The following is a 67,506-nucleotide window of genomic DNA, read 5'->3' as shown; positions in this document are numbered from 1 at the left end:
CTGTAAGTAACCCCCTCACCCCCTTTTCTCAGGACGCGACTGAGTCTTTACAACAAAGGGGAGTGTTGGAGACAGTTGTAGGAAAGGCCGTGTTTTTATCTGGGGACCTTTCAAGAGTGTGGATGCACTTTAGCTTTCCTTCCTGATTAATGGGCCGTAGGTGACGTTTGGATTCGGGAGTTGTGTTCGGAGACTTTCAGAAAAAAAGCCCTCATTGCGCGAGAAGTTGGAGATCTGGCCTCCACGCGGCGGGCGGAAAAAATCCCCCATGGAGTGAATTTATTCCTTGACGTTAGCAAGAAGATTGAAAATTAAGGGGTTTGATGCTTAAAGGGAAGGGGTGATTTGGGGTCCTTTTCTCCCCCCACCCCTCATAAACTGTAACAAAGAGCCAAGGCGGGAAGAGCAGAAAGGGGAGGAGGCTTCAACGGAACGCGCTGCGAAAAGTACCTTGCCTCCCGGTTGCCGCGCAACCCCGAATATCCCGAGTTTGGGCTGGAAAGGAAAGGAGACCCCCCCGCCCCCCAGAGGGGGTTCTGTCCCAGTGCCCAGCCCCCGAGACCCTCCCCCACTTGTCCAAAGTCTTGGTTACCCGGCCTGGGGGAGAGGGGCGCCAAGGGCGGAAAGGGCCCCTCTTGGGGCAAGGCACCGGTTTCGGTTTCCACCTTCGGGGACTGGACAAGGTATGCGGAGTCCTTGGGCGCGCGTCCCGCTCACTCTGTGTGACGGGGTGCAGACCCGCATCCACCAAAGGCCCTGACCTCACTTCTCTCGAAATAAACTCCAGCCGTAAGGCTCCCGACTCCTGTGGAAAAGGCGCCGAAGATTTACAGTCTTCTGAATTCCCCACACTCTAATTACATCCTTGTTTTCAGTTGACTTATGGGTAGCGACCACTAAAGTCATTTTCCATTTTGGCATTTAAAAAAAAAAAACAAACGAGGAACGTAAGCTTTGCTCCTTTTTTACCCGCTTGGGCGGACCTTTTTCGAGCTCCAAGAAAAGAAACCCGGCCTCCCTCTGCCTGCACCTCCGTTGGGCGCATCGGCCTGTTAGCCCCACTGCGAGCCCCTTTGCTGCACTTTAGGGGGAAGTATTTTTTCGTTGTACTACCGCCCAAGGGTGTTAACAGAAGGCCGGCCGCGTGGTGTGCTGGGTGCGGTGTGGACTGTGCAGGGCTCTAGACCCACTCAGGGGTCGCCGCCCCCACCCTGGCCCGATGATCCGGTGCCGAGTTGGAGAGCGAACCCCACCCCCCGCACGATCCCAGTCGAATCACCCTTCACCTCTCATCCTCCGTGGGCCTTCGCTGGGCACAAGCCCGGATGTGGAGGGGGCCCCCCTGCACTCGGGGAACCCCCTATCGACCCCTCGCTGCTGCCTGGCGGCCCCATCCCCCCACCCTACTCCCTTTGTTCGCCTCTACGGACACGGAGTTGAAAGTGGCAGGAAAAAATAATTAGATGGAAATCAAAGATAAAACGCGGTGCGCTGGCCGCCTAGGCAAGGCCTGGCCGACACTCCAGCAGCGCCTCGTAAATCTTTGGGGCCTGACAAAGGCCGCGGCCTCTGGTTACCTGGGAATTTTGGAACTACTTGGCCACCTCCCCCTGTCTCCCCAACACCTCTCTTTGGAGCAAGGGCAGATAGTCCTTGGGGAACCCCCTCCCCCCATTTGGCCAAGGCAGAATGCCCCAGGTCCAAGCCTGGAATCAGTTAATTTCCAGAAGCGTATTTTGTTGTGGGGACGGGGGTCTGGACCCCCCGGAGGAAGGGCAGCAAATCCCCCCACCCCGCTGCCCGGGAAACACCAGGGTGCTGCCTTTCCCTTGCTCCAGGTTGCCTGTGGAGGGTGTGGCGGGGAGGACCAGAAGGGTGGGGGGCAGGTTAGCCCCTCCTCGGGGACTCCTTTGTCTGGTCCAGCCAGCGCTGAGGCATGTGGGCCCCGGGCCTGGGAGCCGCACCCCAGTGCTGGAGGAGCCACCGGGCTTCCCTGGTCCCTTCTCTGCTCGGGTGTGCAGGCTGCGGGCGGGGAACTCAGACGCAGACGGGATTGAGACACGAGGTCCCCGAGCTGTGGCCGTAGGTCCGTGTGCCCCAGATCTCAGGGGCCCACATGCGCTGCACCCGGGAGTTGCGACCCAGAGGCCTGCAGGGTGGAGACAACGTGCAGGAAGTCCTGGCCCATGTTAGGTTGTTTTAAAAACTGAAATTGAGAAAATAGTAACCTGCTTTTGAACGCAAAGAGGTGGGGGGAGTCTTGTTTAATTATACCCCCTTGTTGTGGTGGCTGTTTCTGACCTCCTCCTACTAGTAAAAGAAATGTTGCCACATTTAATTTTTGTTGCCATGAGCTATGGAGAGGGTAGGCCAGCATTTTGAAGTAATTTGATAACCCTCCAAGTAGCGAATCTGAAAGGGAGGCTGGCGGCCCAGGTATAGTTTCTTTATAACCTGAATTTACAATGAAAGCATTCTCCTTTATGGATATAATAGATTAGATTTCACAACTTAATTCACCGGAATGGCTCCGTTTAAGGGAGCTCCGGCTGATTTTATTACGCCAAGCCAAATTGGATGTTTGTGGTCTTAACGAAAAGCGATTGTGACATAAAATATATAATTTTTAAAGTAAAAAACCAGCGGGTTCAACCCCGTCCCCTCCTCTCTCCATCCCTCCTCCTCGCTCTTGGTTCCCCAGTTTGGGAAATACCGAGAAGTATTTGTTGATCTCTGCCGAGGAGACAGGAACTCACACCAGGGAGGGGGCTGGTCAGGGGAGCTCTGCTCCAGGCTGGGGCTGGGTGCCGGGAGCAGCGGGGCCTCGCGTCTCCCAAATCCTGTCCCACTGGGCCACCTCCCACCCTGTCCACGCAGGCAGGCCATGCTTGCGGTGCCACTTGCCCGAGAGGGCTTGGGGCCCGTTCCCCAGGATGCTTAAAACGTCGAAGCTCCTCCTGGCACAGGCTCCAGAATCTCAGGGTTCTCGAAGCAGCCGTAGGGGAGGAAGCCCCTGGTGGCCCTGCCGCACCCAGACAGCCTCCCCTGGCAGCATGCACGGCTGGAGAAGGACGCCCCTAGGAAGGGCCCTGCGCAGGGCCAGCCGCAGCCCTCAGCAGGAGACCCGGCATCAAGCAGGCTTGTCGGCGCCACCTTGTGCAAAACCACCGTGCCCCCGTAGGGCCTGCTCCACGGCGCCCCGACGCACCGACATTGAGGGCTCGTGCAGAGCACTGCAAGAGCTGCTTCCAGGACCACTGGAAGCACCAAGGAAACGCAGCCCGTGGGGAGCAGGCGTCAGTGCACGCGGAACCTTCCAGGCCCACCCAACCCCCAGTCTCTGAGCAGACCCCACAGACCGTCCCTCCCTGGCGGGAGAAAGGCGAGGGGGCCCAGCAGAGAACAGATGTGGGGGTGGAGGTCTCGGCGGCCCTACGCTAGCCTGGCTCACTAGCGCCCAGGGCCCATTCTAGTGTCTCATCTGATTAAGGTCGGGCTCCATGCTCCGGAGAACAGCGGTGTCCTCCCAACCCCCACCCTGGGGGCGGATTTAGCCCCCAACCCCTTCCGAAGGATGGGGGTGGGGCAGAAGGCAACCCTGAGCGCAGTCCACCGCTTCCCCGTCGGCTGGACAGGGTGGCCAGAGCCAGGGCAGGCAGGGCCTTGGCCGAAACTCGGGCTGCAATGTGGGAGCCAGGGGTGCGCCCGGGTCCTCCTGAGCCGAAGAGACCACGGGGCGCTCCACGTGGCGCCCGCCTGTCGCGCACCCCGAACTGGCGCTTGGATGACAGCGAGTGTGCCGGTGCATGGCTGGCGGGCTGCGGGTGCGCGCCTTAAATTAAATCTTCGCAGCGCCTGACCTTGTTTTTTCCTCCGCCAAAAGCGGCAGCAGCTGTTTTTTCCAGAATTCCTGCTGGAGGGGGAGGGGAGTTATTATTATTTTTTGGTTGTCACAATCTCCTGGAAAAATCCCCTGGTCGCGGAAAGTGTAACAATAGCATCGCTGATTTCTGGAGGAAGCGCCCCCTCCCCTGCTTCTCCAGGGACGCCTCTGCCTTGAGGCTGCTGTGGAGACCTCCGCGGGGCGCCGGGAAATCTACCTCCGCCTTGGGGTCCTGCCCCCGTCACTCTCGAGGGAGGTCGCAGCTTTCTGAACTGGAGAGGTCAGCCTTCCGCTCCAGCATCTCAGGGCGGGACCAGGGTGATAGGGCCTTCCTGCACCATCCCCCCCTCCCTAAGCCCACTCCAGGTGACCTGGCACCATGGTGTCCCTTCCCTAGGAATTCTATCCCTGTTTGCTTTCGGGGTCAGCGCTAGCCCAGAGACAGCTAAAGATTAACGGGTGGGGCCTAGGGTCCTCCGATGGGGAGGAGCGGCCAGGGAGGGAGCTGCATAAGCCGGGTCAGCCCGGCCCCTGCTGGCCTGTGCATGCTCTGTTGGGTCCATGGTGCCGCACGGCTGAATGGTAGGCTTGCCTGTGGGACAGCAAGGAGATTGGGGAGCTCTGGTCGCAAACAGCAGGCATGGCTGGGCTTCCCGCACATCCCCTGTGCGCACTGTGGAGAGAGTAGGGATGGGCTCTCCCTGCCCCTTCCCCGCGCGATTCCAGAATTCCAGGAAAGTGGCCCTGGCTGCACCCAGGAGGGGCTGGGGAAGCCAGCCTGTGGCCGAGCTGGGCCTCAGCCTCCCTGAACATGCCGGTCTTGGTCAGGATGGGGGAGGCGAGGGATGCGGACCTGACCCCTCCCTCCCTCAGGAGGCAGTGGCTCCACCATACAGCCTTCAGGACCTTCCCCAAAGCCCCTCGTCCTGCCCGTAATTTAGTTACACTTAAGTTACGCCAGGTGCGTGGATGTGACTTGGATGTGACACCCGGCGTCCAGGCCTGCACGGACGACGGGAATTGAACTTTGGTCTCCAGGCAATTAAGGCGGCTGGGACTGTACTTCATTAATGGTTGTTACGCAATAAAAACGATAAAATGGCCCCTATTTGCGATTTAAAGATGCAATTTATTTAAATTTACGTTTCTAAGTACTTCTGGGGCTCGATGGGGGCAGCTAGGGCGCCGTGGGAGGGGCTGGGCCTCAGCCCCTCCATTTGGAGAACGGGGAATGGCTGATGTGAAGGCGGACCTGGGTAGCAGGAAGCGCAGAGGACACCGAAGGAGCAGGCCGTGGCCTTGGGCTGGCAGGAGAGGAATATTCTGGGCTGCCTTTTCAAAAGTGGTGAAAAGTCACTCCAGGCTGCAGAGCGGGCCTGGGGAAGTGCTCCTGAGCCAGACTGCCTGCTGGGCAGGACTGTCCCCCAGGGCCCTGGGACCTTGGGCACAGTGGCTCCCTGACCCACCCCCCAACTCCCCAGCAGGGCAGCGGGGGTAGGTCCCCAGGCCCAGAGGCAGCCTGCCCTCTGCCTTAGGAGACTGACGATTTGGGCAGCCTTCCTTGGCCTGGATTGCCTCTCCTGGCCTTGTGTGGGTCTCATTCCTGCCTCTGCAGCCTGGGAGGGTCACCCTGTCCAGACGCTGCACACTTACCTGGGACAACACCAAGGCCTGAGGGCCCAGACAGCCTGTGCCCCGTCCCCAAGGCTCCCAGACAGCGGGCAGAGCTGACCTGGGGGTCAGGGCAGTGGCAGTCCATCCCCAGGGGCAGTTGGTCGGCCCAAGGACGGTCTGGAACATGGCCTTGAAGGGGAGGGGCCTGGCTTTGCACAAAAGGGGGAACGAAAATGGGTGAAGGACCAGGGCTGGGGACTGTCAGGCTGGACACCTGAAAACCCGACACATGCCACTGTGGTTGTCACCCTGCCCTTGGCCATGGGCTCCTGACATTTAGAACCTGTGCTGGACGGCCAGCCTCAAAGGCCATGTGTGGACGCTCTCAGCTGGGCTCCCAGCCTGGCACCCGCCACATTTGAGAAGACACCTCCTCGGCCAGGGAGGGCGAGGCTGAGGCAGCATTGCCCCCTCCTGCCCCTTGCCCGCCACCATGGTGGGTAGGGGCTGGGGCAGCCTCCTCGTCCCCCTGTCCTCCACTTCCAGGTTTCCGAACAACCTGGGGTCTGCCTTCCCGCCCCTCCCAGCAAAAATTGCCCCAGCCTCTGCCTGCCTCTCTTCTCATTCCAGGCGCCTCTGCTCGCTAAGGCGATTGGCAAACTTTCCTAGAAGTAAATTTGACGGATGGAAATGAATAATTTTCCCTGCCTTGCACTGTTCCTAGTTATGCCAGCTGGGAGGAGGGGCCGGGGGGGGGCCGGGGGACCCCCGCAAAGCTGTGGGCATGAACAAGTCCTTTCAGGAGGCTCCGCATCCCTGGCAGGGGACCCAGCCACGCCTGCACCCCCACCCTGGGTCCCTTGCTGTGTGACCTGAGCCTGATGGGGTCCTCTGGGGTGCTTCCAGCTGGGGTCTCTCCCTCCAGGAAAGCCCCTCACGAGAGAGGGAGAGAGGGAGAGGGAAAGGGGAGACCTGGCTGAACGCTAGGGCCTCCAGGCTGTGGGGGAAGGGGCCTCAGGAGCTGGAGAGGGCACCTGTGGGGGCTGAGGGGCGTCCAGGGCAGCCTGCTCCACTTGGGCTCTCTTTTAGGAGACAAGTGACAGAGGGTGCCTAGCACTCAGGGACCTTGTCCGTCCTCCATGCCCCTGTCCTGTAAGAGGCACAGCCCCACCCCCTCACTCTGGGATGTGGGATCCCAGGCCCTGTCCTTCTGGGCCGGTGGAGACTCAGCACTCAGGCAAAGCCGGGCTCTGCCCAGGGCTCTGTGCCTGGAACAAGCCAGTACGGCCCTGGGCAGGGGCCCAGCAGGTCTTCACCACTGCCCTCCGCCCTGTGGTTCCTGGCTCCTCGGCTTGGCTCTCGGCACCCCTGACAGACACTGCTGCGCGGGGTCCTCTGGGGGGCCCCGGTGAAAGCCAGGGGAGTGGCTGGGAGGTGAGCATGTGACCAGCAAGTCCTCCAGATGGCTCTGACCCAGGCCATGCAACAGCCACCCAGCGGACCCAGATGGGCTGGAAGGTCAGCCCAGGGGGGCAGAGGGCGCAGGGCTGGGGCTCTTCACACAGGACATGCTTGCTGAGTGAGTGGTGGATGGGTGGGTGGGTGGGTGGGTGAGGAGGATTTACTGGGAGCCAGGATGGTTTCCCTGGCCCTTCGATGGTCCACGCTGCCTGCCGGTGGCCAGGCTGCTCTCACCAGCCTCACCCAGAGCTCTTTCTGGAGAATCAGAGGCCAGGGCCAAACCCGGGGCAGACGGACAGAGGCTGTGGAGGGATGGGAGGGCTTCCCAGCCTATTCCCTGCAGCGACCGAGCTCACAAGGGACACAAGAAAGACCCCTCCCTCAACCAGCGCAAGGCCAGGGAGGGGGCCCTGGGAGGCAGCCCACTCCCCGACCCAGCTCACGCCTGCGTCTCCACACTGGTGAAATGTGACTGCAGATGGTCACGGGGGGTGGGGTGAAAACAGGCCCAACTGTCCTGTTGGAACAGGCTCCCAGATGATGGCCACCTCTGGACATGGCCTTTCCACCCACTTGTACCATGGTGTCCTCTGTCTACCTGGCACAGTGCCCACCCCTCCTGGGGCTTGTTGGGCTTGTGTTAGCCCGCACAGCCGGGCCCAGGCACCCAACGGGGACTGCTAAATGCTTTGTCCCAAGGCCATGGGGACAGGGGGGTGGAAAGGGGAGGAGAAGCAGAAAAAGTGCTGGCCTTGGTGGCACGTGTCCTTGTACAGTGGTAGCACTCTGGGTTCCCATGGTGAAGACAGAGGCACAGAGAGATTGAGTAACTTGCCCAAGGCCACACAGCGGTTCTGTCAGACTGGGAAGCCTGCCTTTGTCCAAGACACAACATATTGCAGATTAATTAAAGCCTTCCTCCCAGCAGGGCAGCTGATGGGTCCCTCCCTCATGGCCCTGAGCCAGACAGCTGACCCTGCCTCCCAGGCTGGCTGGGTGGGGCTCAGGCCTCGCTACACAGCTCTGGGTCCTAGGATGGGCCAGGGGCACGGGGGTGAGGGAGGCTTCCCCTGCCCAGAGCCTCACCAGGAAATGGGGCGCTCCCCCTCCAGGAGGGCCTCTTCCGCTTGCACTGACACGGTGCCGGGCTAGCCCCGGTGCAGGACGCACTGGGCCCCGGCATCCTCTATGCGGTGAACACGGGAACATGCCCCTTTGCAGCCTGGACGCCCAGACGGGCCTCGCCGCGTAGGTGCCGGCCACACGGGGCCTGCTGTTTGCTGTCCAAGTTTTGCAGTGACTCTGGGCAGGGAGTGATCTGAGGCGGCTCAGGCTTCAGTCCGTCCTCCCCCTAGTCCCCAGACTGGGGGCCTCAGTGCTCCCGGGCTGGGCCCCTGTCCTCGTCCTGCAGATAATGTGGCTGGGCCTCCGGAGAGCATGGGAGCTGTTCCATGGACTTCGGGGTATTTTGCAGATGCAGTGGTCTGACGTGGGCTCCGGGCCAGAGGACACCCCTGGGGGGCAACTGCTTGGAGGCAAAGGGGGGGTGGGCTCCCTCCACCCTGACCTCTGGTTGCACCCCATCCTGCCCATCCTGCCCCCTCTCCCAATGTCTCATCTCTAGCGCAAGATCACCCTCTCAGCCTGGTCCCTTCTGTGTCACTCACTAGGTCACTGCCCTCCTGCCCCTGCTCCCTGGCCTCCTGCCTTTCTCCCCACCAGTCCTCCCCAGTCCTGGAGCCACACGCAGCCAGAGAGCCTTGCAACCCACCCCTGGCCCGGCGGCCCTCTGTCCTCCCCGGCCTTACCTGATCCAGCACAGCCCCGGATGGCCATTCCCACGTCACAGCACCGACGTGGACAGCGGAAGGCACATGCTCCTACCTGCCCCATGGGGCGGGTCCTAACAGGTGTGTGAGTGGGCCTGGTGACGGGGGTCCTGGCTCTTGGACCCTGATCCTGGGTCTGGGTCCTCTGCCCATAGGCGGTGCTTTAAGCAAATGGCATTTGCTCTGGGCCTGTTTACTGACTTGAGTTAAGGTGCCAGATGGGAGGGGCTTGCTGTTTGTGTGTCCCCCCCACTCCCTGCCCCCGCCACCCCGTGTGCCCTGTGCTGACCCAGGGATGACCCTGTGGCCTGCACATCTTGGTGGCCTGGGGGTGGGCAGGTGGGGCCAGGGGGTGGCCCAGGTCAGGCACCTGGAGGTGGGTATGCGCCACTCACACCGGCTCTGGGCCCCTCCCACTGTGCACTCACCGCAGCACCCCGCCCCCACGTCCCGGGTTCCCGCAGCACCCTCCCTCCTTGTCCTGCTGCCCCAGGAGGGCGGCAGCTCTCGCTGAGCGGTGGCTTCCTGCTCGTCCTGCAGCGGGAGCTCCCAGGTCTCCCTCAGGTCAGGGCGGCCCTGCAGGGCCCTGAGGCACCCAAATCACACCCCTGCTGCACTCCCGGGTGCAAGCTGCACACATGGGGACGGCTCCAGACCTCCCCAGAGACCCTCAGAGCCCCAGCCCGCACTGCCGGCTCCCCTCTCCCAGCCACACCCTGCAGTTCCCTCATAGGAGGAGACCCCACCCCCTCTCCTCAAGGGGCCCCGTGTCCACAGAAGGGACAGACCCCCTCCCAGGGGGAGCCCTGTCATCCCGGCCTGGGGGTGGCAGGCAGCCCCTATCGGAGCCCCCCAGGGCTGACCCCCGCAGTGGTGAGCTCGTCACTCCCTCTCAGGGCCTCAGCTTCCCCCCGGTGGCTCACAAGGCCACCTGTGGGATGCTCTTGTCCAGCTTCACCTGCATGGAGCCACGAGGGAAGAATGGAGACCTGGATGCCAGGACATTCTGTAGACCGTCCCCTGGATGGCACATGCGCCTCTGCTCCAGGGCTCCAGGGCTCCAGGGAGGCTCCTCTCCTGAGCGGCCGGGTGCCACAAGGGACAAGGGTCCCCGTCCCTGCATCCCTGCTCGCTAATGTGACCGCAGGGCTACGGCCTGGGGACCTCCGTCTGCCCTCAAGCTCCCAGCCAGCTCACAGGGCCCCTTCAGCCTCCTGCAGGGCCTGCACGAGGTCAGGACCGCAGCTCACAGCCGGCCAGCCTGTCCTCTCCTTTCATTTGCTTTCTGCATTCATGAGTGAATGAAGTGGCAGGAGGCCCCGGAACCTCGTGGCAGTGGGGAGGGGGCCAGGAACAGAGACAGTGGGCGCGGCCTCCCGGCCTGGCTCATTCACTGTCTGCAGTCTCAGCTTTTCCTGAGGTCCAGGAGCATCGGGCAGCGTTGTGGGGACGGCTCAGAAAGCCTTCCTAGTGCCCTTCCCTGGGCAAGGGGTCGAGACAGGAAGTGATAGCGTGGGCCCTGCCCCCCAGAGCTTACAGCACAGCCCACTGCCCAGGCCCCAATTGCCCCAGGCCCACCTGAGGACATGGGTGAGGCCAACCGGGCAGGCCCCCCTCCCGGGGAGGCCCCCATCTCCTCCTCCTCCCTGATGTCCACTCTTGGGCACACCCCACCCACAGCACCAGCTCCTCTCAGTTCCCGCCAGCCAGCAGGTCCCCCGGTACCCATGTGTCCATTAGCCATGGCCAGTGGAACCTGTATTTCTCTGGGATGGTGGGTGGGTCTGAAACCGAGACACTTGTTGCAAAGCTGGGTCCTGCTGGTGCCTGCTCTCTGGAGCCCCTCAGTCTCAGCTTCCAGCAGCAGCCTGGCTTTCGGGGGACAATGAGCCCACCCTCACCATCTGGGTCATGCCTCCCCTGTCACTCCTAACACTGTCACCTGCCCCTCGCCCAAAGAAGAGTGGGAGCCACCAGCCAGGAAAGGGGTGGGCAGGGACACAGCCCATCCACACCTGACCCTGGTGAGCGCTGGCCAACCCCCACCCCTTTCCCCATGATGCCCCCCATCTGCACCGCACTACCTGGGAACCTTGGCTCTTTGCTTGTGCCTCCCGCCAAGGGGCCCTGTAGGTGGGCCTCCCTAGCTGCTGCTGGGACCTGGCCCATCCTCCTCAGTTGTCCCCTGTGCAGTGCCCAGGACCAAGGGACGAAGAAGGGAGCGGTGAGGAGTCACGGTAGCCGCCTGCCTGGGCACTGCAGCCCGCACAGGGAGTCCTCCCCACTCCCAAGGGGTCCTGGTCCCTCTACCGGGGAGGACGTGGGAAAGCTATGGCAGCTGCTGCCTGCCCTCTGTCCCTGGGGCCTGGAACACCTGCTCCTCTGCTCCAGGTGACAGCAAGGTGTGGGGTAGGGTTGCCAGGACAGCCTCCAGGTCTCAGGGGCCCTGGGAGTCACCTGTAAGTGCTCGTGGAGCAGATGACCCTTCCAGAGACAGACACCAAGGCCCAGACAGGCCAAAGCAGGTTGCTTGGGGTCCCACAGCTGAGAGCAGGGTCGTGGGGAGCCAGGTCCCTCAGCCCTGCCTATGAAGGAGGCGCTCCCCACCCAGCGCCAAGCCCGGAGCTGAGTGCCTGGGAGGATGCCTTGATCCCGCGTTCCAGGCCTGGGCTGAGACAGCTGCTGTGTCAAAGCAGGGACAGAGCCAAGCCGGGCTCAGACGCCCTGGCCCCGGGGCCTGTGTGGGCGTGGGAGGGAGCCGCAGCCCAGCCACACCTGTCCCGCCCTGGGCCCTGGGGTGGGGTTTCCCATCTGTGCTGGAGCGGGGTCAGGTTTCTCACTTCACCGGGCACCGGATGCAGGGCAAATGGGCCCCGGCCAGCATGAATCACCGCCCAGCCTGCCAGCCGGCCTGCCAGGCTCCTGACAGACGGGGAAAACCTCGGGGAAGGGGCCAGGCAGGGGTCATCCTCGTGGGGCCTGGGGACAGGGGCAGCTCCCACCCATCAGCACCTTCCTCCCTCCTCTGGCTGCATCAGTGGCCCAGGCCCCCACATGGTGGGGAAGCAGGGGGGTGGGGCACCAGGGCCAGACCATCCCTGGACCCTGTAACACCACTCACTCAACTGCGTTCAGGAATGCCTCTGGCTTCTTTCCCCCGTTCTTGTCCAAGCGTTAATATCTGTGAAATCACAGACTTGATGTGTCGGTTATGTTTTTCTAACACACGCTAAGGGAAATCATGCTTTCTGAAAAGTTTCTCAGGCCATCTGTGAATCGTGGCAGGCACAGCAGCCTGAGGAACGGCCAATCCCTCCTTGGAAACTCAGAGCCCAGAGTGGTGTGGGCTGCGCTCAGGGGCGTTCTCCCAGACCAGCCCTGTATCAGGAGGCCATCGCCTCGAGTCCAGTCCAGAGCCCAGCCCATCTTTGGAAGGGCCGGTTCCCCCGGAAGCAGCTTCTGTGGTGTCTCGGCTTGGGAAGAGTGTGCAAGGTTCGGACACCTGCCCACCCCGCCCCTGGACTCGCCATGTCTCAGCTGCACTCCTCACCTCCAAGCCCGCCATCCCGCCTCCTCCTCCCTGTGCAGGTGAGGTGTGGGCCCCTGGCCAGAGCCGGCTGTCCAGGGCTGGGCCAAGAAAAGGCCACAGCAGGCCCTCAGGAAAAACAAGGGGCAAGGCAGGATGCAGGGGCTCCCCCTACTGGAGAGAATCCACGCGATCCGCACAGACACCCTGCATAGGTGCTGACCAGCCCTGTAGCCCTCAAAGCAGGGCACTCCCCCCAACCTGGTGCAGACAAGTGAGCACAGCAAGCCGCGCCCCCGCTCAGGCCTGGGAGGGCGGAGCAGGACCTTGGCCCTCTCTGTCCCCAGCTGCCCCCATGTCCTCTTCCCATGGTGCTGTGAGCTCAGTCCTTGGGCCCTCCTGCCTGGCCCTGAGGCACTTGGGAGCAGTTTATGGGGCGAAAATGAGCTGGTCAAAGTGCCAAGAGTCCCTGAGTCACTGGGCTAGGTGGAGGGTGGCCTAGGACCGGCCCATCTTGGCCCATCCACCCCAAGGCGAGGCTGTGGGCAGTCCAGGCTCGTTGCCATGCTTGAGACTTCGACGCAGGGCTCCCTGCCGTGCCTGCCACTATGCTCAGAGCCTCCTAAGAGGAACATGCTGCTCTGTCCGCCTTTGGCCGGGGCAGAAACCATGGCGTGGAGGGGTAGAGCCGCCTGCTCAGGCCCCACAGCCGCCGGGTGGTCAGAGCTGGGACTCAGAGCTGCAGCTGGCCCAGAGTCCAGGTGGCCGGCAGGTCGGAGCCCCGGGCTGCTCAGGGCCCCACTGCTGCCAGCCAGGGTCCTGGGCATGTGGCCTTCGAGGCCACCTCGTTCACCTGTAGTCACTTCTGGCCCAGAAGAGGGAGGGGAGGCAACTTGCTTCTTTTTCAAACGTTACAAAAGGGCTGTAGGGGAAGGGTGGTGTGGTGGAGCACAGAATGACCACGCGACCCAGCCACCCCCTTGTGGGGACAGACCCAAAGGGACAGAGAGCAGGACTCTCACAGATCCTGCACACCCCTGTTCACAACAGCCAGTGGGTGGGAACAGCCCAAGCGTCCATCGACGGGTGACAGGTAAGCTCAATGTGTTCTGTTCATACACTGGGACGTCATTCAGCCATGAGGAGGAAGGAACTCCGGACACCTGGGTGTCGTGAAGAACGCAGATGAACTTGAAGACGCTGTGCTCAGGGAGAGTCCAGACAAAGAAGGACAAATAGCATATGGGTTCACTTTAAAATATATATTTTTTAAATTTATTTTTTATTATTTATTTATTTTTAGAGCAAGGGGAAGGGAGAGAGAGAGGGAGAGAAACATCCCTGTGTGGTTACCTCTTGAATGTCCCCTACTGGGGACCTGGCCCACAACCCAGACTTGTGCCCCGACCGGGAATCAAATCGGCCACCCTTTAGTTCCCAGGCCCACGCTCAATCTGCTGAGCCACACCAGCCAGGGCATCACTCTTATGAGAGGTTCAGAGTAGGCAAATGCATGGATACAGAAAGTAGCGTGGTGGCCACCAGGGGTGGGGAGGGCAGCAGGGAGCCATCACAGAGAGGGGACAGAGTTTCTGTTCCGGGTGACAAAAGTGTTGGGAGTGGTGGTGGGGATGGTGTGCAACAATGGGAGTGTACCAAAGCCACCGAATCGCACACTTAACCATGGCTACGGCGGCTACTTTTATGTTGTGTATACTTTGCCACAATAAATGACCTAAAAAAAGGAAGGGTTGGCCCTGGCTGGGTAGCTCAGCTGGTTAGATTGTCGTCCTCCTGCGCCAAGGTTGCGGGTTCGATTCCTGGCCAAGGCACACACAAGAATCAAGCAATGAATGCATAAATATGTGGAACAACACACCAACATCTCTCTCTCTCAAATCAATAAATTTAAAAAATTGTTTTAAAGGAAGGAGCACAGGGCCCCCCCGGGGCATCCCCCTCACCATCCAGCCCCTCTGAGGGTGAGTCCCCAGCCCACCTCCTTGACTGCTCCCCTGACCAGCCGGCCCAGCTCAACAGGCATTAAAAAGCAATTCCATCCCCCTTTCTTCTTACTTCAAAAGGGATGGGGAGGAGGTGAGGCCCTCGGCAGAACTAGGGTTCGGGGTCATTTGCACAGCTAGAGCTTCCCGGTGGCGATGTGGTCGCCACCATCCTCCGCCGAGTTCTGGGGGCTGAGTCATTCTCTCCTTTCTGGGTCCTCATGTCTTCTCTCTTTCCCCCTTGGAAAACCTGTCAGGGCTGACCTTGGCCTTGGCTGCTGCGGCGTGTATGAGCCCGAGTTAGAATGTCGTTCTGCCTGGCAGCTGTGTGGTCCTGGGCGCACCCACAACCTTTCAACCCAACCAATGGGCATGGGGCTCCTCCCTGCAGGGTGCTCGATGCCTGTCATGGAGTATCCAGGCCTCTGTTGTCACTTGGCAGGCTTTATTCTGTCACAGAGCACAATGCTGCGTCCTGGGGGAAGAGCACAGGCCTTGTTTGAATCTCTTCCGCTGTCTCCAAGCTGTTCGGCCTCGGGGATCCTGTTTGGCCTCTCTGAGCCCCGCTTTCCTCATCCGTGAAGCAGGATCGTGCAGTATGCTCTCCCAGACAGGCGTGGAAACAGGCATGGGAAAGCCCCCGAGTGTGGCACCTAGTGCAAAACGTGCTCTCCAGGTGAGACTGTCCCCTGGAACCTGAGCGTGTGACCTTATTTGGGAAAAGGAGCTGTTGTTACACCATTTTCCTGCCTGTGGACACCCCCTTTGCCCTCAGGGCCTGGCTCCAGGGCCACCATGGGGGCCTGGGGAGAAGGGGTCAAAGCTGCTCGCAACTCCAGAACCCAGCCCTCGTCGTCTGCTTTGTCCCCTCCCCTGGAGGTCAGGGCTTGGGCTTCTGGCTCCCTTCCAGGAGGGCCTGTGTCTCATCTGACTGGCCAGCAGGGTGCAAGCTGCCAGCAGGGCAGCGTGGGACTTGGGCAGGGCCAGGGATTGGATGTCCCAGCCCATCAGCAGTAGGCGCTGGCATGTCAGGGCTCCTCCGCGATGTCCGTCTCCCTGTCAACTAAACGGGGTTAGTGGGGGACATCTTTAGCTCACCTGAGTGTTGGCAGAATCATTCAGGTCATTTACCAAAAGGCTTTGGTGGCTTCAAAGGCTGGTGTGCTGTCGTTTCTGTGGGCACACCAATGTTTCCCGAAGGAGTGCAGACCCTCAGGGCCACAGTCTCAGGATGGGAGGTCAGGGCAGAGAGAGGACGCAGGGGACTCCCTGGACCCTCGGATGCTGGCCAGACCTCGGCTGACAGGCTTTGGCCCAGTGTGGCCCCTGTCCCCGGGCTGAGCCTCTGGGGCCTGGACAGACAGTGACATGAGGGTCTGTCCACTTTCCAGCTGTGCCCCTCAGAGTGGGGTGGGGGTTGCAGAGAGAGGAGGAGCTCCCACGGGCACACCCCACTTGTCCTGATGGCCCCGCTCCCAACAGGAAACAGGCCAGGTGGCTATGGCCTTGGCCTGGGTGCCCTGGCCTGGGCTCCTGGGTTCGTGCACCGGGCTGCTGGTCCCGCGGGTGTGGAACCGATTTATTCGGTAGCTTTGCCACTGATTAGTTGCAGGTGAGTGGATGGCACGTGGTTTGTGTTGTAACAATATTTTGGGACAATTAGATTGAAACCACATTGTTGGAGGCCGCCGGCGGCTCGCAGCCGCACTGCACTCTCTGTGCCCTTTGCGGCTCCTGGCCGGCCGGCCACCCCCTCCCTCCTCGCCGCCAAAAGGCCGGGGTTGGGGCTTCCTGCTGGAGGGGGCCTCCCATCCTTTCTCCCAAGTCGGGCTCCCCCTCCCCTAACCTCAGCCTCCAGCTGTTCCAGAATACAGCTGCCAGGAGACTTCCTGGGGCAGGTGGGAGGGCTGCCTGGGGGCCCAGCCTCAGAGTGCCAGGCTGGATGGCCATCCCTCCCCCCCACATTATCCCAGCACCTCCCTGTCCCTGCCCCACAGAGGAGTCCACTAAGACCCCCACCACACCCCAGCCCACAGCACCTCCAGCCTGCGTGCCACAGGAGGGGGGCCAAACCCAGTGACCAGACTGGGAGGAAAGAGCCAAGGTCAGCCCAGCCCAGCTGCTGGGTGGGGGTCCCTTGGCCTGCTCCTCCAGCACGTCATGGGTAGTGTGGCCTGGATGCCCGCCATCTCCTCACTGTGGGGGACAAAGCTCCCTCCCTGCCTGTTGCCTCAGCAAACTCTGGGGGCTCAGGGTCCATCCTGCAAAGGGTGGGGGCTGAGAGGAGGCCTGGGTCCAGGGCCAGGTCAGGAAGGGTGTTGTGGAGGCCACACAAAGGGGTGTGAATGGCACAGCCCCCACCCCAGGAGGCAAGACCTGCCCCCACCCCAGGCACAGCCAACGTCAGCCTGGGGAAGGCATGGGGATTGTCCACCCAGGTGAGTCCCAGGCCCACGATGAGTCTGGGACTTGTAGGGATGGGGCATTTGGGGCAGATGGGGCGAGGGACGGTATCTCCTAGGGGTGCCCACATTAGGGGCACTTACAGAGGGGCTCCGGTAGTGCGTCAGGCAACAGCCCTGGCCCAAAGCATTCTGGGACAGCCCTGGAGTGTGGGGTGAGGGCAGACACACGCTCACGGCCGCACAGCCCAGGGCTTCTCAGGGACCCTAGGGTCGTGGGGGAGGCCAGGCTAGTCCCGGCGCACAACCCACCTCAGGGCCCTCAGTCCACCGCCCTGGGCCCCGTCGTGCAGAGTTGCAAAGGAGGGAGGCTCCAGAGGTCACAGGGCTCTGGTGTGAAAGGGCCCGGGCACGGGTTCCCTTCTGATTAGAAAATGAGGTTGTGAGCACAACTCGCATCCCGGGTCCCTCTCCTGGTCAGGCTGTCAATCACGGTGCCTGCTCCAGTCAGGGGCGGGAGCAGGGCCCAGGTGGGCCAATCAGAGCAGACTAGTTAGATCACGTGATGGGGCCCCGGGCCTTCCCCTGAGTGGGACTGGGACCCCCAGCAGAGGGCGCAGGACGCGGTGGGGTGGTTTGCCGGGCCTGCTGGGACCTCCCCTCCTACCGCTGGTGGCCGGGGGCGGGGACGCCCAGCCCAGCCCAGGGCCTGACCTGCCGCAGGCTGCCCTTTCTTCAGAGGGGATTTGTGGGGGCTGCACCCGAGGAGACCTCTTCCGGAGAGGACGTGAGCAGGCAGCTGACAGCCCTTGATGACTTGCCTGGAGCGGGGTGGGCCCGCCAGCACCTGGACGCTGGTGAGAAATGCAGGTTGCGGGCCACCCCACCTGCTTAACCGGCAGCACCTAGGTGGGGCCGGGGGTGCTGGCCTAGGTGTGAGAGCTGCGGACAGACCTTGGAGGGAGCTGGCAAGCAAAGGCCTTTCCAGAAGCTCTGGGGCTCCCATGACCCCCGCCTGAAAAGTGTCTGTGCTTTTGTAAAACCAGAAGCCGAGGTGGGGGAGACAGAAACATACTTGAGATGTCAGAGGAGTGGGAACCGGTACTGGGCGGCAACCCCAGCGCCCTGGCCCCCAAGTGCAGTGGGGAGGGGACCAACTGGCCAACACTGGGGCAGGGTGGGAGGGGCTGTGGTGGACTCCACCCCCTCTGTCAGTTAAGCTCTGGCTCTCCACCACCTGTGTGCCCCATGTGAGGTAAGGAAACCTCCCTGTGCCTCAGTTTCCCCATCTGTAAGACAGCACCCCAACCTCCTTTGCTAACAGCTTGCTCACATCCTACAGCCCAACCTCAACCCTGAGAGCTTTCCTCATCTTGCATTGTCCTAGAGGTCTCATTGGGCCCTTTCGGTTAGGGTGGCTTCAGGGCTCCTGGGCCAGCACCCCACCCCTGATCTGGGCCCAACAGCATGGCCCAGCCCCTCCACCAGCAGCCTGGTGGGCTCCATCCCCCTGGGGTCTGGGCTGGCAGCTTAGGCCACGTCCCGAGGGCCTCCTGTTGTCCCTTTCCCCTCAGCTTTCACTCACATCCCTTGTCCATAAGTTAGGCAGCAGGTGACGGTGGCCGCACAGGGTGCTGGGAAACAATTGTGGGCCGGGAAGAAGGGGGAGTGGATCTGGAGCTCCCTGGGCCCTGGTGGGGCAGGTGGCTTTGGCTCACTGGTCCTGGCTGACACCGTGGGGACCTCACTCTCCGGGCCCCACTGTGGCACACAGGCTCCCCTGGGTAACTGCCAGGCTCCTGGACCGGGGCTCAGCCCTGTGGCCGGAGGAGTGAGAGGAACAGACAAAGCTGCCACGTGTACAGACAGGGTGCTTGGTGTGGGTGCTGGTGTCCCAGGTGGGCAGAGAGGTCGGTCTCTTCTCCGATTTCTCCCAGGTGGCCGGAGAAGGAGGGGAATGGGGAGTCTGTGAGCCCCGATGTGGGCTCCACTGCTTTGGAAACACCTGAAGGATAAGGAGGGTCAGCCTGAGGGGCCCATTTCTGGGGACCCAAGCCATCACGATTAGAGTATAGAAGGAAGCTGTGATGAAACCCCAAAACCGCAAACAGAAATTTCTTCACGATAGAAACATCGTTATTAACAAATGTCAAAAGGCAGCAGACAGACTCAGGAAATGCAAGTTGGAACCACAGAGTTACGACTCCACACCTGCCGGTGCAACCGAGTGAAGGGGGCGCCAGGTGTCGGTGAGGGGCCGGCACTCGCCTGTCGCCTGGGGGCGTGGGTGGCTGTGCCGGCTGGAAGCAGAGTGGCAGCGTTAGGGGCTGCAGTGAAGCCGGGCCACTCCTGGGATTTGCCTGGCAGAGGTGAGAACAGACGCTCGTGTACAGCCTGACACGTCTGTGTTCACAGCAGCTTCATTCATTCACAGCCCCACACTGGATCAGCCCGAGTGTCCGAGCCACGGTGCCCGGCACACACACAGCCCCGACCTCGGACACCCCCCGGCCGGCAGCAGGAAACAGCTCTGAGATACAACCACCTGCTGAGTCTCTAAGTCCTGTGCCGGGCAAAGAAGCCAGGACATCCTGCGCGATTCCATTCATGGGAACTTCTGGAAAAGGCAAAAGCACTCTGCAGTGACAGACAGCGGGTGTGTGCTTGCCCGGGCCTGAGGTCGGTGGGGGACTTGACAGAGAAGGGGCCCGAGGCGGCCGGCGGGCCCTGTGCCCCGATCACAGTGGCGATTACAGGACTGCGCCCATTTGCCACAGCTCCTCAAACTGCGCCCTCAGAAGGGGGGCCTCATTGTCCCTGAGTCAGATCTGACAGCCAATGAAAATGAAAACCGTACGCGGCATTCTTGGTCACTGGTCAGATGACAAAGGCCAAACGACCAACCATCTCCAGCTTTGCCCAGGGTGCAGGGAAGCGGGTGCTGTTCTACTTGGTGGGGGGTGGGGGGGTGGACACGCTTTGCTGGACAATTGGCAATAGCAAACAAAATTTTAAAGGCGGTGCCTTTCACCTGGCAGCTCCTCTTCTAGGGACTTTATCTTCCAGACACACTTGCATCAGGGCACAGAGATCGAGACCCTGGAAGCCACCTGAATGTCCAACAGCAAAACTCTAGCTGGATACGCGTGAACCAACCAGCCACCCCGTTAGCCTGGGACAGGCCCGGACCGAACACTGGAAATCCCGGGTGGGTCCTGGGCGCCCCCCAGCCCTGCAGACCTGGACGGCTGGTTGCCTGCCCTAAACACACGCAGGGCGCCCACAGGCCACAGAGAAGAGACGTGTGTGGAAGGCATCCTGGGGGAGGGAGTGAGACCCAGCAACCGAGGGGCAGGTGCAGGGTGCTGTTTGCAGACCCTGCCCCTGGAGGCTGGGGCATGGAGGGACGCTGCTGTCACTTTCTGTCCCTTTGTGCCACTGGATTCTTTTACTTTGTGTGTGCATCGATTTCATAATTAAAATAAGCCCTGACTGGTGTAGCTCGGTGGATTGAGTGTGGGCCTGTGAAGCAAAGGGTGGCTGGTTCGATTCCCAGTCAGGGCACCTGCCAGGGTTGCAGGCCAGGTCCCCAGTAGGGGGCGTGTGAGAGGCAACCACACATTGATGTTTCTCTCTCTAAAAATAAATAAAATCTTAAAAATTATATATAGAGGGTCCAGCACAAATAATGCCCATTTTTTATTACAAAACCTTTTATTGCCATATCATAAGCATGTGATTCTGTAACACAGCCATATCACACTCAATCACACCTTTTGACATTTCAGGTGAAATGTTCTAAATTGCCGTCCGTCTGACGCGAGACACTCATGAACCCTACCGACAACACTCAAGCAGGTGTTACTTCTGCCGGACCCTGTATTTTCTAAAGATAATGTGACCTTGGCCGGAGGTCAAAGGCAGGGGGTAGGGCCTCTGAGTTACAGCCACAAGGAGGTGGGTGCGAGCATTTCAGGGCCATGGCCGAGGAGAACCTGATGGCCGGTCCTGGGCAGGTGTGTCTGTGGACTGCTGGGTGGTTTTCAGTCCTCCCCCTTCCCTGGAGGTGGACCTGTCCAAGAAAACCCCTTGCCCAGGACCTGCCTTCCCGCAACTGCCCCACCCCTCTGGCTGCCTCTGAACCCCTCACCATTAGCGGGCAGCCCCCCTTTTCCACCTCAACCAAACCGCGAAGCCCAGGATTGTCGCGCAGATTGACTAGCGGGGCCCTCGCTGGCTAATTCCTGAGTCTTAATGAGTGGGAAGATGAGGTTTTTATTCATCACCGGGGCTTTTAAAATTGCAGTAAAGTGGCCCACTTTATAAAGAAAAAATCAATAGCATAAAGAAAACAGGAGTATGTAAATGGACAGAGTGACAAAAAGCAGGCCAATTACCCCCAAAATGAGACACAGTTATGGTTCCATTAACTCAATTATATTTTCAAAAGGATTTCTTACGCGGCCCACACCCCACCCCACCCCCCACGCCTGTAATTTTTACATCAACTTCAAGCCATTAAGTTGCATTAAATTATTTTGTGGGAGAGAGAAGTGTGTTTGGGAAGAGAGAACCCTGGCCTGTCCGGCCCCACTGGGGAGCCCCGGACTAGGGGGACCCGAAGAGGGGCGCACCCTCTGTGGAGCTGGAGCAGCTGGGGGTCTGCAAGCCCTTCTTGGCCCCAAGGTCCCCTCTGCCCTGCCCCCTGCACTTTTATTCCCAGATGCCTCCCTGCTCTGCAGCCCCCCGCGGGCGGCCCTGCCTGTGCCAATCCACAGGTGGGCACCTAAGCTCCTGAATGTTCTCTTTGTCTCGTTAGAGTTAGAAAATTTAATTTTCTGGAGAAGTGAAAAATGAAGTTGTAGTAAAAAACACTGCCTCCAAAACTGGGGGCCAAATGGGGATATTTGGATGCCCGCTCACCATGCTCCTGGTGCTGGCCGATCCCTGAAGGACACAGGGCGCTTGTTCCACTGCGGCCCTGCGCATGCACCTGCGCCCCAGCCACCCGCCCATTTCCTGCCTGTGCAGGCCTCTGCAGGCCCCAGGGCGCTGGGGCTCTAACCTGCTTTTCCTCGTCAGCGCCCGGGGGAGCCAAGGCCTGCCCTACATAATGAGTCTGTGCCTGGGCCTCCCGGGAAGTACAGCGAATGTCGCATGTCGAGGATTTCAGGCAGAGACGAGGAGGAGGAAGGGCTGGGGCACTGAGGCGCGGTCAGACAGGGCGTCGCTGAGCAGAGTGGCCAGGGTCACCGGGCCAGGTCGCCAGCCAGAGGATATAAAACCAGCCAGCGGTGGCTGAGCAGTGGGGGTGGGGGTGACCATGCGGGGAGGGCGGGTGGGGACCGAGCATGCGCACTTGGTGTGCTGTGCATGCGCTTGTGAGAGACAAGAGTCACCCCAACTCCCACTGCCCGCCCCGCTGGCCTCTGGATGCTCCCGGGCCCAGAAGTATGTGCGTACAGCTGAAGGGTGGAGCTGCTTAGAAATGCATCACCTCCCCCATTCATGGCCAGGTCGCAGGCTTTGGCAGCAGTGGGACAGACCCCCAGGGTGGGAGAGTGGGTGCTTGGGCTGGGGCCACAGCAAGGCCTGGGAGAGCCTGGGAGAGGGAGACATGGCTGGGAGGCAGCGATGGGGGGCGGTTCTGAAAAGGCAGTGGGGGGCTGTGGCCCGCAGGCAGAGGGGAGCAGGGCAGGGCCCGGGTCCAGAGGCCTCAGCCTGGGGGAGCACGGGGGTGGGGCGTGGACTGCCAGGTGTAAAGGCGGCTCTGGGATTCTGTGAGAGCACCCCACCCCACCCTGGCCCAGCCCTGACCCAGTGCTCCCCAGCCTGGCCTTCTAACCACATCAGGACCCTCAGGCTCCCCAACCCTCCCCACCACAGGGACCCCCACGCCTCCAAACCCTCCAGAGCTCCCCTGCATCCCCAGGTGCCCACTGAGGGCTCTGGAGGAGTAGGGGACATGCCTCCCAGGGACAGGAGCCTTATCGGTTATCTGCCTGCTCAGTGTCAGCCTGTGGGCCAGCCTGCCCTTGCCAGTGAATGGCCTCTTGCCTGTGTGCTGAAAGAGCCATTGTTCCACGAGAGAGGAGGGCACGACACCCATCTGCTGTGTCAGCCAGCCGGTCAGGGGCAGGCCCAAGGGCGGCTCCCCAGGGCCAGCTGTGCCAGGCAGCCGGCGGGCCCCAGGGCTGTGCTTGGAGCGAGGCCTGAATCCAGGGCGCCCCCTGCTCTCAGCCTCTCTACTGCAGCTCGTCTGAGAGGTGCAGGGAGGAGGTGGAGCTGCCTCTGCCCCCAGGATGGGCTGCAGTGGCACCGCCCTCCCCTCGCTGGTCCAGGACAGACTCTGTGGCCCAGCTATGGGGACCGGCTTCCCTGGGGCTGTGCTCTTAGCCGGCTCCTGTCTCTGCCGGCCGACAGGGCTGGGGAACAGGGCTGGGGAACCTGGCTAGGGGTGGGGGCAGCACTGTGTCTTCGCCTGGGAAGGTGGTGACGGGCCAGTGCACGGACACACACACACGGCTGGGCTGTCCCTTCGGGGCCTGCTGCCCAGCCCTGCGCCATGCACACGGCTGTCTGACCTTGCCCTCTGCCCTGCCAGGTCTTGGTCTCCGGTCTCTCCCTCGTGTGTCTCTCTGTCTGTGGGTGTCCTCCCTTTCCACCTTGCCCCCACTGCCCGTTCTCCATGGTGGTCAGGCTGCTGGAGGGATGGAGGGAGAGGCTGCCCAGAAGCCCATGCCCTTGTCAACAGTGTCCCTGGGGCCGCCAGTCCCGGTTCTCCACCTGTGTGGCCACCCGGACTCCCGGGCCCCGAGCAGCACCCTGTCCCACTGGCGGCCTTCCCAGGTCCCATGCTCTGCCTTTCATCACCTCCCAGGCCTCCCTGCCTCCCAGCACCTGGTGGGGCGCCACGGGCTCCTGTCCCCTCCTGCCCCCGTGGGTGCCTGACTGCAGAGGACAGGACCGTTCCCAGCGTTTCCAGCCCTCTCACCGGAAGACGAGCCGGTTCTGCGGAGCCTTCTTCCGTCCATCCTGCCCCGCCCGGACAGGCCCCAACCTCTGTGACTCTTGCCTTTTCCCCTCAAAGAACAGAGGCCTGCCCTCCCCCAAACGGCTGTGGGAGCTGCTGAGCCTCAGGCTGTGGGGGCTCTGTAGCCACGGCCCAGTGGCCAGAGGGGGACAGGTGGGCTGGGTGAGCACTGGAGCCCCCAGGAACCGTGAACGGTCGCTAGAGGTGGGGTAGCAAGAGGTCCAAATAAATGAGCAGAGGCTAGGTCGTCCACTGTGTCCATCCCCCCATTGTCCTAAGGAGCAGGCCACACGGCCCACAGCCCTTCTCCTCCCCGGCAGCTGCCACAGGATGGGGTGTCCAGGCTGCCCAGGGCTGGTCCTACCTCAGCCCAGGGCTGTGGGATTTTCGGGTGGTGGGGTCACTGTGACCGGCAGGGCCCTGCTTCTCGGCCTGCCCAGGCCCACGCACAGAGCACCCATGGAGAGGAGGGTGCCCTGGAAGGCCCCGGCCGCCTGCCAGCGGGGCCCAGCCCCAAGGTCACCGCCTGCCCTTGCTTCAGGAAGGGAGAGGGGTGAGCAGGAGGTTATGGTGTGGAGGGAGGAGGGAAATAAAAAGAGATTACATTTTTAAAAGGCACTCTAGCTGTCTGCTGACACCATCTCTGGTCTCCATCCGTTTTACAGCCTGACGGCCCCGGGCAGCTGGGCCTTGTCCTGCCGGGTGTGGAGGGGTGAGGAGCCAGCCCCCCAGGGCGGCCTGGGGGACCCTCCCCCCCTCCCCGTGACTGGCTTCCGCTTGGAGCTGCCCAGGCTACGAGAGCCCAGCCCCTGGCAGGCAGGGAGGTATGGGGGGCACCCGGTGCAGGTGGGACCCCAAGGGTGGAGGGGAGCCTGGCCCTTGGCTGGAGGCCACTACCAGCGCCCATCTGTCCCCCTGACAGGTCAATTTTCTCCCGTGTTTTACAGGACCTTTCAGAGCAGGAAATGTGATCCGGTGGCTGATTGATGTCCTCACCTGGTCGTTGTTCATGAGGCCTCGCTTGGCCCGCCCTCTGCGGTGCTCCCCCGTCCGAGTGTGGCGGGCTGGAGGACATTCCTCCCCGGGGATCCCTGTTCTCGGCCGCTCCAGGCACTGGACCAAGCTGGCCTCTGGGACAGGGAAGAAGGCTGTGTGGGTGCCTCGCCTTAGGAGTGACTTGCCTGGGGCAGTTTGAATTTCCTGGTGCAGTGGCCACCGGGGCCACATCCTCCCACCACCCGCGCAGGTGAGGAGTGGCCTCCGGGGACTGTGGGGAGAAGGATGATGGGGAGGCATCTGCGGGGAGGGCTCTGTCCCTTAGCAGCAGGTGGGCCTGATGCAACAATTGTTTCTTTATGTGTAAGGTCGGCTTCTGTTTTGAGTTCTTCCCTGGTGTGCCCTCCCAGAGCACACCTGGGGACTGGACCATGGGGGCCTCTCTCTCCGTCTCTGGAGGAGGGGCATTTGGCGCCTTCATTGCCTCCTGAAATAACAAAACTGTGTGTGTACAATCGGCCGCTCTCGATCTGCCGCAATGTGGGCCGCGGCACGCTCAGAGAGCCCTTAGTGGACATCGCACGTGAGCATGGCTCAAGGTCACACAGCCCCCACCTCTGCCAGGCGCTGCGCCCCATCCAAGGAGAATTCTGGGAGTATGGGACCATGGGGTCTTCCTCTGCATCCCCCACAGGCTCTGTGTGGTTTTGTCCTGTTCTTGGGGCACTAATTGAGGGGACACTGCTCACCAACAGGCTGGACACCATCCGCAGCCCATCTCTTGCCCCAGGGGCTGGACTCGCTGGTCACCTGGTTGGTGGGCAAGCAAACCAGTGCATCAAGGCCCTCAACCCAGGGCTGCGTGGGCCTCTCTAGGCGGCTGGGCCCGGGCCCTGACCCCCTGGGGTCCCCTCCTGGTGGGGGGCTGCAAACTGGCTCACTAGAGCCGTCACCGGGCAGATTGCCTCCCAGCAGACCCCACTAATGCACACTGGGCTCTGCCTCCGAGACTGGCATTGCGGTGCTTGGGTGAGAGGGGGCCCCCACAGCCGGTCCCAGACCTTGGCCAGCACGCCCCCCTGGCTCTGGGTATTGACTCCTGACCCAGTCACCAGGACAAAGGACAGGCAGAGTCCTTGTGGTGTGGCTGACCAGGTGTGCTGGCCAGGCTGTGCCTGCGGAAAGGTGGACCACGCTCTTCCTGCTTCTCACCTCCCTGGAGTCCTCCTTCCCCAAGCCCCACCTCCCAGCCGCCTGCTGAGATCCCAGCATTCTTGCAGCCTTGTCCTGTGCAACACAAGAACAGTGCTGCTTCCTGTCACCCCAGACAGGCTTTGGCTGATACAAGGCCCGCTCCGAATGAAAGTAACTGGGTTAGCACTCGAGGTTCCAACTGGAGGGGAGCCGCATACCCACCCACCCATCTGTCCATGCATCCGTCAATTATCTTTCCATCCATCCGTCCATCCACCATCCACCTATTTGTTCATTCGTTCACTCACCCACCTATTTGTCCACCCACCCACCTTCTGTCCATCCACCCACTCCTCCATCCTTGATCCGCCCCCCCCAGCCCCCAGAGTAGAGCACTGATGATGTTCTAGGCCAGGCGCTAGGTGCTGAGGTCGCAGCAGGTGCACAGATGGTGCATGAGTCCCAATGTGAGGGGAGGACAACACGTGAACCCACGGGGCTCTGGGGACACGTGAGCGGGGCATGCAACCCAGGTGGGGGAAGGAGAGAGCTAGGGAGGCTTCCAGGAGGAGGAAACGCTGAAGCTCTGGGAGGGGTAGGGAGGAAGGGCCTGCTGGGCAGAGGCCAGGAAAGGTCTGGTTTCTTCAAGGTGTCAGGAGGGGGCCGCTCTAGGAGACTAGAGAACAGACTGGGGGGCCCGGAGCTCCAGTGCTATAGTAACAGGCCTCCTTCCCAGGCCGTACAGGAAGCGGGACGTGAGAGCCCGTGTTTGGGGAGTGGACTGAGGCGTGAGGAGGGTGTACAGTGACTGCTGCTCACTTTGAACCCTGTACCTGTTGTGGGTGGCCGGTGGCCACCCACTCCTGCTGGCAGGGAGGAGAGTTGGGGTCCTCCTGCGGCTGGCGGCCCCCAGGCACGGGCAGGCCTGCAGGGTGTGTGGCAGGTTGGGCGGGGCTCTAAGCCAGGAGTCAGGTGTGGCCCGGCCTCCCTGCCTGGTGGCCCCGCTCTCAGGCATGGCGGTCTCTGGAACCTCAGCCTGTCCTCAGGCCCATCCCGGGCTCCTCACCGAGGTGGGCACCTTGCCTACAGCCAGGGCAGGTACAGGCAGTGGGTGGGAACCCCTTCCCTGCACACCAGGAGGGTGAGGACAGCTGGTGGAGCCTAGGCTGAGACCCCAAGTCTGGGTGGTCCTTGTCATCAGCCCCTGGAGGGCCTGGCTGTGCAGTAGGTGCCTGGGATTTCATGAACCCTCCCACGTCACCTGAAGACTTCATCTATGCTGGCCCCCAAACCACAGACAAGAACGCCAGCTGGCGGTGATGGTGCCACGCCCTGCACACCTGCTGCTTCCCATGCATGGCCTACTTCACCTCTCTGATACCTCTGCACAGGTGACTGCCCCCGCATCCCCAGGGTCCATCGAGTGCCCTGCAGAGGCAGGGCAGGGCCTGAAGGGGCCACCTCCAGGGGAAGGGGTGGGCACTGGCCAGGTACAGGCAGGGGCCCCATGGATTAAGCTCCTGCTGTGTGCCAGGCCCTCAGGTGGGCCTCACTTAATTTACTGCCACAGCCACGGGAGGGCTGAGGAGGCCTAGCCTCAGATGAAGACAGGCCCTCGGGCTGGAGGTGGGGGGTGGCTTGCACCTTGAGAAGACTGTCGGCAGCTGCAGACGGAGGTGGGGGTCCTGGCAGGGGTCCTCCAGCTCATTCCTCACCCCGAGAGTCCTGGCCCTGCTCCCCAGCCCCCTGCGGCTGTCCTCCCCCCAGGCCCAGCGCCAGCCCTTTCCCAGGGAGCAGAGGGCCCTGAGTCCCCAAGGAGAGCCTGTCTCCTAATTTCCACCTGCGTTCCCTGTCTCTGTCACCGGCATCGGCTGTCGCGGCTCTAATTACACAGGCTCCATCTGCCTGGGCCCTGCACAGCTGAGGAAGCTCTCAGAAGCTCTGCCCCAGCCCAGGCATGTCACATTCCTGCATACCTGCCCCAGGCCACCACTCCTGCCCCACCACCACCCCAGCCCGAGCAGGGCAGCCAGGGTGCAGGGAGCCTGAGGGCTGCAGCTGCTGTGTGGGGAGCCTGGATCCAGCCCCGTCGTGCCCCAGGACTGCCAGCTGTATCCCCCGTCCCCCCCCCCTGCATAGCCCTGCATCCAAACCTGGCCAAAAGAAGTCAGTAATGTATCACTGGGGTATGCTGGGCCACCTGGGGGGGCTCTGGCGTTCCGAGAGTGAGGGCGAGGCGGCATGTTCCCAAGGACTGCCTGACTTCCCAGGGTCGCCCCCACCCCTGTGGGTCCCAGCTTCCCATGGAGCTGGGGCAGGGCCCATGGGGCTTGTGGTGTCTGGATAGGCCCTGTTTGGGGCATACCCCTTAGGGGAGACAAGTGCCCCCTGCACAGCTGGGCTGCTGCCCTGTGAGGGAGCCTGTCCTGGCGGCCTGCAGATGCTGGGGAGGAAGGCCGGGGAAGGCCCCAGACAACACTCTGCCGGCCACATTTGCCCGCTGGGCCCCCATTGCTGCCTCTTCCTTGTGTGGGTGAAGTGGCCAGCTCCAGGCTTTGGGGGTACTTAGCCCTGGTAGGCCTGGGGAGCAGGAGTGTGACCCTTGTCCCCTGTGGGCCTGCCCTGCAACAGTCGGTTGGGGGTGCAGGATGGGTGCTCGGTGGGCTGTCGCTGCAGGGCTCTTGGTGGGCTTTACCCCAGCTGGCAGGCTGAGCTGGGCAGAGGTGGCCCTGGGACCGCCTGGCTCTCCTGGGCCTGGCAGCCTGGCTTAGGGGGGGGCTGAAGCCCAGAGGACACTGAGAGGCCATGTGGCCTGATGGCTAAGGGTCGGTGCCAGCTCTTGACCCGCCTGGTGCATCAGGAGGGTGAAACCAGAGGGAGAGCCTGCTCAGAAAAGGCCTGAGCTGCTCCTGTGCCCTGATCCCACCTGTGTGTATCCCCGGGTCCTTCCCTGGGGACTCGCTGCACCGCACAGAGGCTGTGGGGAAGGAGCCCAGGCCTGCGCCTGGCGCCCTGGGTGCTGGCTTGCCGACTCTGCGCGGGCAGCTCTCCCTCCTGTCTGGAGTCTTTAGAAAAGGGGGAAATCTGTAGATGAAAGCAGGTTTTTCATCTTGCTGAATTCTTAGTTGCCCCTCTAATTGCAAGAGGAGATAATGACCTTCAGGGGCCGTTTCCTCCTGGAGGCCAGGATGGTAATCTGCAGCTTTTGTCTGAGCCCGGGGACATCCAAAAGGTCACACTGTCCCTCCAGCTCATCCCAGCCCCTCTCTGATGGGTCTGGGGTCCTGGCTGACGGTTCCACACTCAGACCGGGGAAAGGGGACGTCCCAGAGGGGACTGGGTCGGCCTGGGGTGGGGTTGAGAGTGGTGCAGTAGTGTTCATTGTGTCCTCCTCCCCCAGAGCGTCCCGAAGTGTCCCCAGGGGCCAGTCCCCAGGCACTGTGCTGGACCTGTCGGCCGGAAGTCGCTGTCTCCTCTACTCAGCTCAGGGGACAGGGGCGAGCGGCTCCGTGATGCAGGGGGCTTCGCAGTCACCGTGCCGAGGCCACTGAGGAGGTACGTGGCAAACTGCTTCCGCTCTCTGAGCCTCAGGCGCCCCATCTGGAAAGTGGGGAGGGAAAGCCTTAGGGGCCGCTGTTGGGAGACACCAGAGTTTGCTCCTCCGTGGGGGTGGCCTGGGGCTGGGGTGCCTCTGTCCTCAGCATGCAAGGCCCATTCCTTCTTCAGCAAATAGAGCTCACTGTTTGGTGGGTAAGACGGCCCGGAAGCAGGGACCTGGGGCGTGGGTGGGGAAGACCATAGGGCCAGATGGTCGGCCTGTGGTTTTCCCAGCCAAGGGTCTCACGGCTGCCCTGACTCCGGCCAGAGGTCACTGGAGGCAGGGGGACAAGTTTCAAGACCCCTACACCCCAGGTGCCCACAAGTGGCCCTCCTGCCCTCCTGTCCCGGGAGCTTGGTCCCCAGTTCTCCTCCCAAATCTGAGCCATCAGGAGTCACCAACAGCCCGAGTCTGGGAGCAGCTGCTTTGGGGCTGGAGGGTGGACTCTTGCAGGCAGGCTCCGCTCTGCAGGGCCTGTGGGCGGCCTGCCCAGCCCCATACCCAGGCCTTGCACGGCACCCCTGCTTCTGGGTGGGCTCCCTGGGCACCTCCAAACTGGGGTCCCTGACAGAGGAAGAGGGAACACCATCCTCCTCCCTGCCATAGCTGGGCCAGCCCAGGCCTCCCTCACCCCAGGCCCTTGCCCCTCCCTCCCCAAAGGGGCCGAGGACAAGAAGAGTGAGGAAACCCCCCTGACCTGGCACCTGGCTCCAACTCTTCTTGCAACTCATCGAGGCCAGGCGCCCCCTGCTGCCCCCTCCTAGAAAACCTAGGCCAGGGACGAGTGTGGGATGGGAAGGGGGTGCAGGCCCGAGGCTCCCTGCATAGGCCGTCATTCCATGTGGCCCTCAGTGGCCTGGCCGCAGGAGGGGCTCCGTGGCGGTATCTGCGCCTGTGGCGCCCCACCCAGCTGACACTGAAGGGGAGCCATTCCTGTCTGCCGGGCCTGTGGTCCTTTTTGAGGCTGTGGCGTGGTATCAACAGCGGAGGGGAGTGCAGGCAGGCGGGAGGGGGCCACAGGTCTGGGCTGCGCCTGGATTTGGAGCAGCCTCAGGGGGATCCAGACAGGGACCTAGAGTTTCTGCACAATTCAGCCGCGGGACTGGAGCGAACAGCTAACCCCCGCGTGCTGGGGTGACGAAAGGCCACACCTCTGGGTCTCCAACACTCATTTCAAGGGTCCGCTCTGGCCTCAAGTTTGGAAGTTGGAGACACTGACAAAAGAGTGGAGACTGCCCAAGAAGACGCTCTCGGGGACACAGGGTCCAGCCCTCACTGGGACTTTTACATTCGACCTCACAGCCAACCACAGGGGAGGTCACGGCTCCTTTCTCCACCCGCAAACCTGAGGGTCGACCCTGTGTCCAGGTGGTGGGGCTGGGTGGCCACAGGGCCCAGGCTCTGCCCCCACCGTGGACTCGTGGCTTTCAGTGCGTGCGGACAGACATGGGGAGAAGCCAAGATGTGAGTGTGTGTGTGCACATGTGTCTCCCAGCTCTGTGCAGCGCGGGGCCCTGTAGCCACAGCCCCGCCGCTGCCGTGCACACACTGGGGCCCAGGTCGCCATCTCTGCTACCACCTTCCACTGGAAGGAGCCAGGGCTCCTTGGAGAAGTCACTGATTCCAGGAAAAGTACAAGATGAGCCAGGATGGGAACAGCTGGTGGATCAAGAAGGAAAAGAAGAGCTCAGAGAGTGACAAGGACACATTAAAGGACACAGGAGCCAACTGAAGGGGCTGCCGTGGCCCTCATCTGGGGCAGTTTGAGCATCAGAATTAACAGTGAGGGCAGAGAGGGGAATAAGGGCACTAAATGATGACTGGAAAAATATATAATAAAGGTTAAATAAAAAACATTTAAAAAAGAATAAATAGAGATAGTAATGGATTGTAACCCTTTGTATAAAATAGGAAACCAAGAGTCCACACTGATACAAATGAACCAATAAGCTGCGAGTTTGATAAGGACATTTCATTTCAACGTACTTCCCCACAAACCACTCAGTCGTTACAAAGAGGTGACGTGACTGTGGAGAAGCCTGTCTAATCAAGTGACAAGGGGTGCGTCATGGTAATGGGACAAACTGCAGCTGCACCTGACAAGAGTCGGTGGTATCATTTCTGGGGTGTTTCTGCTAGAGACACATCACCTGAATCTCATGATGAGTGTGAGAGGCAGAATGACGGCTTCCCGTGATGTGTGCCCCCCCCCCCCCCCGGTGATGTGCACCCTCTGCTTGGTCCCTGGAACCTGGGACATGTTACCTTACATGGCAAAAGGGACTTTGCAGATGGGATTAAGGTTCAGACCTTGAGATGGGGAGATTATTGTGGATTATCCAGATGGGCTCAGTGTAATCACATGAATCCTTAAAATCGGAAAATCTTTCCTGGCTGGGTCAGGGAGAGGACACGTGAGGGGCAGTTGATGGCCCCTGTCCTCCACCCCCTGCTGCTGGCTTTGAAGTTGTAGGAAGGGAGCCATGAGCCTCTAGAAGCTGGGAACAGCCTTACGTTTACAACCAGCAAGAAAACATGGCCCGGGTCCCCCCGCCTGGAGGAACTGCGTTTTGCCAACTGTGAGATCATGGATTTGTGTTGGGTTAGCTGTTGAGTCTGCAGAGATTTGTTAGGATGGAATGAAAAGCTAGTACCACAAGGAGACACCAGACAAACCCAAAAAAGGGAGCACAGGGTTAGTTAGTGATCGAGCACATAGAAAAAACTTTCCAGAGCTCATAAGAACAGACAAACAACTAATTAGACAAATGGGCAAAAGCGAATAAGCATTTCAGCAAAAAAACAGGAATGGACAATAAAACTACGAGCAGACGATTAACCTTGTTTGCCATCAGGGAGAACAAATTAGAACCACAGTGAGATGGCATTTCTCCCCGGAAGGCCACACCGATGGCAGCAAACATTGCTGTCAGTGTGGAGCAGGCGTCCACAACCTTTGGCCCTCCGGTCAGGTTTGGACACCCGATGCTTTTGTAAATAAAGTTTTATTGGCACAGAGACATGCTTATTTGAGCTACAAAGACAGAAGTGAATACTTGTGACACAGGCCATATGGCTTGCAAAGCAGAAAATGTGCCCTACTGGACTCTTTACAGAAGTTTTCCAGCCTCTGATGTAAACCTGCAAGAACTCTTAAAACCACTTGGAAGAGCAACCTGGCAATATCCAGTAAGATCAAAGGAATGCAGGGGCTTGGACCTGCACTCCCACTTCTAGGTGTTTGCCCTAGAGAGACTCTAGCATAGGGAGGAGACAAGTATCACAATGTTTCTGCATCACTGTTTATAGTGGCAAGTAACTGGAAACAACTCAGGTGCCCTCAGCAGGAGAATGGACACATACATGCTGTTTCTTTTAAACAACAGTTTCCATAGGACAGCCAGAATGAATGACTCAGAGTACCTGTAACATCATAGTGAGTTTTGCAAACAAAGTTGTGGGGAAAAAGGGAATTGCAGAAGAATTTATACCTAGCCTTGGCTGGGTGGCTCAGCTGGTTGGAGCATCATCCGGTACACCAAAAGGTCGTGGGTTTGATTCCCGGTCAGGGCACATACCTAAGTTGCCGGTTCAATCCCCAGTCGGGGTGCACACAGGAGGCAACCAATTGGTTTCTTTCTCACACAGAGGTTTCTCTTTCTCTCTTCCTTCTTCTCTCTAAAATCCTCGGGTGAGGATTGAAAAAAAAGAATTTGTACATGTAGGTCCATTAGTATAAAGTCTAAAATGCAAAATGTTCTGCCCCAATGCACTGTTGTACTAGGTAAGGTAGAGCTTTGGCTTCACAAAAGAGTCCAAAGTAACAGTGGCCTATACATGATGGCTTGTCTGCCCCTCATGGAGTGGTCTGGAGGAGGTGGTCAGGGGCTGGGAAGGCAGCTCTGCTCCCTGGTGTAGTCCAGGAATCCAGGCTCCTTCTCTGGTCTCATTTGACTCTCAAGGTCCAGACTAGAAACCATCACCTTCTTGAGGCCCTCCTAGATTTCTCTGGTCATATGGGTCTCTGCCTCTCCATCTCTCTCACAGTATTTCCTACACCTTTAACATTAGGATTTTGGATTCTCTCCTCCCACTGCTCCGGGTGCAGTTCTAAAGGGCGCTGGCCCGGAGAGCTGAACCCCATGCCCCTTTTACGAGCTTTGTGACCTTAGCTAGATCACCAAACCTCTCTGTGCCTCAGCGTCTCACTCGTAAAACGTAGGTGCTAACTTCTTCGAACAGATTGAGGGTTCGGCCCTTACCATTAAGGCCCCGCCCCAGCGCCCAGGGTACCAAACACACCCTCCGACTTCGGTCCTAGGCTTTAACTGCCAAGATAAGCTCTTGAAATCCCGCTTCTCTCTGGAAGCGTGCGCGGCCCTCTCCCTCTTGCCCTCCACTGCGGTTCCGGAGGGGAGCTCTGCGGACGAGTCCCTAGAGCTCCAGCCCCTGCAGGGTAGGGTTCAGCAGCACAGCTCGCTGGGTGGCCAGCGCCGCGCTCTGCACAGGTGCACAGCTCCCAGGCCGACCGGCCCAGCCTCAGTCGCACGCTTCAAAGGCCCCGCCCACACGACTGCACCCGTCGCTCATTGGTTTGCGACCCTCCTAGCCCCGCCCTTCAAGGTCCCCGCCTCCGAAGAGCCCCGCGGTTTCCTAGTACGCCCCACCTATTCCTGCTCCCACGCCCCCGCCTGCGTGCCGTCACTTCCGGGCGGAGGAGCCCGCGGAAGGCGGAAGTGTGCGCGACGGCCGGCCGGGAAGCCGGGCGGAGGTGTGCCTGGTTGGCACCTGGCGGCTCTTCCGGGTCTGGGCGCGGGGACACGGAGGCGGTCCGCGACAGAGAGTGAGCGGTAGACGCGGCCATGAAGCGGCTGCGCGACCTGGCGGGGTGTGTAGGTTGACGGCCCCCGCCCCCTTCGCGCGAGGCCGCCTCCTCCAGGCAGCCGCCCGTCCCTGTCAGGGCCTTGCGCCCAGCCCTGGTCCCGGAGCCTCGCACCCGGGCCCCCAGGCCCAGACCCCGTGCTATGACGGCGGCCGCCGCCTCCAACTGGGGGCTGATCATGAACATAGTGAACAGCATAGTAGGCGTTAGTGTCCTCACCATGCCCTTCTGCTTCAAACAGGTGAGTCCAGCGGGCCGTGGTCCCCTCCCGCGGCTCCTCGGGCCGCCAGGGCCGAGGGCGGGGCGGGGGCGCTTGGCGGCCGCGCCTGGGCGTCTGCGGGCTGAATCTGAGAGTTCGCTCCGTGAGCAGCGCAGGGTATCCGCGCCGGCAGTCAGTCCGCTCGTTTAGTAACTTCAGACGGAGTGCACGGTGACCCCCGGGAACCGGAGAGGGACCCGCGGGGTGACCGCTGTGTTCTTAAAACTCCGAGCCTGCTACACGTGCAGGCAGAAGCGGGCGCGTCGGGTCCCCGGGCGGGGAGCCAGGGGCGCTGGTTCCAAGTTGGTTGCAAAGGTCGCCGGGTTGTACACTTTAGATCTGTGAGGTTCGCGATATGCAAATGAGAAATTTCAAAAAATCCGAAACTTTAAGACGTTAGTATCATGCCGTCGTGAATACCGCAGGAGAGAAAGTCACCGTTTCTGACCGGGGGCGGGTGGGGGGGATCCTTTTGATTTCTGCTTAATCCACAAATAGCAGGCACTTGGTACTTTGGAATCATTAAATTCGGTAACTTCTTTCCTAAAAATCCCCTTCTCAGCTTCCTGTGTGCCCAGGGCGGGATCGCTGTCCCCCCTGCGCACGGGAGCGAGCCTGAGGGTCAGGGCGGCTGAGGACTGGCCCCTCCCCCCGCCCAGGAAGGGCGGCTGTCAAGTCCGCGGAGACCAGTCTTACAGGACAAAGTCAAATAGGTAGAAAAATGAAAATAAGGTGGATATTTTGAAACTGAAAATGGGTCCCAGGAGTTTAATTTTAGGTTAACAGAGGCTTTGTATTTTTCATACCTAGTGTCTTTTGAGTAAAAATAGAAGAGCCCTGGCTGGTGTGGCTCAGTGGACTGAGCACCAGCCTGCAAACCATAGGGTCGCGGTTCAATTCCCAGTCAGGGAACAAGCCTGGGTTGCGGGCCAGGTCCCCAGTAGGGGATGCATGTGAGACAACCACACACTGATGTTTCTCTCTCTTTCTCCCTCCTTTTCTGTAAAAATAAATACACAAATAAATAAAATCTTTTCGAAAACTAGCAAAAGAAATGCTTTTAATCTGGGGATTTTCGGTCCCCGCCTCCAGCTTTCCAGCCTGTCTGTGTGACGAGACCTCATCTGACGTGGCTGGTGGGCGTGTTGGCAGGAGGAGGGCGGCTCGCGGGCAGTGGCGGGAGGCCAGGCACCCTGGGGCAACGTCTGGCTGGGTGTTTCTGGAAGGACTACAGGCCCCAGCGGGCATTGCGACGTGCCTGGCGCCGAACTGCCTTCTGGGCCGTGTAGTGGGCAGGTCTGCCTTCCAGGTCCCGCAGCCTGGATGCCTGTCTGGGAGGTGCCAGGGTGGCTGCCCGCAGACTTCAGTGTCTGCCGTGGGCGCTGCCAGAGCGCACACGCACACACAGCCAGGCCCACTTGCTCAAGAGCGCGCAGCTCAGGGCGGGGGAGGCCTCCCTCCAGCCCAGGGGTGGTGGTGGCCACCTGGCTGGAGGCAGTGGGAGGCAGGCGAGCAGCTTGCGGGGGTCATCTTAGTGTGTGGCAGCCATGTCAGTTTTAAGAAGTTTAGTGTTTTGGTTTGGTGGTTTGGTTGGTTTTAGTGATTTTGGTACTTTTCAAAAAGTTAACATTTTGCCCTGGCGGATGTGGCCCAGTGGGTAGGAGCGTCACCCTGCGCATCAAAAGGCTGCAGGTTCGACCCCTGGTCCCGGCGCACACGGGAGGCAGCCAGTCGCTGTTTCTCTCTGACATCAATGTCTCTCTTTCCCCTTCCTCCCTCTCTCTAAAGTCAATAAATGTACCCTCAGGCGAGGATTAAATAAATAAATAAGTATAATGAAGGGAAACTTTAAAAGAATTAATATTTTAGTGTCGTGAACTGTGCGTACAGAAAAGTGCACATATTTTAGATGCAGTGTTCATAAATTTTCATAAAATGAACAAGCGCATATCACTAGCCCTCAAATTAGGGAACAGGACCAGCGCCCCCTACTGCCCCCCCAAGGGTCCACTGCCCGCCCCCGGCACCAGGGAGCAGGGAGACCTGCTTTTGAATTCCATGTGACTAGAACTGTATGACGCGTTCAGTGTTAATGTCCGGCTAGCGTTCCGCCGCAGGGCACGCTGACCTTCGTTTACTTTCCTACCTCGGCCGGCACGTGGGCGCTGCCTGTTTGGGGCTCTTCTGCGCACGCGCACAGGCTCAAACTCCGCGCCAGTGTCTCGTAGAGAGCGGGGTCGTGGGGCTCAAGTGCACGTGCAGCTCCAGCAGGTCCCAGCTGGACATTTGGGTGGTTTCCTCGGTTTCTGGATCACAGAGACACCTGCTGTACACGTTGGGACACAGGTTTTTCTACAGGACCTCGGGCTTTCATTTCTCTTGGGTAAATACCTGGGAGTGCGGTTACTAGGTCAGACGGTTAAGTGTGTGTTCAACTTACAAGAAAGGTGTAAATGTCACTTTTAATCTCTTCCTTCCAGAACACGTTTACCACTCCCAGCTGCTGACCCAAGTGGCTGGGGCGGGGTGGGGGGTGGCCCAGGGCAGGGTGTGCAGAGACCTGGGGGTGCCGCAGAGTCGGGGGCAGGAAGGAGATGTCCCTGGTGCTCCTTCCGGACACGCACAGATCCCATGTCCCTGGACAACGCCTGTGGCCCCCACATCCAGGGGCTGGTCCCTTTTGTACTAGGGACAGGAGTGGAACGGAGCTGGGGCCTCGTGTCTCCAGGGACAGGCGGGCAGTGGAGGGCCTTCCTGGCCCGTGGACGCGGTGGCCAGTGTGCCAGGACCAGGCGGCAGCGCAGTTTCACGTTGTGGGCGTCTCTTTGTCTCTTGACCCTCCAGTGCGGCATCGGCCTGGGGGCCCTGCTCCTGGCTTTCTGCTCGTGGATGACGCACCAGTCCTGCATGTTCCTCGTGAAAGCCGCCAGCCTGAGCAAGCGGAGGACCTACGCGGGCCTGGGTGAGTGTTCCAGGAGGGCCAGGCAGCCAGTTGCCTGGCCCCCCGCCCCACACCCGCAGGATTGAGTGCGGCCCGCCCCTCAGAGCCCTGGGTGTGAGCAGTGTGCGTCCCCGGGTCCTGCAGTCATCTGCCCGCCGTCTGTAGCCCTGCTCAGCCTGCCGCCACTCCTGGTCTGGTGCTGTGGTTCCCTCCCAGAGGAACAGGAGGGCAGGCCACAGCCCTCCAGCCTCCGGAGCCATGCCAGGCAGGAGGCTGGGGGTGCTAATACAAATGCTTTGTATTTGAGACTTGGGGTTAGTGGTTGCTGAGGGACTGACACCTGAAAAGGGGTGGGGGTGTCTGTAGTGGGGTATGAGGGTTGTGGTGTGGGTGTGTGGGGGATGGGCCCTCATAAAGGAGAGTGAGGGGGCGGGGGCGCCAGGCTCCTCTCTGCACGGGCAGCACCTTGGGAGCCCCCGCCCCTCAAGCTGTTGTTCTGGGAACCAGTTGTGACTTTCTGGGTGAAGAAATGCCCCCTCCCAGGTCGGTCCTTTGACTTCAGAGAGCCCCTTCCCTCTGCTCAGCCCACAGGTGTGTCCAGGAACTTTTTCTGGGCATTCGGAGTGTGTTGTAGATGCTGCGCTTCCTTTTGGAAAAGGAAGAGGCTGGGGTGTCCAGGCCCTGTCTTTGTCCTGGGCATGGTGCCCAATGGCCGCCTCTGAGAGGCACGGTGGGCCTCCTCCCGGTGACCGTAGGGCCTTGGGCTGCTGTCTGCCGTCTGGAGCCCCTAGTGTCTGAAGTTCTCAGCTTGACCTTGACTGGCATCCCGTGCAGGGACCTGTGTGGGGTGCAGGCTGCTTCCTGATGCCAGCAGACTTTGTTAGGAGAACCTGAGATGCGAGCCTCCGCCCAGGGGTCAGACTGGGGACCCCGAGGGCTGCCTTCACCTGGCTCAGGCCACCTGTTTCGGGGGGAGCCAAGCCAGAGATCAGGCTGTCTTGCTTTTGGGGACTCTCTCTTCCTAAGGGGTTTGAAAGTGACGACGAGTATCTTTTGGGGTCGTCCACACCAGTGGCCTGTGCCTCCTCTTCCCAAGCCTCCCCAGGGGGTCCTGGCCCCAGTGAGGGCGGACAAGGGGCCGGAAGCTGGGGCCGTCCTGCTCCATGCACCCCATTCTGGTCACGCCTCTGCCTTTGTCCCTCTGGACCGTGGTGGGGGCTGCAGGGGTACTGGGCCACTGCAGGTCCTGGGAGGGGCGCTGCCCAGTCGGCTCCTAACGTCCCCTCTGCTGGAAGTGGCCCTCGGTCAGAAAGGAAGCATTCCCGTGGTCACGGGCACCGAGCTCCACTGCAGGGCAGGTGAGGTGTGGGAGGTGCACTGCCTCCACCGGGCTCCCTCGTCAGCTACCTGGAAAGGGGCAGGCCCGAGAGCACCTGTCCCTCCCATCCCAGAGCACGCACTTGAATGTGGTCTCTGCTCTTCCCCTGAAGTCGCAGGCAGGGAGCAGAACAGCCCTCAGCCCCGCCCTTCGGCTCGAGCCTTGAAGACTGGGCGTGTGGGGCCGGGGTGGCCGGGCCCTCCTGGGCACCTCTCAGCTCTGCCCCGGCCCGCCAGGCAGGCCTCCTTCCCGCCTGCGGTGCGGGGAGACAGTTACAGCGCAGGGATGGGGAGGTTTTTCTTCCTTCCTGTTACATTTTTTGAGTGAAAAACCAACCTGCCTCTTTCCTTGCTTTGTTCTTGTTTTACATGGTTTGCATTTGTCGATCATAGATCTGAGAAAAGCGTGGGACCAAAATGAAAAGATGTCCCCTGACCCCTGGGAAGCGCCAGACCAATGGGCTGTTGTCACATTGCCTTCGTGACCTGCCCTGGCGCGTCCTTACCAGTGCGCTCCCGGTGCTGGGGGACTGAGGACCGGTTCTCTCTCTGTTTTGCACTAGCATTCCACGCCTACGGAAAGGCCGGGAAGATGCTGGTGGAGACCAGGTAGGTGACGCCCCTTTGCGGGTGGCTCCTCTGTCCCCCTCAGCTATAGCAGCAGGAAACCATTGCAGGATGCAGCTCGTGGGCTGGGTTGTGACTTCCAGCGTGTTCCTGACGTGCGCTTGCGAAGTATTTGGACGCTCAGTTTATTGCACGTTTAAAATGGTTGGTGTCGAGGTCAGAGCCCCACTCGAGTCTCCCAAAGGGAAACGAAAATGTGGAAAACCCGGGAACGGAGCACAGTGGGGCTCCACCCCCTGCGGTAAGCTCCTGTGGCCGCTTCCGAAGCCGGGGTGCCCCACCTCCGAAAGCGGCTACCTTGGGGTGGCGTTGAATTGGAAGTGTCCTCTTTTTCTCCCTTGGGAGTGAAATCCTATGAGACGAAAGCTGCTGGCACGGTCCGGGTTCTGACTCTGGAGCTGGGCTCGGTGTCGGTGTCGGTGTCCCTCTAGGACCACGAGTGCAGCCTGCCCACGCCGGTCCTCAGTGGGGGTGCTGCGCTTGGGCGAGACCACAGACCGCCGCCCAGTGCCCTGACAACCCCCACTCCCTTCTCTGCAGCATGATCGGGCTGATGCTTGGGACCTGCATCGCCTTCTACGTTGTCATCGGCGACCTGGGCTCCAACTTCTTTGCTCGGCTGTTTGGGTTTCAGGTAGGGACCCTCTCCTGTGACTGGAGTCTCAGTGTGCCCGTGTGACACCCCTTAAGTCACCACCTCAGACCTGCTGGAACCAGAGGGGTCAGGCCTAGGTGCCCGGGAGGGGGCGGACGGAGGGGACTCTGGGCGGCGCTGGCCCAGGACCGCACTTGGCCCCCGCAGGTGACGGGCCCGGGCCGCGCGCTCCTGCTGTTGGCCGTGGCGCTGTGCATCGTGCTGCCGCTGAGCCTGCAGCGCAACCTGATGGCCTCCATCCAGTCCTTCAGCGCCATGGCCCTGCTCTTCTACGCCGCCTTCCTGCTTGTGGTGAGCGCACTGCGCGCCGCTACCCCGGCCGTGCTGCAGGGGGACCAGGAGCCTGGGAGGTGGCGGGAGGCTCATCCCTGTGAGCCCTCAGCGGGGCCCCTGGGAAGGGAGGGTGAGGCCGCGTCTCACATTCAGGAATAAGTTTTAGGTGGGTGTGTGGAGTCATAGCACCAGGGTCGGTCACAGGGGATACTGTTTTCCTTTTTTAAAAAAATATTTTATTTATTTGTTTTAGAGGGGAAAGGAGGGAGAGAAACATCCATGTGTGGTTGCCTCTCGTGCGCCCCCTACTGGGGACCTGGCCCACAACCCAGGCATGTGCCCTGACTGGGAATCGAACCGGTGACCCTTTGGTTCGCAGTCCAGGATGTTGTTTTCCATGGGAGCGTTTCTAAGTGACCGGAGGGTCCTGTGAGCAGTGGGTCCTCAGAACACTTGGTTCTCACTGCGCGCTCAGAGGCTGCTTGGATTCCCGGGGCCTGGGCCCTGGCCTGCCCGCTCGTGGGCAAGGCCAGGGTGGGCGTTCCTGGGGAGCGGAGCCTGGAAGGCTCTGTAGTTGGTTTTCCTCCAAGGACCAAGCACCAGCGTGTGTTCCCAGCAGCCCTCAGCCGAGAGCGCCGGCCTGTGACGGCTGCCCACCTGCTGCCGTCCAGGAGGCTGTCCTCGCAGGGCTGGGGGCGACCTGCCCAGTTGGGGGGCCCATCCCGTCCCTGAGGCAACAGAGTAGCCATGGCGGTGGGGCCTCGCTGCCCACTGCCCGGGCTAAGTGGCACCTGCCCAGGCTGCTGCCCCGAGCGTTAGGCGGGCGCTGCAGCGGGTGTTCCTCTCGGCAGCACTCGGCCGGTTCGTGGCCCAGCCGTGGGCAGGGGATGGGAAGGCGCGCATGCCCGGCCTCCAGCTGGCGGCCCCAGGCTGGCTGCGTGGGCGTGTGTGGGCTGAGCCGGGGAGCAGGGCCGACTGGCACCCCAGCGCTGCCTCCTCCTCCTCACACAGGTCGTGTTGTCCTCGCTCAAGCACGGCCTCTTCAGTGGGCAGTGGCTGCGGCGGGTCAGCTACGTGCGCTGGGAGGGCGTCTTCCGATGCATCCCCATCTTTGGCATGTCCTTTGCCTGCCAGTCGTAAGTACTGCCCGCTCCCAGGGCCCAGGGCGTCTGTGTTCTGTGGGGGGGGGGGGGTCCGACCCTCGGCCACGGGCCTCGTCCACTTCCTTCAGGTGCCCAGTGCAGGCCGCGGGAGTCGCATCCCGTTCAGCTGTAACCTTCACCCCCGCCCCCTGTAGGAGAGCAGCTATGTTTTCATTCATCCTTTGTGTAGAGAAGTCAGCTTTATTCCCAACACGTTGCCGGCACTACTGGTGAGAGCACCCAGTTTGCCAAACCCCCCGTGAGAAGAGCTGGCTGGGGAGCACAAAGCAGCCCGAGCCATCTGATCGCGGAGCCCCAGGCACTCGCCAGCAGTGAGCTGTCTGCGCGAGAACATTTCAAAGGCAGTTGCGCAAACACCGCCTGCAGGCTGCCTCCGGGATGCTGCTGGAGGCCCTGCGAGCGCGTCTGCGCCTTCCCCTGGCGCGCAGCCCCGTGGGCGCAGACCAGCCTGTTTCCAGGGCTCCAACAGCGTTGCCTTCACCGCCAGTGGCGAGAGCCAGTCACCCTCCCGGAAGAGAGGTGTGATTGGTGCCGACGGGAAAAGACCCTCAGGGCGCTGGCGCTGGCAGAGCAGCTCCCCACCCCCGTGGCACTTGGGGGCACCCTGATGCCGTGGCAAACCGGCGCCGCATCAGACGTGCTCGTCCTGCGTGCTCACACCCACGCGCAGCCCCCACAGCGCCGCTTCCTGCCACGGCTCTCCCCTGGCAGCACGGTTCCCACCAGAACACGCGCCGCCCTCGGGTCCAGCATTTCCTCCGCAGTAGGTGATGGAAGTGGCACTCTGTCACTGGGCACCTGGTTACCAGGTGTCCCTTTTGTGTTGAGCTTGTACTTTTTTTAAAGATTTTTTTTAAAAAGGCTTATTTATTTATTTTTAGAGAGAGGGGAAAGGAGGGAGAAAGAGAGGGAGGGAAACAGCAATGTGTGGTTGCCTCTCACACGCCCTCTACTGGGGCCCTGGCCTGCAACCCAGGTATGTGCCCTGACTGGGAATCGAACTGGCGACCCTTTGGTTCGTAGGCTGGCGCTCAATCCACTGAGCCACCCAGCCGGGGCTGGAGTTTGCTTTGTTAATGATGCCCTGTGCACGTCTGTTGGGTTTGCTTCTGAGGTCCATCATATCATAGGTTCCTGAAGGCTTGTCCTGCTGCTCACACATGCTGTGGGCCTGCAGAGATATCAATACCCCCGCGCACAGTAGGGGAGGGCCACATGCAGCTTGGCCGCCCACCCTGCTGACCTCCCCGTCCGGGGCAGAGACAGCTCTTCCCTCCCACGGTGGCCACGCTGGAGCTGATGCAGGGATGGGGGCTCCTGCCAGCCCTTGCTGACGCCCGCTAGGCCCTGCCTGCGTGGCTGGTCTCCTTGTCACGGGGACGGCCAGGCCCCTGCTTTGCATTGCCGTGTGACTCTGGGCCTCCCTTCTAATCTGGGAGTGCTGGGGTGCAGAGCTAGCAGTGCCCAGGGGACACGGGGGCCTGGGTCTGTGCTGCGGGCAGAAGAGCGTGCTCAGGGCCCCGCGGAGAAAGCTCTGCGTGACTCAGGGAGACTGGGTCATGGGCACCCCCTAGTGAGGTGGAGTGCAAGGTGGGCTGTGCTGTGGGGGTCTGTGGCTCCCGCCATCAGGGGAACCTGGGGCACAGACTCAGTGGGGATGTGATGACACCTGGGCTTTCCACACTTGTCCTTGCGCAACCCCTTCCCACAGCACCTGCAGCTCCCGGGGCAGGGGCTTTTCCGTGTGTGCGGCGGCCGCGGGCGGGAAGCCCTGGGCCTGGGCCTGATGCCACTCCCCAGACTGGGCTCCCTCATGGGGACGCTGCTCCAGCCCCAGGGGCTGGCCGGCACCAGATGTTGGAGCTGCTTCCCCTGAGGGTCCCGGCCGTCTCCCAGCCTCACAGGCCTGGGCCTCAGGGTCCACGGTGGCCTGTGCGCAGGAGTGGGTGGTGGGTGTCAGCTTCTGGCATCTGAATCTCCGCCCTGTCCTGGTCACCTGCTCTGTGGTAAACGCAGTACGCCCTTCTAGTTCACGCCTCGCTCTGCAAAGGCAGCCGTGGGGTTGGCTCCACAGACTGCTGGGCTCACCCACTAACCGCCGTCAGCCTGTTCTGACGTACCTCCTGCTGGTGCCTTGGGGCCTGTGTGACTCGGGTGCGTTGTGGCTGCTGGCCATGGTGGCCTTCGGGCTGTGTCTCTGAGCCACACTAGGACCCGGGCGGGTAGGACTGCAGAGCGGCCACTGTCAGCACAGCATCAGCCCCGCTTCTTGTCTAGACGCCCCCTGTGCAGCTCCTTCCTCCTGGGCCTGCTCCCCGACTTCCTCCGCATCCCCTTTTTTCCTCGGAGAACCCAGGTGTACATGTCCCTCCCCCGCCGGCAGCACCGCACTGCTGGCCCAGGGCGGGGACAGGAGCTGCTCTTCTGTCATCTCCTGCCTCCCGTCCACGCGGATCTGAGCGCCGCCAGGGTGCGGACGTGGGCGGGCGTCCAGGCCGGCTTGTGTTTGTTTAACTTTCCAGTCCTCTGACAGCGGCGCTCCGCACCGCTTCCTGCCTCCCCAAGCCCCGCGCTCCCCCAGCGGTCACGCTCCTGGGGCAGCAGGCCCACGGCCTTTCACTCTGCCGCGCCTGCCACGTGTTTGCAGGGAGCAAGTCGGGGGGCCCTCAGCCCCCTAGCTTCCCGCCCCGACCCTGTTGCAGTATCTTGGCTCTGAGTTACATGTGGCAGGTGTGGTTGGGGGTGTCAGGGACTCTGGCTGAGGCTGTGTCTGTTTCTGGAACCTGCTTGTGAAGCCTCTTGTTTTCACACAGCCAGGTCCTGCCCACCTACGACAGCCTGGACGAGCCGTCGGTGAAAACCATGAGCTCCATATTTGCCTCCTCCCTCAAGGCAGTGACCATCTTCTACGTCATGGTAGGGCCCTTGTGCCCTCCCCTCCTCGCCGTGTCACGGGCGGGTGGCAGTGCCCAGCTCCCCACAGGCCCCTGGCACAGTGTCCCAGAGCCCAGTGGTGGCAGGCGGCCCTGTTCCTCACCTCCACTCCGGGCCACCCTAGAGCCACTCCGCCCTGCTGGTCTTCATGGCCTGTCGGGGGGGCGCTCCGGGGTGGGCAGCACTGCCTGGGCCCCAGCCCACTCCCGCCGCTGGGGACAGCCAGCCGGCCAGTCCCTGCCCCCGTCTCCAGAGGCTCCCGTTTGCGACCTTGTGGACAGTCGTAAATACGCCAGGGCTGTCGCCCAGACTCCAGGGCTGCAGAGTCCTCACGCTCACAGATGGTCTGCGTGGCTCGGCACCAGCAGGGTGTCTCCAACCACAGGGGCGGGTGCCTGGGCCACGCGGCCCCACACTTGCCACACAGGAGCGCCATTTGCTCAGAGCCCTGCCGTCCTCATGGGGAGCTGTGTGGGGCCCTCACCTCTGGTGCCCGCCCTTCCTGGGGAGGAGGACCGTGTGCGAGCAGGGAGGCAGGCAGGCGCGGGGGCAGCCCCAGCAGCTGCGCCTCTGCTCTGTCCCCCGGCAGGTGGGGTTCTTTGGCTACGTGAGCTTCACCGAGGCCATCGCCGGCAACGTGCTGATGCACTTCCCTTCCAACCTGGTGACGCAGATGATCCGCGCCGGCTTCATGATGTCAGTGGCCGTGGGCTTCCCCATGATGATCCTGCCCTGCAGGCAGGCCCTGAGCACGCTGCTGTTTGAGCGGCAGGTGAGGCGCCCTCGGACCGCGGTGTGGGGCCCCTGCTTCTCCAGGCTCCACGACCTTCTCTCCTAGTGGCTTTTGCTCGTTTTTAATGTCCTGGGTGGTGGTGGGCGAGCTTTCCCAGCTAAGTGTGAAAAAGGTTCAGTTACAATGCGATCTTTTATTAGGGTTTTTTTTAACCCAACTTTGGAGAAAAGAAACAGCACAGCGCCAGAACAAACAGGGAGTGACTCACATGTGTGGTCAGGCCCAGTGTCCAAGCAGCCCAGGCCCACGGCTCCTCTCTGTGTGACGGGTGTCGCGTCCCTGACCGGAAGTCGTGGAGGCTGGTCTGAGGCATAGGCAGGGACTTCTGGTGGCTGCATGGGTCCCACGTGACTGGCTCGGGCCAGAGTGTGACACCAGACTGGGCAGGGTGGGACACCCAGGCTCCAGAACAGCTAGAATAGGGCTGCTCGTCCACGTGGTCAGCGCTACTTCCCACGGGTCCTACCACCACAGATGGCGCCCACACAGAGGCCACGCCCTGAAGGACTGGCTGCCCGCCCAGTCTGGTTTGCCCCCCTCGCTAGCTGTTCAGGCAGCAGGCTCTAGGCCAGGCCTGATTTAGCACTTTGTCCCTTGGAGGGCAGTGGCGGGCAAGTCATGTGGCCCTGGGGCCCCTGGCGTCCAGCCCAGCGCCCGCCCTGTGGTTGCCGCCTCCGTCTTCACCGTGTGAGGCAAACACGGCTCTATGTCCGAACGGTGTTTGCGTTTCTGTGCGCAGAACACTTTTGTTTTATTTTTTATCCTTAAAGGTTTTCTTTATTTAGTTTTAGAGAGGAAGGGAGGGAGAAAGGGAGAGAAACATCAGTGTGTGGTTGCCTCTCACACGCCCTGGGGTCTGGACCACAACCCAGGCGTGTGGCCTGACTGGGAATCGAACTGGTGACCTCTCGGTTTGCAGGACGACGCCCAATGCACTGAGCTGCACTGGTCAGGGCCACAGTGGTGTTTTCCAGTCAGCCCCACTGTGTGCCCCATGTTGTTCTAGAAGCTTCACTGCAGTCACCTGACATGGTCCTCACCGTGTGACCCCAGGTTCACACGTGAAGATGCTGAGCCACAGAGGCGGAGGGGCTTCGGGTCGGCTCGTGTGCGCCTCACAGCTGCTGGCCTGTGTGTGGGGGAGGGGCGCGGGCCCCGCACTGCGAGCCACACACGTGTCACGTGGAGTTGCTGCTGCGTCTGCCCCGCACTCTGCGCACCTCCTTCGTGGTGCTGCTCTGGGGGGGTCAGGACCAGCTGCTGACCTTTCCCTCCGGAGTCGTAGGGCTGGTTCGCATGCCGACGGAGGAGTGGCCTGTGCTTCAGGGCGGGCTGCAGGGCCACATCCCATTGCTCGAGGGCGGCTGGGGCCCCCACACAGAGCCCTGGCAGGCTCCGAGGGGCTTGCTGGAAGGAGGGGGTGGGGCTCCCGCATCTCAAAGCCTTCTTTCCGCTTCCTCCCCTGTAGCAAAAAGACGGGACCTTCGCTGCCGGGGGCTACATGCCGCCTCTGCGCTTCAAGGCGCTCACCCTGTCGGTGGTGTTTGGCACCATGGTTGGCGGCATCATGATCCCCAACGGTAAGTGGGGCTGCCCGGCCACCGGCCTCCGCCATGTTCCCCTGTGTTCTGCTTCCTCACTGTTGCACATGGGCCTTTGGCGGCCTCCGCGTCTCACGGTATCCTGCCCTCAGGAGTCTCCAGTCTCCTAAAAACCCCAAGACTCTCAGCCTTCCTCTTGGGAGCGGGGGAAGGCACGGGCAGACGTGGCAGTTTGAGGGGCCCGCACAGGCACGGGGACCTGCACTGGCACCGGGGCAGAGACCCCACTCGGGCAGGCAGCAACCAGACAGCGGCCCCTTGCTCCCGCCAGGCGAAGGCCAGGGCTCTGCCCGCGGCCCCTGGACAGACAAAGGTTACTGCCACCAGGTGCTGCTGAGTGGGACTGTGTTGCCTTCCCCAGGTCACAGCCCGGGGCCCCTACCCTCCTGGCTTCCACCCACGTCCTGGGACTGCCCTGCTCAGCTCTGCTTGGTTACTTGCTGAGCAGCAGGGGGTTGTCGTGGAGCCAGGCAGTGTGGCGCCGACCCAGGGGCGGGGGGAGGGGGGTCAAAGCTGAGCCCTGGAGCAGCCTCCCTGGGGCTTGCTTCTGTGAGGGGTCAGAGCTGCCGTGCTGTCCCCAGGGAGGGTTGGAGCCGCGTCAGTGAGGAAACTGAGGCACAGACGCCACAGCGGGAGGGAGCAGCCTTGTGCTCCCACCCGGCTGCTGAGCCTGCGCAGTCTGAGTGTCCAGGGGACAGGGCGGGCTCTGCTTGCTCTCGGGTTTGCGGCCAGCTCCAGCCCAGGTCCTCCAGGAGCCCCCGGGCGCTCTCGTCCCCAGTGGAGACGATCCTGGGCCTCACCGGCGCCACCACGGGGAGCCTCATCTGCTTCATCTGCCCGGCCCTGATCCACAAGAAGATCCACAAGAACACGCTCTTCTCCCAGGTGAGTGCGGCCGGCCTCCGAGGGGCGCCCTCTCTCGAGGCTCCTGTGCACTGCTGATCTTCCTGCCGAGGTTCCGGTCCCGTGGGTCATGACGTCCTCATCAGCACTGAAGCCAAACGTGCGCTCCCCAAACGTCTGCTCCCCAAACGTGCCCGCGTGGGGCCTGCATTGTCTGTGGGTCCAGTCCCTTCCCCTGAGGCCACCGCTCTGGAGGACCCCCGCCCCCCCATCCTGCTAGGGACTCTCACGAAGCCACCCCTCCCATCTCCCGCTGTGGCGGATGGGTGAGCAGGGAGAGTGTCTCGCCGTGTGTGGGGATGAGTCTGTAGGAGCTTTTAGAAAAGGAGGTGTCGTGTCAGCGGCCCGAGCAGGCGGAACCGTGAGGCGTCTGCCCCAGCGTCCGCATGCAGTTGAGCTCGTCTGTCTTTGCCCGTCTGACGGTGTAAACAGAGTCTCACAACGCGCACCTGTGTGTGTCTGGCTTCCTTAGGTCACGTCTGCCTTCACCTGTGTTACCTCGGGGCTGGGCCAGGGCAGGTGGTCTGCCCGCGTTCACTGCTGCGTGACACCTGCCGGGGCCAGGGTCCCAGGTGGGCCGCCCCAGAGTCTCCGGGTGCACGCCTGTGCGTTTCATTGGTTATTCACTTCGGGGGTGGGGAGTGTTTCCGGGCCTGGGTTCCGTCCACCGGACTTGGTGGGTTTTACTGAACTTCTGGTTTTCCTACGTGGTTCTCGGCACCATGTTAGAGTTCCGGTGGCTTTTGTACCTGCCATCCCTTCTACGGACCCAGGCCTCCTGGTGGGTGCGTGGTGAGTGGTCCCCGTGTGGCCAAGGAGGCTGGGGCCCGCCCGTGTCCGTGGCCACTCCGTGGGGTCTTCTGGACCGTTTTGATCGATTGGTCTGTCTTACTGACTTGCAGACGTTTGAGATTCTAGATGTACTGTGGCTCTTTTTGCAGGAACATATTGCAAAAGTTTTCTCTCACTCCCGCCCACCTTTTCACTCTGCGTGACTCGTTCCGGTCAACAGGTGTTGATTCTAGTGTTGTCCAGCTTCTCGGTCCTTCTTTGCTGCGTGCTTTTCCTGTGCCACTGAAGGTGGCGTTGCCTGTCCCCCGGCTCAGAGGACAGTCTCCTGTCGGACACTGCAGAAACTTCTAACTTCCTCCTTCGCAGCCCTTTGCACTCGGTGGGTGTGAGGCAGGCTGGGGCTCTGGTTAGCCAGCACCCTCCGTCCCCAGGGTGCCTGTCCCCTGTGGCCTCCCTGTGGACCAGCGCGCTCTCCCGTTGGGCACGGTGCTGGGCGGCGGAAACCCTCCACCTTCCATCCTCCAGGGTGCTGTCCCTGCTGCAGGCCTCGAGCCATTGACTGAGCTTTTGGTCGCTGGTCAGCTTCCTCTGAGACAGCCCATTGGCCTTTGGAGGGGCCAAGCACCCTGGGGGTGGCGGGGTCAGCGGCTTCCCTCAGGCCACAGCAACCTCTCGATCCTGTGGTTGGTGCTCCTTCACCTGCTTTGGGGGGTTTCCTGGTCATCTTTTCCCTGTGTGGTTGGAGGGTACACACTGGACTTCAGCCCTGTGTCACCGGTTGAGACTCACCTGGCCTGGCACGTGGTGCCCTGGTGGGCGCTCGCCTTGCCAGGTGGTCTGCCCTTGTTGGGAGCAGCATGTAGATCAGTCACATTCACGACGGCGGTGTTCAGATTTACCTGTGCTCCCTGACTCTTAAACCTTCCTGTCATTCTGGGAATGGGGATGTGGCCATTCCCATCGCGACGGTAGGTTCGCTTCCTTCCACAGTTCTTACCTTCCACTTGGAAGCTGAGTTACTAGGAACAAACAGGTTTAAGATGCTTATGTCTTGTTAAACTGACCCTTTTTCCTGGGAAATGCCCCCTTTTTATCTTGAAAATGTGTCTCTCCTGAAGTCAGCCTCCTCTGCTACATTGTAGCTAACACAGCTTTGTTTGGGGTTTATATTTGCACAATGCAGCTTTTTCATTGTACTTCTTTTGATCTCGCTATGCCTCTCTACCTGAGGTGTGTCTCTTACAACAGCATGTGGTGGGCTTTTGTCCTGCCTCGTTTTCATCCAGCCTGTTAATCGGAGTATTTAAGACTGTTTACAGTTGATGTAATTACTGATTTGGGGGGATTAAAGCGTCCATCTTATTCTTTGTTTTTTATTTGTCCCATCTGTTCTTTTTTGGTGTTTTTCTTTTTGCGACCTTTCGGGTGAAGCAAGCATGTTAAGTGTCTGTTCCCCTCTCCCCGTCAGCGGGTGCTGTGTGCGCCCCGTCTCCTGCTCTTGAGCACGAGGCCGTGTGATGGGAGGCCTTGGCTCGCCCGAGTCGGCGGTAACTGTTATCTGCCGCTCTCCAGACGAGGCAAGGGGCCCGTGCTGTTTTAACGCCATACCCTGCCTCTGGCCTTTGGTGTGTTCTTCTTATGTGTTTTAATTTTACGTGGATTTCAAACTCCTCGAGACACCGGTTTCAGAGAGCCCGTCTGTACTTACACGGGTCCCCGCAGATTCTCGGTTTTCTGTCCACTGGCCCCACCTCCTGGCATGCTTGGTAGTTTGTGGACAGTATGTGTGAGAACTGTCGAGGTCCTTTTTTTAAAATATGAAAATCTATTTATTCATTTTTAGAGAGAAGGGAAGGGAGAGAGGGAGAGGAACATCAGTGAGAGAAACAGCGATCGGCTGCCTCTTGTAGGCACCCCAACCAGGGACTGAGCCCACAACCCGGGTATGTGCCCTGCCTGGGAATCGAACCAGCGACCTTTTGCTCTGCGGAACAACACCCAGCCCACTGACCCAGGTCGGTCAGGGCCTGATGGGATTTTGAGGGCGTTCTCTTCCGTGCAGCAGACAGGGCAGCGGCGGCGGGTGATGCAAATCTGCCGTGCTTTTCCCTCTCTCCTAGGGTGTAGCCTCCCTGGGTCTCAGGGAACCACTTCGCCTGAGGTCGCTCAGTTCTCTGCTGAGCGTCTCTGTGGGACTGACAGCTGGCAGGGCACTGGCCTGGGGAGGAGGACACGCAGGACGTGGGCGCCCTCCTCCTCTAGGGGCGGAGCCCCTCACTCTGGCGCCGTCCTGTGTGCGTGCTCAGTGCCCACACGTTTGTTCTGCCCTCACGGGGTGCAAGTGGGGAGCGGTCTCCGCCGGCCGCCCGCCCCCACCGGCTGCCCACCCCAGCCGGGGGCAGCGCTGGGCAGCACTTGCAGGAGCTGCTCGCAGCAGGGAGGACTCAGCGCACCGCCTGCCAGCTGGCTCGTGTTTTCTCCGTTTTGTTAAGTCTCGGGTCCTGGTCCGTCCGACTCTTTCTGGGGGAGAGAGTTAGACGCCTCCCCGCTCCCGCACTCCGTGAAGACTTCTTCCCTCGTCCGGCCTCCGTTCGCTTTTCCCTTGGGCTCTTTGACCTGTCTGCTTCCGTGCGGGGTGAGCAAAGTGGTGGTTGTGCTAATAAGGGCTTTTCCAGGCCCCCCCGCCCCCCCCCCCCCCCCCCCGCCCGCAGCTGTCAGACCTCCGTCCTCAGCTGATGGGAACTGCCACTGCCCCCTCGTGTGGCGCTGTTGGGCGTGTTTGGGCCTCGTTCGGGACTCTTGTCCTGCTTGCTGGCCGGCCTGTCCAGCCCCGTGGCCTCCACACTGTTGTGCCTGCCAGGCCTGCAACAGGGTGCCCGCACGGGACGTGCTCCGGACGCTGCGTTCTCGCCCTTTGCTTTGCTTCTGTTCATAAGGTTTCTGGGCGCTCTCGCGTGTTTGTCTTCTGTACCCACGTGCAAGTCAGCGGGTCTGACTCGCAACAGAGTAACCCCAGCTCTTTGTGCTTCGGCCTGGCTGGGATTCACTGAAGCTGGAGATGAATTTAGAGTCAGCATCCTTACACTCTTGCTGACCTGCAGCACGTCCTCAGGGCTCCCTGTGCGGTGGCCCGGCTGCCTCGCCCCTCGTGTTTCTGACTGGCTGCTGTGCCTCTCGAATGTTCGCCGGGCTCTTGGTCTCGTCTCCTCTTTCCTTGTGGTTAGCCTTGCTCACCATCATGGGCACATCGGCTCCCGGCCCCGGCAGAGGAGGTGGGGTGAGGGGCCGCCTCCTCTTTCTCCTGCCTGGGCTGGGACATGTCTAGTACCTGCCTGTTGAAGCCAAGGCCAGCTCTCGGCCCGGTGTGCGGATGTGCGTGTGCGAGCTCCCGGCCGGCCCCTGTCCGTATGTGCCTGTGCACACAGACTCGGGGGAGAGGGGGCGCGGCAACTCCTGGTGAGACCTGAGAAGATGCGCCTGGGTGTGCTAACTCCCCGCAGCCCAGCCTGCAGGGGCCGTTGCTGCCTTTTCCTTTCCAGCACAATATTCACTGTTCAGCTGGCAGGCACTCTGGCACACACAGGCCCCTTCTCTCTCCGGGCTCCCTCACGTCCCGGCTCCCCACCCCACGGCAGGTACAGCCCTAGCAGGCTTGGCCGACGCTTCGGCTGTGGTGATCAGTGAGGGACCACCGTCTCCTGGTACGTCTCCTGGTAGCCAGTGGGACTGACTGACAGGCGGGCCTCCGCGTTGCCCCCGCTGCTCCTGCTGTTCTCAGAGGGGGGCTTCCGGTCTCCTGCCGCCTGCCTCTCTGGGAAGGCAGGGCTTGGGGCTGCGTGTCCCCTCTTGCTCTCGGGGTCTTTGTCTCATTCAGGTGGTGCTCTGGGTCGGCCTGGGCATCCTGGTGGTCAGCACACTCACCACCCTGTCCACAAGTGAGGAGACCCCTGTGGACTTGGATGTGGCACAGGAAGCCCCCGGTGGTCGGCACGCAGAGGCTGAGGGCGCGATGGAGGCGGAGGCGGCCCAGCTTCCAGGTACGCGGCTCTCAGGTACGCCATGGCCCCCAGCCCCTTGGGGTCCTGAGAACGCAGGTGGCCTGTTCCAGGCTTCCTCACCTGCCCAGCTGCGTCTGTTCCGTTTGGGTGATGGAGGGGGAGTGGGCAGCCATCTGCATGCAGGGGACAGACAGTAGGCAGGACAGCAAGGCTGAGACCTCCGTGCCCCCATTCAGTGCCCTGACTGGGGGGTCAGTCTGTGGATGTCGCTCGCATTTGTTAGCTTTGAGGTTGTAAATTTCAGCCGGGTGTCGCCTGGCCAGAGTCGGTGACACCCCTGTGCTTCGTGTGCTGCTGATGCCTGTCCCTGGTCAGGCTGCCTGTTCAGGTAGGGTGACAACTCTCACACCCTCCCTCAGCCGAGGCCACCTGGCGGAGCCCGGTGCCCGTGCCTGTGGGATGCAGGAAAGGCGGTTGCTGAGCGTGCCTGGGATCTCCCCACCCAAAGTTACTGACAAAAGAGAAGGTCCTGTGGAATGGCCGGCCAGGGGCGTGGATTTGCTGGGGTGCTGGCAGGGGCCGTGCTCCTTGGCCCTGTTGCTGCCTCTGTTCCAGCTTCACCTCTGTGTGCCCGGAATGAGCGTGCGCCCTTCTGCCTTCCTGTGCCTGCAGGGCCAGCAAGAAGACCCTCCCTCAGTGGGTTTCCAGCAGTGAAGACCCCTGGGAGGGGCGGGGCTCATGGGAGAAACACCCCTCAGCTGGGAGCTGTAGGCGTCCGTGGCTGGTGCCCGGACTCAGAGGTTTGCGTGGGGAAGAGGTCCACGTAAAGGGGGAGGGATGGCGCTGGCGCCCTGCCTGGGCCCTTGCCCGGCGTGTCGGCCCGTGTGTGTGTGGGGGGGAAGCCCTCCAGAACTGGACTTGGGCACCGGCTTCTCCCTCCTGAGCAGGCTGTGGCAGGTCTGGTGGAGGGTTTCCCAGCGTGAGCCAGCACGGGCGGCCCCAGCAGCTGCGTTCTGCCCTGGAGGCGGTGCTGGTTCACCTGGAGCGCTGTGGCCACATCTGGTTTCCATTTACTCCTCGAGGCTGTAACAAAACACAGGGCCCCTCGGAACCACATGCCTGAACCACATGCCGTTTGTCTTTAGCTCACTCTCTGAGTCTCTCTCCCCGGCCACCCCCGTAATTGACGGGCAGCCTCACCGCAGCGGAGCAGAGCCTGCGGGTCTGCACCATGCACATTGGGCGCTGCTGGCGGCGCACGAGCAGGCTTGCTGGTGTCTGACGTCTCAGTGATGGGACGGCACAGAATTGCCTTAGAGCCCCAAGCTGGCCCTGAGAGTGACCAGGGGAGTCCTGCCCTCCTGGCGACGAGTGTGACCGGCACACGGCCCAGCTCGATTGGCAAGCAGAGCCCGGGACGCATGCCGGTGTGTGCACAGCGGGGGGAGAGGTGCTGAGCCCTGCGAAGGCTCAGAGGCAGAGTCACCCATTCGCCTCCTGGTTGGGAGCACCTGCGGGGGCTGGCTGGTAGACACAGGCTGTGACATGATGGCTCCTCCCGTGACGGCAGCGTCCCCTTAGTTCCTCTCCCCCAGCGCCTGCACCGTGTCCTGCAGTGTCGGGGAGCAGCCCCGGCCAGCATCCCTCGTACGACTCTTTCCCTTCCCGCAGCATGTGGGGGGACATGGCTATGCTCCTGCTCTGTGGGGAAGAAGGGCCAGGTAGGGCCCTCTGGGTGCCCGGCTGGATAGGAGGAAGGCCTGCGAGTGCCACTGCACTCCTGAGTGCAGACACAGGCGGCAGAGGGTGACACAGGCCTGAGTGGGGGCTCGCCACGGCCCCCACGTCCAAGTCTGTCCTCAGGTCTCAGGTCTGGGGACGGCATGCTGCTGCTGCAGCCCCCTGCCCGCCGCCCTTGTGATGGACTCTGTCCAGGGTCTGCCCTTGCGTCGGGATGCGGTGGGGAGCCCAGCCGTGTGGACCTGCTGGGTTCAGAGGGGCCCCCAGGGCAGAGAGGGGCACTGCCTCTCACGTCCCAGCCCCGAGTGACCTGGCCTGCCCGGTCTCTTGATGAGTGGACCAGCTGCCCCACCTGCTGCCTCTGGGTCGCCCTGCCCCTAGGTGAGGACCAGCGGGTTACAAACGCCCTGGCCGAGCACCCGTCTGGCGCATTGCAGCTGCGCTGGAGCAGAGGCAGGACTGGGGCCAGGAGCCGCCTTGTGGTAGGGCCTGACGCGTAAGCAGTGTCAAGGGTCTGCTTGTTCTCTGAGGGCATGGCCCTGAGGTCCCGTGTGTCTCCCGAACTTTAGCCCTCTTCCAGGGTACAGGACTCAGGAGTCATTTAAGTGACTCTTGGTGTGCGGCATCTGGGGTGGCCGCTCTCCTCACAGATCACAAGCTGCACGGAGCGACCGGCTGGGGCTGTGGCAGTAGCACTTCCCCCGACCTGGGACGGGGCTCTGCGGTAGGTGGCAGGCAAGCCAGCCTCCAGTGCAGCGGTCCTCGTCACTGTGGGCAGGCTGCTCTGGACGCTGCACCTCGGACGCTGTTGTGCGTCCGACCCCAGCGACACCCAGGGGCAGAGCCAGGACAGCCTGTGCCGGCAGCCCCCGGCCCGTCTCCCTGAGCCAGAACCAGACAACTGTTGACACCACGCTGGGCCCCAGGAGGGGTCCGATGGGTGGTAACTGGCCATCGGCCTGCTGTCTCCTGGGACCTCCTGGCCTGAAGCACCTCAGTGTGTGTCCCTTGTCACCACGGCTCTGAGTGTACAGGAGGTCACTGACCAACTAGCTGGACTGCCCCAGGTAGGTAGGGTCCACCATGGCCTGGCAGAAAGAGGCATCGACTCGGAACTTGTGCGTCTAGCTACCTTGGCCATTGATTGCTGGCAAGTCTTGCTTTAGCTGTTGGAAGCGATGACCTGGAGGACCAGTGAGCTGGCCAGTGCTGACCTTTAGGGGCCAGGGGTTTGTGCTGGCGCAGGGTGCCCTCTGCTGGCCTCTCCTAAGCCCCACCGGCTGCCAGCCTTGGAGGAGAGAGTGGGGCCAGAACCCGGCTCTCCCCCACAGCCCCATCCGCTGTTTACGGGGTCGCACTGCCAGCCACACAGGGCCATTTCCTGTCTTTCCCAGCCTGCGGTCACGTCCTGTCGGAAGCCAGGCAGGCGGAGCGGCTGTGTTTAGTTGTTTGAAGTTTTATGTCCGTTTTTTACGGCGCCTGGGAGCTCAGCTCTGCCCTAGAAGACACTGTGGCCCTTGCGTGGGAACGGCTTTTGAGTGCAGAGTCCGGCCCCTGGAGGCTGCCAGGCAGGGGTGCCCTTCACACTTCTGGCAGGTGGCTGAGAGTAGCGCTTCCTGGGCGCCCCCCACACCTGCTGCGGTCACGGTCCCCCCCCCCCCCCAGCGGACCACATTGGGTGGGGCACTGGTTTTGTTCCCTGCTGAGAAATGACCGCCCAGGGAGACTTCTTTACCTTTGCCATCTGCCGGGCAGATGCCTCTGGTTTATGGTGCTTCTTGGTGGCGCATGGGGCGCCTGTGAGGGTAACTGTGTGGTGGAGACCAGGCCGCTTTCACCTGCGTGGCGATGGCCACAGCTCAGTTCACCTCCAAGTGCAGCCAGCAGGGCCCGTCCCTGCCCTGCACGAGACACGGCCCCCGGACCAGCACGCCTGTCCGCCGCCCAGCCTGCTGACATCCTCTCCTGTGGGAGGGGACAGGCCCCGTCTGAACGGGAGCGAGAGGAGTGCTCCTCAGTGGCCTGCTCGGTCCCTGCGGCCGCCTACCAACCCCCGCCCCAGGCCTCGGCCCTCCCTTTGCAGAGGGCGCGGTGGCACCTGCCTCAGGGTGAAGGGACAGGTCTTTAAGTCTGTCCTCCCCTCTGTAGTTCTTTAGATTTTGCCACCATTGCCCGACGCAAAGGAAGCGTGTGTGTTTCAAATGGACATGGTTTCCCAATGGGCTCACCCTGGCCCAGTTCCGGGGCCGTCCTTGGGCCCCTGCCGAGGACCTGCCTAGGCTGTTGGGAGAGGCTGGCTGTGGGCGCAGGGTTCAGTGGGCACCCTTTCGATACTGATGTTCACCGTCAGCAGTAGGAGGCCAACAGGGTGACCAAGTCAGCCTCCTCACAGCTTCAGCACCTCTAGCCCCTCTGCTGGGCAGCCCCAGCCTGTCCAGGGCGGGTTCGTGCTGCCATCTGGTGGTAACGGCCAGTGTTGCACAGAGTGCTGCTCTTGGTACCAGTTAGGTGTAAATTTCTTGTCAACGTGTCTTTGTTGCAAATACACATGAAAAAACGACAGTTTTCTGTGCTTCGCAGCTGCTAGTGATGGAACAAGTGAAACTGCTTAGGCTCTGCCATTTGACTGGGGGATGTGATTACAATCCAGGGAAACCGCCTGGGTCCCTGCTGATGGGTGGGGTAGCCGTGTGGAGATGCTACTCTCAGCCAGTCTGTGCTTGCAGCCCAGGACCCAGGCATGGACGTGGCCTCGGACAGCCGAGATAAGCCGAAGCTGCCACGGGAGAAAGATGAGATGGAGCAGGCCCAGATTAAGGGCCCTGTGGATGTGCCCCCAAGGGAGGACGCCAAGGAGAAGCAGGAGGAGGCGCAGCTGGACCGGCCCGGGCAAGGTGGTTCGGGCTGGGTGGGAGGCCTGGGGCCGCGCAGGGAATCCTGGGGCTGCCGGTCTTCCCCGCTTGGCCGTGCCCACTTTGCATTCCTTCCTGCCTCCTCCCTCCTCTGGTTCAGAGGGCTGCCCTGTCCCCTGCCGGAGCAGCTGGTTTGCAGCTGCCCATCTTGTAATTTTCCAGAAACAGCGTGAGTCCTTGGCTAGACAGCAGTCAGACCTGCGAGAGGCGCAGCCGCCAGCCTGGGACACAGCCCGTGGGACGGAGGCTGGGTCGTCCTCTCCCTGCTCCCCAACACGCCCTCCGTGTCTTCCCAGGTGTGGCGGCACCCATGGGAGAGGCCCACCGCCACGAACCCCCCGTCCCTCACGACAGGGTGGTGGTGGACGAAGGTCAAGACCGAGAAGGACCAGAGGATGATGAGCGTTCACACGTGGATGAAAAGGCACCCGGGGTGGAGGGTCACATGGTGCCACCCCTGCCGGATGCAGAAAGAGAGAGACGTGGGCAGGTCCAGGCCTTGGAGGCAGCAGTGGGTCTTCCTGAAGACCCTCAGAAGGTCGCAGAAGGGAACGGTCAGCTGGCCATAGAGCCCGTGAAGGAGGACGTGGGGCTGGGCGGCGGGGGTCTGCACCCAGGGCCCCAGGCAGGGCTCCCCGAAGGGCCGGACGCCCCGGGGGCAGGCGCCCAGGACAGAAGAGACGGCGTCCCGATGCCAGACCAGGCTGCGGGGGCTGCAGGCAAGCTGGCGGACAGTGAGCCTGGTGGGTGTCAGCCTGGGCTCATCAGGAGAGGCCCTCCCCTCGATGTGGGTGTGGGGATGACCAGCCTGGGGCCCTCTCCTCTCGCAAGGCTGGCCTGTGAGTGTGGCAGCCCCTTTGCCTCTGCGGGGGGTTTGTCCGGTGGCTCCACGGCCACCATGACATTTGTCACGCAGTTGTTCCTAGACCACAGGATGTCGGGTGCCCCTCTGCTCCCGTGTGTCTGGGTGCACTCGGGGATGGCGCCAGGTGCCTGACAGGTGCCACGCTGCCGAGTGCCGGCTGGGGGCGCGGGTGCGGCGGGCCCGCACTTGGTGACTGGCCCAGGGGCGAGTGCTGGCTTGCTGCCAGGGCCTGGGAGATTGGTAAACACTTTTTACTACTTCCCTGGCCATCGTCAGGCTGAACACAAACCGAGCTGGCGGGAGGGCGGGGCCGAGGGCAGGGTGACTTTAGGGAACATTTGCCGCCTTCTGTCACCCCTCTACCTTCTTCTGTGCCCCTCCCTTCTGCGTTTCCTGTGAACTGGAGTCTCCACTGTGTGTGCAGGAGGGAAGCCGGCCCCCGGGGCCGGGCAGCAGGCAGAGCCTCGAGGTCAGAGGAACTTGGAGGGACAGGCCGGAGACCTTGCGGAGGGACAGGCCGGAGACCATGCTGGCAGCAAGTTGGAGGGTAAGGGCTCTACTTTCTCACTGTGCACCGCCGTCCCTTCCTTCCAGACTGCGGGCCACCAGCCACCCGGAAGGAGCCACCAAGTGCCTGTTGTCTTAGGGGCCCTTTCTAGGCCGCCCCAGTCTCAGGCTCCCTGGTTTTCTACGACGGAAAGGCCTCAAGCAGCTCTTTCATCTCCCTTTCTGCCCATAAAACCCTGTTGCTCTGTCTCAGGACCTCAGAGTGGACGAGTGCATGTTCCTAAGCCTGTGGCCTCACAGCCTGTGGGGGTGGGGCTAGTGGGGGCGGGGCGTTAGTCCTCAGCGATCTGGAGGCTTTTCTGATCCTTTTCTGACCCGGAGGGAGGACTGATGCCTGTGCTGCTCTGTCCCCTCGTCCACCATGCCCCTTAGCTGGGGGCCACCCGAGGGGACACTTTGTCACTGCGGTGAAGACCCATCACCCATCCAAAAAAGGAAAGCTTCTCCTGCCTCTTCTCTCCCGGGAGTTGGGAGTGAGACTCACTGTGAGCCCTGCAGACCTGCTGCCCCGTGCGGGTAGGCTCCAGCTGTTGGCTCTGGACTCACCTCGCAGCCTCGCCCATGGGGCACCACCTCCGTGGTCGGAGCTGGTGGCAGCCGCCTGGCTGGCCTGGTGGGTGACCCTGATTTCTCTGGCGACCCACTGGCTCCAGTGCCCCATCTCCCAGGCTGAGCTCCTGCACTTGCTGCATTTGGTGGCCATGTGGGAGGGGCAGGCCTGTGTCCCTTTGCCTGGGGAGGAAGGGGAGCCACCTTGGGTGGGGTCCTGGGACACGCCTCACTGTCTGGACCTGCCTCCTGGCAGGACCCTGGGGCCGCCTGCCCAGGGCGTGGGGGGTGGGGGGTGGTGACTTGGGGCTGCTGCGGCGACACCCCTTCGGCGCTGTGTCTCTGTCTCAGTCTCTCTGGGTTTGCTGGCTGCCTTGCTCAGGACCGGCTGCCTAAACCTGTGTGATCCTTTGGTTATTTCTCTCTGAAGAGCATTCTCACAGTTTCCTATTCTGCCTTTCCTCCATGTGCCTCTCACTGGGATGAGCAGCTGAAATCCAAAAGATAGTCGCAGGTATGGACTGAGAGGCGTGTGTCGCAGCAGAAGGCACGTGTGTGGTGGGCCAGAGACTCGCACAGGCCGGGCCCCTGCCCCTCGGTTAGGGCCCTCGATGCCTCAGTTCACCCCCTTCTCTTCCAAATGCCCTGGTCCTTCCGGGCCCTGCAGTGGCTCCACGGTCACTGGAGGACAGTCTGCCAGCACTGGTCACCTTGGGCCCCTGGGAGATGGGGTGGGGCCCTGTGCAGGCCCGCCATGTGCACATTGGCGTCAGGTAGCTCTCGCCCTATCCGTGCGGCTGGTGTCTGTGGTCCAAGTGGCGCACAGGCCGTCACCGCCACTGTGCTCCGTGTCTGTCCTGGTGTCGGTGCAGGGCCGGCCCTCCACACAGCCAGTGAGGCAGGGCCCGGCCTGCCTGGGGCAGGGGTGCTGGCCGCACTCAGGGCCGTCCGTGAGCCAGTGACCAGTGTGCGGTCACGAGGCCACAGTGGCTGGTCAGAAACTTGTGGGGATGGCGCCATGTGCCCCCCTCATCAGAGGAAGGGGTGTGGACCCCTGGCCCTGCCCACAGCTGTGGCTTTGCTTAAGCAGTTGTCTTGGGGACTTCAGGGCATCTGGGTGGGTGCGTGGCGGGGCCCATCCTTCCCATGGTCAGCCTTAGCGTGCTCCTCACAGGCCTGCTGCCTGCACATTCCCTGCAGCCTCTGGGAGGCTGACCCCACCCTCTTCTGGCAGGTCACAGGTCAGAGGTCACTGTTGGGAGGACGAGCCAGCATGTCCTGTGTGCCCAGCAGGTGGGGCTGTTGCTGGGTGGTGGGCTCTCCCTACTGGGAACGTCTCCCTCCCTCCGACGTGCATATGCGGCTTGTGTTGCTGCTGAGACTCAGGTGTCGCGGGAGTTCCATAACCCGGGCTCCCTGTCCCCATGCTTGCCACCGCAGGTGCAGGAGTGCGCCGCGGGCCCCCCGGGGCCACGTTCTGCATGGGGCTCTGAGCGGTAGGGGCAGCAGGGCCTGGCCACACCTGCCACCAGGCCTTTCCCTCAGCCCGCCACCCTCCTTCAGTACGGGCCCACAGCCCTGTCCCAGGGGGCTGGACACGGAGCTGCGTGGGGACCGCACATGCTGGGGCAACTGTGTCCTCAGAGGGCCCAGCCATAGTCTCTGCTGGGAAGCAGGACGGCGCTGGTGGTTTTCAACCCTCCTCGGGGGAAACGTCGGTAGGTGTTCTTCCTCAGAGTGGGCTCCAGCTTAAACTGGCCAGACTGGCCCTTGTGTGTGCGGCTCTGGCAGGTGCCTGGTGTGAGCGCCGGGCAGTTAGACCGCTCACTGCCCCTGTGAGTGGCCCTGGGAGGCCCCCTTGCCCTTAATGCCTCAACCAGCAGGGACACAAGAAGAGCCTGCAGGGCATCCCAGGGAAGGCCCTGGCAGGTGGCTTTGGTGTCCTGGTGGCAGCCCCGCACAGGCTCCAACCGTGTTTTCCAACCCCCAGAAGCCGGCAGGGCGGAGATGCTGGACCATGCCGTCCTGCTGCAGGTGATCAAGGAGCAGCAGGTGCAGCAGAAGCGCCTCCTGGACCAGCAGGAGAAGCTGCTGGCGGTGATCGAGGAGCAGCACAAGGAGATCCACCAGCAGCGGCAGGAAGGGGAAGAGGGCAAGTGCATTCAGGGGTGGGGCTGGGGAGGGGGTGGGCCGGGCCGGCGGGGGAGGCCTCAGTCCTGCCCAGCAACTCTGTAGTGATGCCCATTTCTGAACCGCTGGCAAGGTGGTTCGTTTTGGTCCTGGGGTCGGTGCCTTCTGCCTGGCTCTATGCTAAACCTGTGTCTTCACTTGCAGTGGGCATGCAGCCCGAGCCTGGGGTGGCGGCACTGAGGAGGAAGGAGCAGGAGGCCCACAACGTGGGGACAGTGGCACATCCCCCCTTGCAGCCTTTGGAACCTGAGCTCAGGGCTCCAGAGCAGCCCCCTGCTCTGCCCCAGGGACACAGCCAGCGCCCCCTGGAGGGCCCCAGGGGGCCCGCAGGCAGAGTCCCAGCCGGTCCTGGTGGGGTTGACACCCAGCCAGGGGTACCCCAGGCTGAGCCGAGGGAAGGCCGGCAGGGCCAGGCTGCTGAGCCTAAAGGGGCTGCGGTGCAGGAGCAGGCCCCAGAATCAGACCTCGCTGGGGCACCTGGGAGTCCAGAGAAGCGTGATGCTGTGGACGATCCTGGGCAGAGTCAGGACGTTGGTGGCGGAGGCTCCCAGGAGAAGGACAAATCTGGAAAGGAGGTAGCAGCTGCTGGTGCTGACACTCAGGAGGAGGGAGGCGCAGTGGGAGCAGAGGCCGGGGACCCCCTTGTGAAGCCCCAGCAAGGGGGCCAAGACCAGAGACCTGCAGGCCTGCCCAGCAGGTCGGAAGGGGCAGCGCCGGGGGCCCAGGCTGGGTCCCGGCAGTTGGAAAGTCCGGCCACCTCTGCCAGGGCTCAGGGAGGCCACCTAGAGGCAAAAAATGAGGCCCTTGGAGGGGACCACCCTGGTGAGGACCATGTGCCCGCTTCCAAGGAAGACACTGCCACCCAAGAGCCTGGGCAGAGGCCGGACCCCGAGCTCAGGCACAAACAGGCTGTGCCCGGAGCTCCGAAGCTGGACAATGCCAAACCCAACCGAGACCTGAAAGTCCAGGTTGGCGCCGACCTCCGGCGGCGACGGCGGGATGCGGCTCCACTTGAGGATGGTGGGCCAGCCCCCAAAGAGGGGGTCGTCATCAGCCTCCACCCCCTGTCTGACGTGCAGGTCCACGACCTCCGCCATGCCCTTGACACCCAGCTTCGCCAGGCTGCCGGGGGCGCTTTGCGGGTGGTCCACAGTCGCCAGATCAAACAGTTGCCCACGGAGGAGGCCTGAGTGCTCCCAAGTGCCTGCCGGCCTCCCGGCCAGTAGGTCTTATCCAGGCCCGGCCAGGCCGCCAGTGGCCCTGGAGCAAGCCGGTGCCAAGCCCCGGAGCTCACGCCCCGGAGGGGTGGTCTGAAGGCTCTGTCCTGCGTGTGTCCTTTCCCAGAGAGGTCTCTGCCATCATGGATGCAGCTCTTAACCTGTCCAGACGACCGAGCTCACCGTGGCCACCCGCTGGACTCCTCGTGACTGCCCCCCACCCCCACCCCCCGTGTTCTGACACAGTGGGTGCTGCGCAGCTGTGGGACCAGCACATGGCAGCCCAGCCTGGCCCTGGCCGCAGACCGCTGGGTGGTGTGGGCTGTACTGGCCTCGCGTGCCGAGCGTCGTACAAACCCGAATAAACACCCTGCCTTTGCCGTGACCCCGCTTCCTGTCTGCGGGCCTGCAGCGGACAGTGACTCCGTCCCCGGGGGTCAGAGCGCGGCCCAGTGCACCTGCCTATCACACGGCCCTGCCCCACGCTCCCCTTAGTTCCCTGAGTGACTGTGGGGTCTCTACGAAAACCTCTACCACTCAGGTCTGGTTAGGTGGGGGTTGAGGCAGCTTAGCTGACAGATGATTCTGTACTACCCATGACAGGCCCGTAAAGGGACAGACTGGGGACCAAACCTGGCAGCCTGAGAGAGGCCCATGGAGTCAGAACTGCTGCCTGGGGCTTGCTGCCCCAGAGCGCCAGGTGCACAGCTGGGACACACCGAGCAGGCCCAGGGAGGGGGGCCTCCACACAAACCGCAACTTGTCCCAAGTGCTACTCCTTGGGTGGCACAGCTCACGTCCTCACTGGAGCCCGCTCACCTGACAGGGTTGCGTGGGGTATCATGTTGTGTCTAGTTTTCAAGGAGCAGAAAAGCCAATGGTGGCGCCCTGGCCCCAGGGGCCATGGGCAGCTGTCCCATGAGCGCCCAGCGCCTTCACCGCTTTGTCCCGTGTGCACCTGCCTCCCCTTTTGGGACAGGGTGGGGACGGTGCTGACTCCAGACCCTGCCAAAGGGGCATTGTGGGGCCCAGGAACCACCACACTGCCTTGGCCTCAGGGCCTCACAAATCGATTTTACCTTTTATTGTAATTTCTATGCACTAGGCAGCCTGGAAATGAATAGAAGAGATGGAACTTTCTGGAGGCCAAGCTAATTCCTCCTGAACCCTGGAGATGGGGGTGGGGTGCGTGGGGGCTCAGATGCTGCTCATGTGAGGCCTCTGGACATCTTGGGAGGCCCCAAGAGCTGAGGCTGGTGTTTGGGGTGCACCTGGCCCACGGTAGTCCTGGGTATGTGATACGGGGTGGTGGCTCCACTTGCCAGCCTGGATTGGAGTTTGAAAGGGTGGCAGGAGGGAGCACCTGGTGGGAGAGCTCTGGGAGGAGCCTGGAGGGGTGTGTGCAGTGGAGGTGCCAGGAGCTATCGGATGTCGGAGGGGACGCAAAGGGGCAGGAGAGGGGTCCATGCTTCAGGCCGAGCGCTCCCACTGGGCACAAGCTGGAAGGTTGGCCCACCCCTCCCTCCATCTGTGGGTCTCCCTCACCCCCGGCAGGGGTGGGGGGTCACGCAACCAGTTTCTGGTCTGGAATTCCAGTGGTTGCTGTGAAAGGCAACTGCCCGCCAGCCAAAGCCAGCCAGGGACCCATGTCTGAGGATGGACACCTTCGTCTCAGACCTGGGGGCTTCACCACCTGGGGAAAACTGGGCCAGTTCTGGAGTACAGTTTTCAGAGGAAATGGAAGTGCAGGCCTCAGTCCTGCGGCTTAGGGATGCCAGGGTGGGTGCATCCTGAGGATAGAGTGACCTGCACGCCCCTGGGAGGGGCTCCTGCAGAGGCTGCATGTGCCCAGCAGGTGGCGCTCAGGAACCGCACACTGGGTGCGGCAGGCACTGGGGGTCCCCTCGCCACTATTCCCAGGCCAGGGGCCCTGGGAACTAACAGGTCAGAAGGGACTTAGCTGATGCCCTGGGAAGCTGAGGAAGAGCAGTGGGCGACCCCATGTGGGAGGGGACCTGCAGCCTCACTGCTGTCCAAGCTGCCAAGTTCCTGAGCCGACCCTCTGGGTTCAGCCTTGTCCACCCGCCTTCTACAGAAGACCCCTCCTTCCCTCCGCTCTGAGCAATCTCCTGCCTCAGGGTTCCTGCGTGGGGTCCCTCCCCCGCGTTGTGGGTCTTCTACCTTCCCTGCGTCCTGGGAGCTGGCAGTTACGCCTTGAGGCTTCGTGAGACTCGGATGACACTTTATTGGGGAGACTCTGAAGTGAGGGTGCCCAGGCAGCATGTCCACAGCCCACGCTGTCAGGCTCTTCGGGGCAAGGCCAGCCCCGCACACATGATGGGCATCATGTGACCCGCGGAGTCCACTGCCCAGACCCCCGTGTGCACGGTGCCGCGCCCCAACAGGCCGTCCTTTCAGCCCTCAGAGCATTAGATATTCCAGGATGCTTGGCCCTTGGAGCCACCAGTACCAGGTCCCTGGCTTTGTGCCCTGGGTCCTTCCTAATGTCCTCCCTCCAGAGTCTTCTTGGCCTGAAAGATAAAGTATTTTATCTTAATGGACTGTTTCCAAGTTAGATGTGGCTCCAAAGAAGAAAGACTCTCACCAAATGCCACCTTTTAGCAAATACCACGGAAAGCCTGGTTGTGGGCCTGGCTGGTGGGAGCCCGCTCCCCCGCTGCCCCCCACCCCCCGCAGGCACCGCGCAGGGGCCCTTCCTGCAAAGGACACTGAGGGCAGAGATGTTGACTCGATTGCCGGGGGACAGGGCACACAGGGCGCCATGGCCGACATGGAGCCCCGTCAGCCTCCCCTGCAGGCTCCGGCTCTGGACTGCAGGCAGAAGGCACAAACAGGTCCATCTGTGCGCTGCCCACTCGGAGAGCCACTCACGCCCCTGGCTCTGCAATGAGGGGCGACCCTGAGGCAGCGTGGGGCTCCAAGGGCTGGGCACACCTGCAGGGATGTGTGTGTGTGACAGGGGCAGAGCAGCAGACAGTAAGTCATGGGGGACCAGGCCCCTGGAACAGGGACTCCCGGGTAACCACAAAAGGGGTGGAGGAACACCTCTGCGTAGTAGGGCTGTTTGACCTTTTCCTCACCCGGAGGGAGGTCTGTCTTGTCTCCCAGGGGAGAGCTGTAAGACTAGGAAGCCACCAAGAGGCAGGAGCAAGTCCAGGGGCCAAGTACAACCGATGGACAGCCCGCAAGGGGTCTGAAATTGATGACAAGGGCTGAGGCGGGGTGGCACGGTGAGGCCGGTGTGCCCCAGCCCTAACGATCTAAAAACTACAGTGAGGTGCCAGGGGTTCCCTGAGTCCCGGGAAAATGAGCATGTGAACCGTCTGAGCTGGACCCGTGGGTCCATCCACGTCCTCTCAGCTATTCGCTTAGGATGGTTCTGGAAGATCAGGGTACGGCCCAGGGCCTGTGAATGCCACTGAGCCGACTCTGCCATCAACGCTCACCCCAGCCTGCCCAGTCCCTCCACGGGGCTTCCCCAGACACGTCCCCGCAACCCCAGCCCTCCGCGTCCTTTAGGACACAGACGTGTGCACGTGACACTAATTCTTTACCCACCTACAGGGCCTGACGATTCCCACCAGATTTGATGGGCCAGGGACCAGGAAGCGTCGGGGCTCAGAAACAGAAGACACTTGCCATTGAAGAGCTGCAGGCAGCCCCCGAATCCAGAACCAATAGAAGAACAGTCTCTTCCCGCTCAGGCCTCTCCACCCAGCCTACGCGGCCGACGGGTTCTCCTTCCATCCCCTGCGACATGGGGCTGTCGCGCGGGCAGTGGGGTACCTGACAGCCCAGTAGGTGCTGGATGCTCCCACGGCTGAAGCCACACGCAGCGCACGCACGTGGGCGGTAAAGGCCGATGTGGCCAAGTCACAGCGGGCGCTTCCAAACGCTCCTCCACCCCCTTCGCCGCCCTCGCCGAGCGGCTGCAGGAGTACCCCCACCTGACAGGCACACAGGCTCCGCGGCGGCGGGGTCGTGCGGGACGGTGGGTCAGCGAGGAGCGTGGGAAGCACCAGCAGGCGCCCAACGCGAACCCAGGAGAAGGAAAGGGGGGCCAGCGGGTCCCTCGCATGCGGCGGGCCTGCGAGTGGGGGTCGGGGGCGTCCACCTACCGCGGCGGCGAAGCAGCTCCGTAGGGCCTCGAACTCCTGAGCGCAGAGGTCCTTCCTCAAGCGGCCACCCGGGGCCGTGGACGCCTGCACGCACCTGCCGTAGGCCGCGGCCTGGGGTCGGGGTGGCGCAGAAGAGGGTCGCGGTGGCCCCAGCGCCTGCGGGTCACCCGGGCAACCCCCGCCCCGTCCCCGTCAGCGCCCAGCCACCCGTCCCGCCCCCCTGGCCCTGCCCGGCCTGACGGCTCCTTACCTCGGCCCCACAAGCCGCCAGGCGCTCTGGGAAGGCGCGCAGGCGGCTTCGCACGCGCCCCCACACCGCCCCGTTCCCCGACATGAGCGGCTCTTCCTGGCGCCTGTGGGTGCCACCACCTTCGGTCCGTCCTCTTCCGGCGCCAAACACCTTGATAGGTCGAGGCCTCCGCCCATCACCTTTTCTCCGTTTTCTAAATGGCCAAGCTTCACCCCTTGTCTCCACCTCTCCGGAACCGCTGTCTTCAAAAGCCCTATAACTGGCTGGTAAGCTGTCTGTCTTTGACCTGGGACTTTGGATTGGTCCAGGCTTAAATTGTTTACCTAAGTTGTCCTCAGGG

The 67,506-nt window shown here is 61.9% G+C and overlaps 2 protein-coding genes and 1 long non-coding RNA gene across 8 annotated transcripts; 2 read left to right on the top strand and 1 right to left on the bottom strand.

The window, feature by feature from the left end:
* The first annotated feature begins 24,413 nt into the window (after positions 1-24,413).
* Positions 24,414-31,270, top strand: LOC123479067 (uncharacterized). Its single transcript, XR_008426075.1, has 4 exons — positions 24,414-24,575; positions 24,699-24,997; positions 29,342-29,496; positions 30,718-31,270. It is a non-coding gene; the product is annotated as an uncharacterized lncRNA (long non-coding RNA).
* Positions 31,271-34,256: 2,986 nt separating this feature from the next.
* Positions 34,257-63,162, top strand: SLC38A10 (solute carrier family 38 member 10). Of its 6 annotated transcripts, none has more exons than XM_045190231.2 (17): positions 34,257-34,662; positions 37,525-37,642; positions 39,562-39,607; positions 40,166-40,259; positions 40,428-40,571; positions 41,565-41,689; positions 44,530-44,632; positions 45,240-45,422; positions 46,912-47,023; positions 47,823-47,929; positions 52,614-52,776; positions 57,204-57,371; positions 57,686-58,132; positions 58,679-58,801; positions 59,861-59,884; positions 61,361-61,522; positions 61,705-63,162. In XM_045190231.2, the coding sequence occupies exons 1-17, from the start codon at positions 34,564-34,566 to the stop codon at positions 62,748-62,750; spliced, it is 3,264 nt and encodes a 1,087-aa protein (XP_045046166.2). In that variant the 5' UTR covers positions 34,257-34,563; the 3' UTR covers positions 62,751-63,162. The 6 variants fall into 6 exon arrangements, with proteins under 6 accessions (XP_045046166.2, XP_045046169.2, XP_045046165.2 ...); XM_045190234.2 differs by having other exon boundaries at positions 52,614-52,791; positions 57,686-57,943; XM_045190230.2 differs by having other exon boundaries at positions 52,614-52,791.
* Positions 63,163-65,002: 1,840 nt separating this feature from the next.
* Positions 65,003-67,314, bottom strand: NDUFAF8 (NADH:ubiquinone oxidoreductase complex assembly factor 8). Its single transcript, XM_045190239.2, has 3 exons — positions 67,167-67,314; positions 66,917-67,027; positions 65,003-65,308 (listed from the first exon to the last, which is right to left on the bottom strand). Exons 1-3 carry the CDS (start codon positions 67,248-67,250, stop codon positions 65,279-65,281), a joined length of 225 nt encoding a protein of 74 aa, XP_045046174.1. The 5' UTR covers positions 67,251-67,314; the 3' UTR covers positions 65,003-65,278.
* Positions 67,315-67,506: the final 192 nt, after the last annotated feature.

The sequence above is a fragment of the Desmodus rotundus genome, unplaced genomic scaffold (genome assembly GCF_022682495.2).
Source record: "Desmodus rotundus isolate HL8 unplaced genomic scaffold, HLdesRot8A.1 manual_scaffold_272, whole genome shotgun sequence".
Taxonomy (NCBI): Eukaryota; Metazoa; Chordata; class Mammalia; order Chiroptera; family Phyllostomidae; genus Desmodus; species Desmodus rotundus.
Note: the sequence above shows the minus strand (reverse complement) of the source record. Positions and strands in the feature narration are given on the sequence as shown.

Bases quoted from the DNA above. Each gene is read 5' to 3' on its own strand.
- SLC38A10 (XM_045190230.2), top strand. From the start codon at position 34,564: ATGACGGCGGCCGCCGCCTCCAACTGGGGGCTGATCATGAACATAGTG. The intron at 37,643-39,561 runs GTGAGTGTTCCA...GTTTTGCACTAG, and splicing joins GAGGACCTACGCGGGCCTGG to CATTCCACGCCTACGGAAAG. The intron at 59,885-61,360 runs GTATGGACTGAG...TCCAACCCCCAG, and splicing joins AATCCAAAAGATAGTCGCAG to AAGCCGGCAGGGCGGAGATG.
- NDUFAF8 (XM_045190239.2), bottom strand. From the start codon at position 67,250: ATGTCGGGGAACGGGGCGGTGTGGGGGCGCGTGCGAAGCCGCCTGCGC. The intron at 67,028-67,166 runs GTAAGGAGCCGT...CCCCGACCCCAG, and splicing joins TGGCGGCTTGTGGGGCCGAG to GCCGCGGCCTACGGCAGGTG. The intron at 65,309-66,916 runs GTAGGTGGACGC...TTTATCTTTCAG, and splicing joins GGAGCTGCTTCGCCGCCGCG to GCCAAGAAGACTCTGGAGGG.